The following is a 72089-nucleotide window of genomic DNA, read 5'->3' on the forward strand; positions in this document are numbered from 1 at the left end:
GTGGCCGTGGGGTTCAAACCAGCGACCTTGCTGATTAACCAACCTGTGCTTTAGCCACTACGCCACCACCACCACAGATTATGCACTTACATTGCATAATATTTATACTGCACTATATTTGAGCACTAGAACCGTCAGGCACAGGAACAGTACTTTCCCTCAGGCTGTCCGTCTCATGAACAGCTAAAACTGCCCCATTGAGTTATAATTAATGTGCAATACACAGCTTAGTCTATTTATATTTATCCAGTATATCATACCTCTTCTACCATTACATTCCCTTGCACTATCTGTATATAAAAGATTGTATTTGTATATTGTATTTATATATTGTCCTATTGTGTATTTCTATATATACTTTATTTTCTATTCACTTTTTTTTTTTTTTTTTTTTGTTGCTGTATTGTTTGTGTACTGGAAGCTCCTGACACCAAGACAAATTCCTTGTATGTGCAAGCATACTTGGCAATAAAGCTCATTCTGGTTTTTACTATTTTTTATCATAATTATGTAACACCTGAATTTCCCCTCTGGGGATCAATAAAGCCGTATATTAAAATTGTCTTTGTAATGATCTGTTTTGGAGTATATGCTTTTACTGCTAAATAAAAACATAGAAAGCAGACTGACTTCCAGTGTCTCACTATTTCATTTGTATTTGCCTATTTTGTTAAAATTTTCTTACTTAAAGATGCACTATTTCGTTTTTCTGTATTTTAAAGTGAATGAGCCTGGAGCACAAGGAAAGCTAAAATGATAGATCATGATGTAATTATATTAATATATAATTCAAATACAATATTAGACTAAAACTACACCTGTAAAATCTATTTTCTTTTCTCTTTACATCATTTTAACTATCCTAAAATGTACCTAATACAATCCCTTCCAAAGGGACTTCGTTACCTTCTCATTCGAATTGCTTGCTCTTGCTTAAAAAGTGGCGTGCTGTCATAGCAACCATGTTACGTTCCGTTTTCGTTTGTCCTACGTCCTTTCGCTTAAACGAGGCTTGCAGCCTTGAAAGGATGCGTCCTACCTAGCACGCAGCCTTCGAAACGAGACACAGCCTTTGGCAATGCATCGCTTTGCTTACCTTGTAGGCAAAATTGACAGAACGTCCACTCAGATTTCACTTCCGCGTTGGTCACGTGACTTTTTACGTGGCCCACGATTGGTTAATGTTGCATCCTTTCCAATATTGCGTTAAACGTTAAACAGATGATGAAGGTCAAAACAAATGTGTCTGCTGCTAATATGAAATTTAAAAAATGCGCGCAATGTCCACATTATGTACAATATTGTAACTAATTATTTTAGAAGCTAAATCATACATGGTCAATGAAGAGTAGGCGGGCTACCATTATCATTGTCTAGACGTGTTTTTGCGGTTTAAGTCAAACTGAGTTGAAAAAAAAAAAAATCATACAGGAAAAAACGTCGCTATCCTGTGCCGGGATTCATCGTGCCATTGAATCGAATTAATGTACAGTTGTACAATTAATTCAATCAAGTTTACAGGTCTATTTTGGAAAAGTCATCTATAGAAAAGACGGTAAGTTAGCCATACGGCAGTTGGACGTAAATAACAGTGCACCGGGTTAGCCTTAGCATGCTATAAGTAACTAGATCGAATTGATCAGCTCTAGATTTTTACTCAGCTGTACTCGTTTAAAATGTATGGCTATTTATATACATTAATCTTTTTTGCCTGCAGTAAAGCATATTTTGCAGGATGTGAAGTGATATATGACGGGGAAGTCACACACAAATCGTTAGACCTGTAGACACCGTTATATGCAACTTTTTAGTTATATAAACTAGTTAGTTGATTTTAAAAGACCCGACATATCCTCACTAATATGTAACAGACCGACGTGTCATTCATTTTAACCTGGGACGGTGCATAATGGTTTTCAACTTTTTTATGTTGGGTTTAGAAATGCACATTGCTTAATAATATTTATAGTGAGAGTATTGTGCTTGCTTGTTATGGAATATGTACATTAGTAGTTCTAAAATTATACATGGCAGTCATTTTAGCTCATGAATAAGATTTCTGTAAATTACAGGACATTAATTTCATATTATTGGTAGTTGTTATTAGTCATCTCTTGTAAACTGTACTGAAAAATCGTATTCTTTTACAGAATTGTTAGTGGTGACCAAGCATGGCAGAAGCTCATCAGGCTGTGGCCTTCCAGTTCACCGTCACCCCTGATGGCATTGACTTACATCTCAGTCATGAAGCTCTTCGGCAGGTCTACCTGTCTGGTCTTCACTCCTGGAAGAAGAGATTTGTCCAGTTTAAGGTACTGGTATTTCATCTCCTTCATTTTTACCCTTATAAGTCTTTGCTAAGATTTGATTTTTTTTTTTATGTGATTTTAGATATAAACAGGTATAACATGATCATAAACAGGTGGATAATAAGATTGTTTTTCACTGTGCCCACAGAATGGAATTTTGAATGGTGTATACCCGGGCAGCGGACCAGGGTTCATGCTGGTGATGGCAGGGTACATGGGAAGGGCTCATTATTTTAAAGCGGATCCTTCCTTAGGCCTGTTCATCAAACTTGGCAAACATGTCCCAGTTAGGTATGTCTGTGTAATAAACCCTGTTTTCACCATAACATAGAAGTGTCAGCTCAATGACAAATAACAAAATATGCTGCTTGTATTCAAACCTCACATCATGTTGTTTTTAGAATTGTTTATATATTATGTTAATTGTCGGAAATGCACCTATATTCTCCTCTTTCTTCAGTAGGTACATGTCTCCACAAAATCAGATGTTAGTTGGGGGTATCGCGGTGGGCACAGGTCTGTGGATTGCCATCATATTCACCATGAGGAATGTCTTGAAGGGCCTGCTGTCCTGGCATGGATGGATGCATGGCACCCGTGGCAAAATAACCTGGAAAATTCAACTGTGGCTTGTGTGTATACTATTCAGGATAATTGGAGGAATTGCTGTTTGTTATTAAGAAATAGTTACCCCCAAAACAAAAATTCTGCCATCATTTACTCTCCCTCATGTCGTTCAAAACCATTATGGCTTTCTTTCTTATGGAGAACCCAGAAGGAGATGTTTTAGGAGATGACAGAATTTTCATTTTTATGTGACTTATTCCTTTAATTGTTTTCTGCAACTGTTTATGCTTACTTATCTATTTGTGTTGGTTTTTAACTCCATTGTTTGTTCTTGTTTGGAATCACACGTTTTTCTGATCTTGCAGATCCTAGTGAAGATGTTTTCTGGCATGCAAACGCCAATGCTAAACAGCTTCCAGACCTCACTCCCTCACTTACCTGTGCCCTCTGTAAAAGACACAATGAAAAGAGTAAGTTATACATCTATAAAAGATTTTCAATTTAAAAGGAAACTTTTAGAATTTGTTTAGTGTCAGTCAAAATGGTGTCCGATTGGTAAGCCAGGAATAGCTAGATTTGATTTCGAATTTTCAATGTGTATTCTGGTCGCTTGTTTTCAGAGATAACTTGATCAGGTGATTATCTACTGATGTTGGAGGTAGGTTTCACAGCGTGAATGAAGTGAGTTAACTTACTAAAACTTGCACGCTGTTCAGAAAGGTATACTGGAGAAGAAAAACTAGCTTAGTTTTACTTATTTGAATCTGTAATACATCAGTTGCTGGGGTTCAAAACCAACATAGTGCTTGATCTTTAGTTCATGCTGATTTCTTCCAGAACACTGAAAAGTGAGTTTTAGCTCTGTGAGTTTTTGCTTTGCTAATTTGTTTAAATGAACTTTGGACCTGTAGTATCTTGAATCAGTCCGACCACTGCTGAACGATGAGGAATACCAAAGAATGGAAAGTCTTGCACTGGACTTTCAAAAGAACCTTGGACCGAAACTTCAGTGGTACCTCAAACTGAAGTCTTGGTGGGCCACCAATTATGTAAGTATGAAACATTTGTCAACATGTCAGAAGAGACCTCACAATTTAGAAATGCAGCAGCAGTTTTAGTTCTTGCATATGTGTGATACTACAGTTTCACCTTGTGGGTGTGTGTGTGTGTGTGTTTCAGGTAAGTGACTGGTGGGAAGAATATATCTACTTGAGAGGTCGTGGACCAATCATGGTCAACAGCAACTACTATGTAATGGTAAATAATACTTGTCATGTATGTCATAAACAAAGTGCTGTAATTTATAGTGTTTAGATATATTTAAATATCTAGACAGTCCATATATTTATATGAGTTAATTTTAGGGTTTGGTTATTGTTTTGTCATTTCATTCATGCACTCTTTTTATCTTAAACCTCTGGCTCCTGTTTTCTCTCAACAGGACTTTCTTTATGTCTTCCCAACACATCTGCAAGCAGCGAGAGCTGGTAACTCCATTCATGCCATCATGCTCTACAGGAGAAAGCTGGACCGGGCTCAAATCAAGCCGGTTAGATAAACTACTGTATTTTTATACAATCTTCACCTTAGAGAAAATATGTTGCAGACATATTACTTGCATCATGTCCTTTTTGTAGACTTATGTAGACAAAGTAGTTTATGTGAGTGTACAGCTGGCTTAGTGAGCTTGATAGGTCTCTCGCGATTATTAAGTATTTATTATTTGATCTAACCGCGGTGATTTGAGTTTACCACGATTATTGTGCACTTTAAATTCTAATCATATTTTAATGCACAAATAAGAACATTTTAAGTGAATATATATAGCATGAATGCCATGAACGTTGCCTTTGTGTGTCATTCAGTTGAACTCCGTAAGAGCATGTGTCGTGAAGTGCTTCTTAAGCGCTCTACTGCACGCACAAAACTCCCATGAAAATATTGAAGAACAAATATAAACTTTGATAGTGAACACAAAGCTCTCCAGTTGCACATGAAAATATTCCTGATCATAAGGGGTTCATACACGTAGTGTTAATGACACACAGTGACACATAGGAGGAGATGCACGCTTATTCTATTTCCATAGTGATAAAATAATTAAATAACATTTTTAAAGTTTTGCTTCATGAGGAATAATGGTTAGTGGGTTTAATCAAGGAACATTAAAATAATGTGTGAAAGTGAAGAAATTAGGACAGACATTTTTTATTGTTGCATAATATAACATATAAATATAGTTATATTTTTATTATATATTTTACAAAAAATTTAATATATTTTTTGAGTTCCAAAAGCACCAGTGTAAATGTAAATTTGACAAACTAAAGTTGACCAAAAAGATACTTTTTACTTATTTTGATATTTGAAACATTATTTTTCATATAATTTGTGTTTTTAAAGCCTTAAAAGTAAATCATATATCCCTCTTTTATTATCTGATTTATATATTTTAAGTTAAATATGTAAAAATGACTTAAGGTGTATTAAGCACACATAAACTTTAAGAAATATGACAATTTATTTGACAATTAATTGTCTTAGCCCTAAAATAGACAACTAATCGTCATAATTGCAATTATTTGTTTGACAATTAATCATCAGCCAAATTTCATAATTGTGACAGCCCTAGAGCTTGATTACCATTTTGATTCAGTAAAGGAAAAATTGTGGTTATAAGCAGAGACTATGTAGAGCTATGTATACAGAGCACTTGTTTTAAAATGAATGAGATAAATTGGAATGGCTAATATGGCATATGTACTGTAGAAAAGGAAGTCCCGCCTTACAGGTAAAAGAGCCAATGAACTTCCAGAAATACATCGCCTGTCAGTCAACTTGAGAAGGTGTTTGTGCATTAGCTGAACCAGCCTGAAAGTTAGAGTTTTTTTTTTTTTTGCGTGATTAACTTAAAAAGCACAATTTATGGTTTTAATCATGTTCTTTGATTGTAATCTTGATTTACCGTTTTGGAGATTTTGGTCTTTCCCCATTCAAGTATATAGGATTGCGCTTGTATACCGCTTATATCCATAGAAATTAGCTGCGCGTTCCGTAGATGGCCACTGAGTGGACTGACTTGACTTGAAAGGGACTTTGTTATAGCTTTATCATGGCCATAACACCAATGAGCAGGCACATGTGGAATCTGTGCGCACCAAATTTAGCAGAAAGAAATGTCCGCCAGTCATAAAGTTCTGCTTATTGCGTGTTTATTAAATATTTTTTCAAATTTTAACACATTTTATAATGTTTAAATTCATTCTGCAGCAAAATGCAAAAAAGGTCAGCAGATTTCATTAAGGCTAGCCAATGATAAATACGGCATACTGGTATATGTGATTTTGCTCTACTACCTACCCCATATTGTTAATTGCCCTGACTAACTTCAGGTCTGTAGCTTGATCTCTTTATTTAATGGCAGAAATGTTTCTGTTTCATGCTTCCTGATGAAATGGCTTTAATGGTGCAGCTTTTTGCACTAGCAAACAGCGTTCCACTCTGTTCTGCCCAGTATGAACGGTTATTTAATACATGCCGCATCCCATTCCATGAAAGGGGTAAGAATAGCCAGTCTGCACACCATAGACCAGCTTCTGTCTTCTGCACTGGCCATGTGTCATCAGTTGATTTTGATTAGCTGAGAAATAGGCATGTTCCCATTGTCAGTTCCATTGGCACTTTGTTCTCATGCACACAAAGACTTTGTAAAGCTGGTGACACTTGTTTGTGCTGCTTAAAATTCCATTCATTCCATTCCTCTTGATTTTTTTCATTTATTGTATTCATTTATTTTCTAACCAGGATTCCCATCACTCTTGTTGAGCCCCAATGATTGCATAGTTTTCTCTCTGGTCCACCCAGCTGTGATTTGTGGCCTCTCTCTCATGTCCTGTAGGGGTTGTTTTACGCCAGGTCCTCCCTCCATGTTCATTTGACTTCTTCCTTTCTACTTCACAGCTTATGCTTCAAAACACCATCCCCATGTGCTCGTCCCAATATGAGCGCATGTTCAACACCAGTCGCATTCCTGGCGTAGAAACAGGTACTGAACACTGACACTTTCTAATGCACCAGGGCAAAACTGATTAGGAACTTACAGTCTTGCATTACATTGCGTGTACAAAATGTACTCTGCAGCTTTGAAAGATAAGAAGCTTAAAATATGCAAATGATTGCTTGTGGAAATAGTCCATTCTCAGAGGGCCTAGATTAATTGATACAGAACTACACATATGCCGTCTTTTAAGCCAAACTTTTTTCCTCTTTACTAAAAGTTATAAATGATAGCTTTTTTTTATACCACATAACACTCCCTGAGAAATTAATTAAGAAATAGAAAATGACTCCTCTGTGATATCCCCTTTCAATGGAAGCCCAATCCTGACTTTATTTCTCGCAACTGAGAAAAATACTAAATACTAAGCTGAAATTTTGTATTGTATAGTCTATATGTACTGTATAGTCACAATTGTGAGATCTGAAGTTGCAATTGTGAGATATAAAGTAAAAATTGCAAGATATAAAGCCACAATTGCAATATATAATGCCACAGTTGCAAGATATAAAGTCGCAATTTCATTATATAAATTCACATTTATGAGAATGTTGCAATTGCAAGAAATAGTCACAATTATGAATTGTTAGTCGCTATTGCGAAATATAATCTCAAAATCACGAGATATGAAGTAGCAAAAAAGTGAGAAAATAAGTCACAGTTGTGAAATATGCATTTGAAATTGTTATCTATAAAGTATGATATAAGAAGATATGAAGTAGCAGAAAAACAAGAAATAAAGTCGCTGTTGCGAGATATAAACTCAATCTCTAGATTTAAATTTGCAATCGTGAGATATAAATTCAGAATTAGCTTGTTTTAAATTTTTTCTTCCATGGCAGGATATAGACACCATACCATTCAGCATCATGCATGAGTTTTACAAACACTGTATATTTCATGCTCATTCATATATTCATATTTTTGCAATTGTGAGATTTAAAGTCGCAATTTTGAGATCCAAAGTTGCAATTGCAATATATAAAGCTGCATTTATGAATGAAAGTATATAGAAAAAAAAGTGATATAGAAAGTTGAAATTGTCAGATATAATGCAGCAATTTCAAGATATAAAGTCAAAGTTGCTAGAAATAATGTTGCAATTGCAAGATATATTGTCGGAATTGTGAGATACACTATGAGTTACATACAAGAAACTAAATTTAAATTACGAGAAATAAAGTCTCAATTGCAAGATGTAATGATGCAATTTTGATGCAATTTTCACAATAACTACGTTTCCATCCAAAGATCTTTTTGTGGAAAAAGTTTTAGCGCATCAAAATAAAGCTGATGGAAATGCACATTATAAAAGCGCTAAAATGTCACAAATGTCGACATAATATTTTTCCATTTATTTTAAGCTCATAATCTCTGTCGATACATCAAATGTTGCAAAAAAAATGGTTTGGAAACACTTTTTGTCAATAAAATGACACGCAAAATGTTTTCCAGTTTGCCTATGTTAATCATGACAACAGCATTGAAAGCCAATATATTGTACGTTATTATGAATTGATCTTTATGACATATAGAGCCGATCTGCAAACGTGACTGTAACGTAGCTCAATGGAAAGGAGGAGGCGAGAACCAGCTTGACAATATAAATAATAGTTTAATTATAAACTTAAACAAAAGACAACAACACACACATGACGGACATGTCTGTAAACGATCTCTCTCTCCCGCACCACCGCCCGCAATCGGCCTTTTTTAAGCCTCTCAGAGGCTTAATTAGCCTGATAAGGGACCGGGTGTGTATAATCACGACCCGGCCCCACCCTCCGCCCTGCCACAGTGACACATCCAGGAGTGCAAACACAAATATCTCGTGCACATTGAACAAATAAATGACCACTGTTTGCGATTAATTTAATCGCAGTATCCATCTGTTTATTTATTAAAGTTTCTTTTCTACACCATTCAAAATAATAGACGGCAGTCATGGAATTAGCCCACAGTACAAAAAAAACATTTAATCTCTGTGCATAAAGGTGTTTTAAATTAAGAATAAATACACAATACTAGGTGAAAAGCTTCGGCGTGCTTTTTTTGTTGTTGTTGTTTTTTTAACACTTACAGCCCAATTCTATTAAATTATTTTTTAGTCTACTTTTGAAAAAATGCTGGCAAAATCCCCTGTATTAAATTCAATAACGAAAAATTAAAAAAAAAAAAATTATATTTTAGACCTATATATGCCTTTTCTTTTCTCAAGCTTAAATTAGCTTTACCCTGTTCTGTAGATGAATAAAGTCAGCTGAATGATGTTCTCAGAATGTTCTGCAAATTTTTAAGACTATAAACTATCAGAACTATTTTTCTAATGCGGAGTTCACTTTCAGAAAACGAGCTTTTGAACATTTTAAAACATTTAAATATTTTAAATCTAACCCTCTTTACCTCGGATCACATTTATTGCTTCTTCAGAAAATTATAGCATTTTGAAGCTAAAATAAATTTTAGATGATAATCAAGTTCAGTTGGTCATTAAAATATTAAATATGCTGGACATAATGCAGTTGTGATGGTGATGCTTTAGATGATTGTTCAAAATATTGAATATCAGGAATGTATCATATGTAAACCCTGATATTACACCGCATTATTTTTTTTTCTTTAATAGCTGTGCACACCGCATATACACATCGATTGATGATCCTTATACTGAGACAGAAAGTTTCTGCCACTACTTGGTGCAGGTTGCCAGCTTGAACAGGGCCATGACGATTTGCTTTCGGGTCGGAAACGGTGCCAACCTGCGATAGGTGCAACATCAGGACCAATATTACAGTCCTATCAGAAGGACAACTGTTAAGATATAAACTTGAAATATTTAGATATAATGTCACAATTGTGATATATAAAGTCATAATTTGCTTGTTTTTACATTTTTCTTCCGTGGCAGGATAAAAGCACCATATCATTCAGCTTCATGCATGAGTTGCAAACACTCTGGCTGTGTATTTCAAGTTCATTCATTTATGTTAGCTTTACTGTTAGTTGAGTGTTTTTAATTGTATTTGCCAATGAGAAGTATGTTTGGACATGAGATGCAGTGTGCTAAATCCCTACACAGCTTTAGGTAGATGACTATTATTAACTTCCACCTCAGTTCCCCCCATTTTTTTTTCCCAATTGGTTGGTTTTGACCTATTACAATTTGTTTTATATGTACATTTTAGTTATTATGCATAATCATTTTAACATTGAAATGTTTGCGTAACTGAAATAACATCAGATATGTGCTTTTCTTAATTTAATGCTTTTCAGAATAATTTTTTATTACAATATATAATTTGTATAACATTTGTATATACAGTAGATGCAGTCTCTCCCTCTTAGTTTGTAAATTTTTCCTTTCTTCCTCCCTCTGCATGTAGACTCTGTTCAGCATATGTCTGACAGCAGGCATATTGTGGTGTATCACCGGGGCCGTTACTTTAAAGTTAGGTTGTTCTATGATGGGCGGTTGCTGTTGCCACGGGAGATTGAACAGCAGATGGAGAGGATTCTGGCTGACACGTCAGAGCCGCAGCCTGGGGAGGAAACCCTCGCTGCCCTCACTGCAGGGGACAGGTATTCACAACACACACCAAACAGCAGGAGTCACTACTGTTTTTCATTCGTCAAGACACTTGTAACTGCCCTAAAGCTTCAGTGTGATGTCGGTGTGTTTTTCAAAAGGGGTACTTTATAACACATTTCTCCATCCCCTTTTTCTATTAACCTATTACTAATGATGACATATATATTTTTTTAGATCCTCAAGCTGTGTTACAGTTGGTATGATTCAATCTTTTTGTCTATTTCAGAGTGCCTTGGGCTTGTGCCCGTAATGCCTACCTCAGACATGGCAAGAACAAACAGTCTCTGGATGCTGTGGAGAAGGCTGCTTTCTTTGTTACACTGGATGACACAGAGCAGCACTATGATCTAGAAAATCCTGTGGAGTCCCTGGACCGTTACGCTAAATCCCTGCTTCACGGGAAGTGTTATGACAGGTGAGGAAGAAACTATAGCAGCTTCTTTTCAATGTACCTCGTAAGAGAGTTTCTGAGAGTATTGAAGAATCAACATTGTACATTTGAGTAGCTTTTACTGTAGCTTTCATTACGTTTTATGTATTGGGTTGCACAAATAGTCAGATCCCATTGCAAAATTAACGTGCACAATTTCTTAGTGTTTGGTATTTTGTTTTATGTAATTGTTTTTTAAGTTTATGCAAAACCTGATGATACATGCTATCCCAGCATGATTTGAGAATGAACAAGAGCACCTTGTCTGCTTCAATAAAAGCTACATTTGATCTTTTGTACAAAGTAGTTAACATGGTCAGTGTCAAAATGATGCTAATTTGATTAGTTACCTAGAAATGGTGCAGAATGTAAAAATTCTAATTCGTTTTATTCCATAACGTTTCTTTATTTAAATATATTCATAATCCTAAAATTTTTGTCTTTCCAGGATTGAATTAGATTTTAAATTCAAGATTTTCAATGTGATCTCAGATTTGTTTTTTTTTTTTACCCATTTTAATGTAACTTTAAATGCTCATTTTCCCTTAGGTGGTTTGATAAGTCCTTCAACCTGATTGTCTTTAAGAATGGAACAATGGGCCTTAATGCAGAACATAGTTGGGCTGATGCTCCCATTATTGGCCACCTCTGGGAGGTACACATGCACATCTGTTCCCAGTGTACACATTTTGATTTAGTTTTCGATTTGTTCATTTAGTTTGAATTCCTATGCTCATTTACCATAATTTGATATCTTATCCTAATATAACCTTAATTACATTTTTTATAAAAGCATGTGCTCTCAGTGGAACCTTTTAAGCTGGGCTACACAGCAGATGGCCACTGTAAAGGAGAACTTCACCCCAATCTCCCTGGACCTCAAAGACTGCAGTGGAGCATTCCACCAGAGGTCAGTCACACAGAGTGTATATAAGGCAAAGTGCTGAGATGTGCAGCAAAGGGTATTTGATGTTTTGCTTTGTGTTTCATGGCAGTGCCAGACTATGATTGCCAACTCTCTGTCTGTGGCTGAGGCTTTGGCTGGAGATGTGGACTCCCACATCATCCCCTTCAGTGACTTTGGAAAGGGCCTGATCAAGAAGTGCAAGACCAGTCCAGATGCCTTCATTCAGCTAGCACTGCAGCTGGCCCACTTTAGGGTGAGCTCTCCTACTGGAATTAATGGACACCTAAAATATAATGAATGTATAAGTGGATATTATTAGCATAATGCAGTCTTTTTAAGAAATAGTTCACCCCAAACTTAAAATGATCTCATCATTTACTCTCATGCCATCCTAGATATGTATGACTATATTTCATCTGCTGAACAGAAATGAAGATTTAGAAGAATATCTCAGCTCAGTGGGTCCATTCAGGTTATCAGCACTTTAAAAAACAAAAAAGCACAGACAGTTGTAGTAAAAGACTCCAGTGGTTAAATGAATGTTCTGTAATTTCACACAGCCTCTCGCATGACGCAAGCTCACTGGCATGTTCATGTGAGAACTGATGCAGTGCAACCTTAAGTGCAGCTCCATTTGTTTACAAGAGAGCGCTGTTCACAAGCTTCATTGGTGTCACTTTCATTTGAATATGCCAGTGCGCTTGTGTCACGCGAAAGGCAGTGTGAACTTATTCCCCTCATGAACACGATTTGGAGAGTGACCGGAAGTAAACAATTATAGCATAAAGGACTTAAATATTGATCTGTTTCTCACCCAAAGCAATCGTAACCCTTTAGAAGACATTAATTTAACCACTGGAGTCATATGGATTATTTTTACTATAATTTATTAGCTGTGTTTTTTGGAGATTTAAAGTGTTGATCACCATCCACGGTATGGACCTACAGGGCTGAGATATTCTAAAAAAAAAATCTTTGTTTGTGTCCTGCTGAAGAAAGAATGTCATACACATCTGGAATGACATTAAGGGTGGGTAAATTATGATAATTCATTTTTGGGTGAACTTTAAGGAGGTCATTGCACCCTTGAAAATGTGAATAGTGATAGAAATGTTTTTTCATTGTACAGGACAAAGGAAAGTTCTGCTTGACTTATGAGGCATCCATGACACGTTTGTTCAGAGAAGGTCGTACAGAAACAGTGCGGTCCTGCACCGTGGAATCCTGTGCATTTGTCTGTGCCATGGTCAACAACATCACGGTATCATGCTGAATATACTCTTAAATCTCATTGGGAGGAATTCACAAATGTTCAAGCTTTTTGTGGGTGCTAATATCACATTGTTAATTGGGTCAGTTTGTAAAATATGGCACATTCTATTATGAGACTTACTTACACAGAAAGGAAGTGTGTATGCTAGGGCTGCACGATTATAGCAAAAATCATAATTTTCGATTATTGCTTTGATATTGTAATCGTGATTATTAATGTCGATTAAAAATGTGAAATTACCATGATTTCACAAAGCAAGCAAATGTATGGTTCTTCAGAGTTGCAGATTTCAATGGTGGGTATGAGCTGTGCTCTAGTTTCTTTTTAAGCATTATATTGTATTGTATTTTATATTGTAATAATGTTTGTTAAGATAAGGAAAATTAAAGTTATTGTAAATTGATATCTATGGTATAGAATAGATGTAATTATTGTTAAATTACTGCTTAAATTATTAGTCCACGTGCAGTAAATAATATGACATATTCAATATAACAATGACAGTGATTCCTGAAATATGACATTCATGCCATATTCTTTATGTTGGCTACACCTCCAGAAGAACTGTCCTTAGAACAGTTAAGCTGAATTATTTTATTGCTATTTTGTTCAAATCAAATTCACATTGGCCCACTTATTAACATGACAAAACAAAATTGTTATTACGTTTTTAATAAATTGTACACAGAAATCAAGCAATGCGACAAACTCTACCATTACAATGACTGCTGTCACTCACTGCAGGTTTAAACAGTTTGAGATCTGCATTTCGACTCGAGCTCAGTGACGCTCCACACAAAGACACTTTTGCGAATACTCTCATTAAAAACAAAGCTGTCTAATCAGCATAATAAATCAATTATTTACACCGCGTCTGTGCCTCGATTAGAACAGGATCGTTTTAGTTTTGTCGTGTTGCTCATTTGCAGTGTATTTAAATCTACGTTCAAAGTGAGTGGTGCAATATGCAATGAATCCAAAATAATTACAAAGTGCTTTTCGCTCTTGTACTACAGCTTCTTTTCAAGTGTCAGGTGATGTTTCTTCAGTATTCATTTTCATGTGCCATGCGAACAGAGCAAGAACATCAAGCAAGCGTCTGGACATTAAGATGATTTAAAACTTGCACATTAGTATCAGTTGTCATTACAGATAGGATGGAGGACTAATCTAAGTGGTTCTGATTGGCCATTGCCATTTCATTGCTCAACGGACATGTTAGTGATTGGTTAGAATACTCAACCGCTGCTTAAACATGTTGTAAATAGAAACCATTGACGCAACTGGAGCAGACTTAAATTGAACGCTGTAATCGTCAGTTTTAACGATTACATAAGCGTGGCAGCCGTAATCGTAATCACGATTAGTTTTTCGATTAATTGTGCAGCCCTAGTGTATGCCCTAAAAACTATGACAGTGACTAAATCTAAATACTCATGGCACATCGCTTTACCAGCACATATAGCGCATATAAAATGCAGTTTCGAGCTGAAATACCATGCATATGTTAAGTGAATTCCCCCAATGTGTTTCATTTGCATTGATTTTATTGCTGCAGTTAATACTTTTTTGCAATTTAACTCTTAATGGCCACTGTTTTACTGTTGACATGCTTAAGAAAGGCTCTTCTGTTACTTTACTCACTTTTTGTAGAGAGAACAGAAACTTAATTTACTGAAGCTGGCTGCTGAGAAACATCAGCAGATGTACAGACTGGCAATGACTGGCAAAGGCATTGACCGTCATCTCTTTTGCCTCTACGTTGTATCTAAATACCTTGGGCAGGACTCTCCTTTCCTCCAAGAGGTGTGTTTTGGGATAAATATTACTTGAAAAAGGACTTGAATTTGTCCCGATGACACCGATTGACATTTCATGTCAAATTAATAAGACATTTCTGCATGTGATGATGGGCTTTTTGTCACACACAAAAACAATCTTGAATAAAAATGTAAGTCCTGTCCCACAGGTGCTGTCAGAGCCTTGGAAACTGTCCACCAGTCAGACTCCTCTACAGCAGGTGGAGCTGTTTGACTTGGTTAGACACCCAGAGTATGTGACTAGTGGTGGGGGGTTTGGACCTGTGAGTCTTTCGTGCACATGAACACTGTCAATGTTTACATTGAATTCCTTGTATGAAAATACTGTAATCTTACAAAGTAGCATTTGGTAATCTTACAGTAAGTAGTTTTTTTTCACTCTCCTCTATCATGACAGGTTGCAGATGATGGTTATGGTGTGGCCTATGTGATTGTCGGGGAAAACCTTATCAATTTCCACATCTCTTCCAAGCATTCCAGTCCAGAGACTGTGAGTACACTACCAGAGAGCCATCACACAATTTACCTGTGAATTTGCAGTCACAGTTTTGTTTTGAACATTTGGGTGTTTTTGCCTTAGTTTTTTGTTTTTCACCCTCTTTCTTCAGGACTCTCATCGCTTTGGAAACAATATCAGACGAGCAATGCTTGATATGCTGGATCTGTTTCACCTTGACACAATAGCCCCAAAGTGATTCGATTGATGAAAAGATTTTGCTTTTAACAACTCATTTCGCACTAATTATATTCTATATCGAGAAGTTTGAAATATGTTGTTTTGCAGTTTTTGCTTAACCTTTTTGCTTGTCGTCCTGTATGTTTACTTGCATGTGTGTTTGTGAGATGCAGCATATGAAGTAGAGAAGTAGGGAGGGAGAGTGAGTTACTTAGAGGAATCTTATTCTGTGTTGTTTTATGTGCTGGTGCCTTAACATATGTCTTACTTGAACAGTTCAGTGCAGGTAATTTTAAATGAAACATTCTGCCATTTGTAAAAGCATTTCATTACCAAGACATAAGTTTACTTTTAGCACTCAGTATACTTCGATGTATTGGACCTTAACAAACTGACATTTCAATAGATGAAAAATTCACTTGTCAAGGAGCATTATAATAGGCTTGGCCTGGCTTCTGCAATCATGGATAAAATGTTGACCTCACAATTCAAGCAAAATGCAGCTCTCAGTTTGTGCTTTTAATGCTTTTGATTTGCATTCTAAAATTTCCATAGGTCAAATTCATTATTAAAGGCATAGTTCACCCCAAAAAGAAAATGTCATTTACTCTCAGTAATTTCAAATGCATATGATTTTTCATTTGTCAGTGGATAATAAAATTAAATGTTGGGAAAAGATGCAATTAAAGTGAATGGTGACTGAGGCTAATGTTCTGCCTTAAATCTCCTTTTAGTGTTCCACAGAGCAAAAATAGTCATATATGTTTGAAACAACATGAGGGTAAGTCATGACAGGATTTTCATTTTTTGGTGAACTATCACTTTAGGTAATGAATGGAAAGATGAGATGATACAGATAACAGACAATATACCAAGTATGTTCTCTTTATGACAGATTTTGTTCATTGTTCAAAGGTCATTTGAAATGTTTGGGATTATATAAAAGACATGGAATGTTAATGCTCATTAGTGGCTTTATCATGTTATTTTACTTTTTAATTTGATTTCATTTATTTTCCCTTCATCGCATTTTATCTTGTGTTCCCTTTTTGAGTGTTACATTATGATTTTGGAAAATCTTTCATATGTGATTTTAGTTCCAGGAAAAGTGTGCATGTATTCAAAACTCTCTAGAACTGTTATTTATTGTATACTTATTTAAATATGTTTGAGTGTCAGCTATTGTGAATGCAAAGGCCATGTATATTTTTTGATTCAGAAGTTCAGAATGAGCATTAAGTATATACACCAAAACATTAAAATGTCAAATGATGTTTTTCCCCCTTTCATCAAATCTAGCCTGTGGTAGTTTTGTTAACATTTTTTTTTAAAAGATAAAATTTCATCCAGACAAACCAATATCAATATAAACAATATATAAACTTTTTTTTTAAAACACTTGGTTTTAAAATATTTATATAGATATAGATATATAGATAAAATATATATATATATATATATATATATATATATATATATATATATATATATATATATGTGTGTAAAGGGTTTAAACTTTGTTTTCCATGCTTGTTCAATGAACCATAAACAATTAATGAACATGCACCTATGGAACGGTTTTTAAGACACTAACAGCTTACAGATGTTAGGCAATTAAGGTCACAGTTATAAAAACTTAGGACACTAAATAGACCTTTCTATTGACTCTGAAAAACACCAAAAGAAAGATGCCCAGGGTCCCATCTCATTTGCGTGAACATGCCTTAGGCATGCTGCATGGAGGCATGAGGACTGCAGATGTGGCCAGGGCAATAAATTGCAATGTCCATACTTTGAGATGCCTAAGACAGTGCTACAGGGAGACAGAAAGGACAACTGATTTTCCATGCATTGGCGGACCATGTGTAACAACACCTGCACAGGATCGGTACATCCATACATCTCACATCTGCGAGACAGGATGGCGACAACAACTGCTCGAGTTAAACCAGGAATGCTCAATCCCTCCATCAGTGCTCAGACTGTCCGACAATAGCCTGAGAGAGGCTGGACATTACTGGCAACAATGTCGCCTATCGGGCGCAAACTCCCCTTCGCTGGAACAAAAAAGTGCTCTTTACTGACTAGTTGGGGTTTTGTCTCACCAGGGGTGATGGTCGGACTCGCATTTATCATCGAAGGAATGAGCGTTACACAGAGGCCTGACCTGATTTGGATGTGGAGGGTCTATCATGGTCTGGGGCAGTGTGTCACAGTATCATCGGACTGAGCTTGTTGTCATTGCAGGCAATCACAACGCTGTGCTTTACAGGGAAGACATCCTCCTCCCTCATGTGGTACCCTTCTTGCAGGCTCATCCTGACATGACCCTCCAGCATGACAATGCCACCAGCCATACTGCTCGTTCTGTGTGTGATTTCCTGCAAGACAGAAATGTCAGTGTTCTGCCATGGCCAGCGAAGAGCCCGGATCTCAATCCCATTGAGCACGTTTTATCCCATTTTTATATTCATACAAATAATTACACATGTTAAGTTTACTGAAAATAAAAGCAGTTGAAAGTGAGAGGATGTTTTAAAATATAAATGTTCTCTCACTTTTATTTTCAGTAAACTTAGCATCTGTAATTATTTGTATGAACAAAAATATTCAACAACTGAGAAAAAAAAAAACGGCTGCATTAAGAACTGCAGTGCATCTTCTCCTCATGGTCTGCACCAGATTTGCCAGTTCTTGCTGTGAGATGTTACCCCACTCTTCCACCAAGGCGTTTCCAAGTTTACGGACCCTTCTGGGGGAATGACCCTAGCCATCACCCTCCGATCCAACAGGTCCCAGACATGCTCAATGGGATTGAGATGTAATGTGTCTCACATTATGGACACTGCAGTTTATTGCCCTGGCCACATCTGCAGTCTGCATGCCTATGGGACATTCATACAGATGAGCAGGCACCCTAGCCATCTTTTTCTGGTGTTTTTCAGAGTCAGTATAAAGGTCTCTTTTGTGTCCTATGATATTTTAACTGTGACCTTAATTGCCTACAGTCTGTAAACTGTTAGTGTCTTAATGATCGTTCCACAGGTGCATGTGCATTGATTGTTTATGATTCATTGAACAAGCATGGAAAACATTGTTTAAACCCTTTCCAATAAAGATCTGTAAAGTTATTTGAATTTTACAAGATTATCTTTAAAATACAATATCCTGAAAAAGGGACGTTTCTTTTTTTGCTGAGTTTATATATAAAAACCAATCATTGGTGATGGTGTTATAATGTAACTATGAGGTAATCAAAAGTATAGGCTATTCTGGGGAAACTGCTACTTCCTCCAGTCCAAGTTCCAACAGACCTGTATAAGCACTTCACCATTTTTTTTCTTGCCACCGCAATCCAACACCTGGCAAATTGAGGCTTCTTTTCACTGCTCCCTTTAAGTCACAGGTGCAACAAGGTCCTGAATAAGAAGTGGGAGAGAGATCATGTGTTCTATTTTGTCAGTTTAAATTAGAAAAAAAGTTAAATTCACATTATATGTTCAATCTGCATTTCTGCAAATGGCAGCTCATTCCTTCAAACAATATTGATCTAGGCCTGGTTTGCTTATCAATGTGATCATATTCAGTATTAAATGCAATGTGTGGATATTGTTATATAATTTTGTATAAATTGGTTCATAACTAAAGCAGTAGTCCATGGGTTGAAAACAGTTAAAGTGGGACACTTTCTGCTCATCTGTCAATGCCGCTGATTGTAGATTATGCTCCAAATGGCTACATCAGTTTTGGCACAAGAATATAAATAATGACAGATGATAAAGCTTAATTGCTTTGCTTTACCTGTATTCATCTTACTTATGTTCTTGTTTTAGTGAGTTCACTTCCTTGATAATTATCAGATTTGAGAATCTTGCAGACCATGAAAGCTATTTTTTTTTTCATAGAGATGCTTTTCATTACTTTTATATGTGTTGCAAAAAGTAAATGTAAAGATAGTATTTTAGACCATTCCATTATTTACAACAATATAGGCTGGCTAATTTTTAAGTTGCATGCTCATAGCCCCAGTATTAATCACTATTCTAGAGTTAAAGTTTATCACGTATCACTAGACCTTATTCACAACAGCGCCATCTTTGATTTTTGCATCTTTGAATGACAACGAGGCTGTGAGGGATAGACTTACAATCTATTCAATGGCACGCAGGTTAGAAGTGTTTTTAAAGTTCTTAGATCACAATTGATTGTCCAAACTGTTCTGCAGTTTTTTTTTTTCTTTTTACAGAGTGTTCTTGAAAAGATATGTTTTCAATGATTTGTCCGTGGAAAGATCAAATAAAAAAAATGCAGAACAGCCCATTGAAGATTGTATGCCTATCCCTAATGGCCTCATTGCCATTTCCATCAAAAATCACAGATAGCGCTGCTGTGAATAGGGTAAATTTTGTCCAATTTAACTTGAGAAGATTCCTCAGATCAAGTGAAGAATTCATTAACAATTGTGAATAAGGTGGGATTCTCTGGACTAATTCACCACAAGGGTCTGTAGACCGGGCTCCTTGTTGACCTCCACAGTTGAACATGCTTCAACAGAAGAGGGATCATTAATTCATTGTGCAGAGCCATGTAAGGTGAGTTTTACTATCAATACAACAGAAGGATCAAGTTTAGGCCAATTTTAAATCTAAAGAGTTTAAATAAATTATTCTTCGTAAATGCTTTGTCCTTGGGGAGAATACCAGGGAACATTTTACTCATTCCCAGAATAGTCCACTTAAGTGACCTGTAAGAATCCTGTGTTAATAGGGTTGATCTACTTTCCAAATATGTTATTCCAAGCCTCGAGAAAAAAAGGAACCAATCTTAATTTACGCAGCAGTTTCTAAACATGATAAATGGTCCTCTGTTAACTTCTACAACATTTTCCATGAAATTTCCTGGACAGGACGGTTTGAGGCATGAGCTTGACATGCAATCATGAAAAATAATATGTGTCACATCAATTACAGCAACAATGTACATTATGGAACTTCTTTCAGATGTTTTCATCATGTTTTATCTTTAACTGGCATGCCACAAAAATAAATAAAAATGGCACAAGATCAAAAAAAAAAAAGATATATATTTTTAGTAACCTTTGTCAGTTTTTTGAGGGTGCAATGTCAGTAATTATTTTCAGTTTCAGATTATATATGATTAATAAAAACAACATTAAAAATAAACAATGCTTACCACATTATATAATCCCTCAGATGAAAAGGAATTGTTGTGGAATACTCAAAAGTTCCCATGAGAGCTGCAGTAGTATCTAGTTTATACCCATCAAATCAGATTGACATAACAGTCTATTCAAAGGAGGATTATATATGCTGCCATAACCTGTCATTTTTCAATCTTAAATTTCAAATATTCTATGTGCAACAATACTGTGGTAACGTTTAATGATATTGCATTATATTTTTCAGTGACTGGTAGCTACTCAATCATGTTGAATCTGTTGTGTTTTCTAGAGTGCATTTGAACTTTATTTACAAACTATGTTTACTTTCACTGCATATTGAAAATTCTTATTTCCATGATATAATATATATTCCCCATACATTTTCAAGGGCGATTAATATATCATCAGCCATAGTATCTTGAAAGGCATGTTTCTTGCTCCATGCTCCTCTTAAACAAAGTTAATAGAAAGTAAATAAATTGAAGATCACAAAACTGCAACTACTGTGAGTTGTTCATGCTGTATCTATTATTTAACCAGATGAAAGGTCTATGATTTTATCTGATCTTTTTAAATCTGGAAGTTACAGTTATTCACAGTATACAACTTGAAAGACAAAACCTAAAACTAGCCAGAAAGTATCTAAAATGGCACCTTACTGAGATATGGTGTATCAGGAAACAGGCTGTAGCATCATTAGATCACTTTTTCCTCGATAGGTGGTATGTAAGTCAGCCTGTTGAAGACCTGGCCTAGGCAGTCACTGGATCAGCTTTAATTTGAATTCCCCTCTCAGTATTCACTTCTAAGTGTATGCAACCTCATGTCTGATGGCCTGTCTCTCAGGGGGATGTTTCTCCTTCAACAATACCTAAAATAAGAGACAATTTAGAGTCTTCTTGACAAGAATGTTATTCCCTTTCCACTACCGCTCCTGAGAACATATACTGTACATGCATTAATTTTTGCCAGTATTCACTTCATGTGAGTATGCAAGCTGACTTATGTAGTACCCTTCAGCGTGTCCAAGTCTCCTGTTGACCTCTGTTTCAGTGAAGTCCAGTGAATCTCTAAAAATATATTTATGTAAAGTTTGGGCGTTATAGGTTTGTATAAAGAGGAAGGTCTGCATTACCAATGAGAAACTAACAGTCATTCCTATAAGCACCATTAAAAACAAGCTGACTGCTTTCTGGCCAGCAGTGTGGATACAGGCTATGTAGTGGCAACATGGAGCAAGTCTCTGATTTACATTCCCTTGCCCCTCACTGTTTCTTCTTGCGTTATCAGGGACCACAGCACCATATCAGGGGCCACTAGAGCGTGCCATAGTGCATGTGCCATGATAGAACGAAAGAACACAATGTGTTTTTAATCATTTAAATTCTATATCAAACACTATAAAGAACGTGGATTACAATTTACAGCCGACAAATAACGTGATCCCTTATCTAATACATTATCAAAGGCTGTATAATGTGGTATTGGGTATGTCTTTTTGAAATTTTATTAAACGTAATAAGCAGTTATAAATTATATGGCTTATTATCTCTATATTGCTTGCTGATATTAATGTTCAGTCAGCGTTGGTAAGTGAGATGAACGTAAAATGAGTGTTTCAGACGGACAATAGAAGTGTTCCATCATGTCCAGGCTGAGGCATGTTAGGACATGTTCATCCCATTCCATGTTTTGAAATTCAGGATTTTATAAACACATTTCTATCGGTTATTTTCCCGCATTTTAATGCAAAATCGTTAAAGTACCCGGTATCCTACATAATGTTGAGTTGCCTAATGTCTTGGCTAACGTCCAAAACTTTTTTTATTTTTTTATAAAGCAAGGATTGTCGCGTGAGATGGCGCGCGCCCACACCATGGGTCAACAACACTTGATGTCGCATGAGTGAAATTTCGGCATGGTGCATTTGTCTGCGTTCACTGAAATGCGGTGGCCAGGGTCGTAGCAGGAAATCTTGGACCCCTTTCCTATTAAAATAATAATGAATATGTTGTGCCCTCCCCCCCAGACCTTTGGGCCCCTAGAATCGTTACCACCTTTCACCCCACTAGCTACAGCCCTGGCGGTTGCTACCCCCTTTGTAGTGGTGAGGAGCGAGAAGAATGTTCCCTCAATTAACATTCTTTAGGCTGACCTGTTGCCAAAAGGTATTTTAAAGCGGGGGTAATTTGACTAAGAATGCGCATCGTCATTTAGTGAACAGGTAGCCTGCTACTCCCATCAAGTTGAGTGGGTGCAATCAAAGACAAGCTAGTAGTGATCGCTGCACTTTCACGATATACTTGCATCAACTAGTCTCTCCAATCGGGTTATAATAATTTGGCTAGTATCTGTGTTGTTGTTGGACGCAAGAAATCGAGCGTGAGTCATCAGAAAACAATGCAATCACTCATAATAATTCAAGAAACTATTCAGTTTGACACTGATTTATATTCGGACTATATGCAAACGCTTGTTAATATCCAGGATACTTCGTATTTCAATTTAAACGAAATAGCAAATTGATTCGGAGAATAGCCTATAGCCGCTCCAATTCACTCATGCGCAGGGACAGGCACTCGACCGGGCTGGGGGTGCGAGGGGCGGGTATTGGGATAAGGGGCGGGTGTTGGTATAAATTGCCTTTCCCTACATATTCCTTGCCTGTTCTCTGAACTTTGAGACAGCCACATGCATCACTCATAGAGATGCAATAGACTGGAAATTAAACAGCAAATCACACGTCTCTTCATACACCGAAAATCGTAGATGATCACCATCTAATCCTGTAAATCTTGCCGAAAAAAGGGGAAAAGACGATCAACGGTAAGGGAAAGTAATAATGGTTATAGTCTTATCCATAATGGCATATCTTTCGGCATGTTTTGGCAATATTTGCATACTTGTAGGCTATACACACCTACCTCATTGGTTCTGATTTTGCATTTATAATCACAAAGTAAAACGTGTAAATCCTAGAAAAGGGTTTGAGAATGATCACAATTTCGAGAAGTTGCGCTCCAAATAATGCGCTATCGCCAGGGTTGTTTTAAGGGCTCTTGATTTTATCAATTTGGTCTTTGTGCTCATCATTGAAAAACAAAATCCCATCAGTGCATGTAGGCCTATGTTTAAATTCCTAATTTATGAATACGATTTTGCTACTAATGTATTAACTAACACTTACATGTTTTCATTTCACAGATGTTCTCAATGACTAGAGCACTCCTCATTCTGTCATCGTTAATGTTCACTGTATACGCTGCCACGGCTGAGACTCTTTGTGGTGCAGAACTGGTGGATGCTCTGCAGTTCGTGTGTGGAGAGAAAGGTTTTTATATCAGTAAGAATAATACTTATAGTGCTGTGTGATAAAGTTGTCCGAAATACGGTATTTGTGTCAGCTTGTTAACTCAGAGAGGAAAGAAAAGATTGCACATTTTTTATATACTGGTTGTTCTTTGGCTCCCCCCTCACCCCACCTTTCCTATCAGATGACTGTGGACTTCCCCCTTTTGTACCTCTCCTGCTGTTCTTTATCTTTTATCTCTGTTTAGTAGGCACATGGCAAGGCTAAATGATTCATTTTGATTGCTATTCATACATCACTGTGATATAAAACAATATTTCAACCTTGTCTCATAAAATGAACGTTATTACGTGCTGCCTTCTACGTTTCGTCGAAGTTTCCTGGTGAAATTAACACTACAGTCTCTACAACAACTGTACGTTTTAGTCACTTTAATGACTGCAATGGATTATTATGACTTAATAAGCACTTGTTTTTCACACTCACATCACTCACACGTTGTGTTATGATATTGAAACACTTTTACTACAACGCAACATTGAAAAGTGATACATTTTATCGCTTGTATTACAGACTCTCCCACATTTACACACTTATTCTAATGTGATTAGCTTGCGCAGTAGCTCACCTGATAGAGTGTTGGATTTTAAACTAGTTTGGAGTTCTAGCACTCAAGCTGTCAAGTTAGATGGAAGTAGCATAGAAGCTACAAGAGATGATGTGGTTTCTTCAGAAAAAGTGCTTTTCACTTAGCATTTTGTTTTTGGAAACTAGCCGTTTGTTTTTGTTTTGTTCAACTTTCATTTGCTTTTAGGACACTATTGGTTAAGTTTAGGTTAAGGAGGCCTTTTACTCATTAAAACCTGCATCCAATATCAACCTTAAGAACCTAATTTGATTAAAACATTTCACTCACTGTTGGAGCTGGACATTTCACTTGAAAACTGCAGCGAAACCTGTAGTAAGGCATGTCATTTTCGTTTTGCAAACATTTTGCCACCATCACGTTGATAAATATTCATGAGATAAGGCTGCAATATTTTATTTTCTACAGTGCACTGTTGCTTACTTTAAAGTCAGGATCCTTATTAAATTTGTGTACAAAAGTGAGTGACAAACAACACAATAGAAAGTTCTGTCAAAGCCGTCTCAGATTGCAGAGAGCTGACATGCTGACTAGCACATGTGGGATTTGGAGTATAAACAATAGTGCATGAATTGGTTGCGTTGGTCCCTTTCCAAAGGAACCCAGGAGTTGATCGCTTACCTTCTCTTTCCTCACCCAGGCAGGCCAAACAGAACACACGGCCGCCGTTCTCGCACTGGAATTGTTGAACAATGCTGCTTTCAGAGCTGTAGCCTGAGTCTGCTGCAGCAGTACTGTGCCAGACCTGTGAAGTACGAGCGAGATCTTTCCTCCACCTTACTGCAGGTCTTCCCAGTGTCACAGTCTCTTCACAAGGTACTTGAAGCTGCTTATCTTCCCCTCCCCCAATCGAAAGCCCGGTACAATGATTTTGCTGAACCCACAAAACATAGACTCAGACCAGACAGGCTAGTCAGACATGAGCCTGTTTTTATCATGCTAAAATCAATATTAACCATGTCTCTTTTCTCAAAATTGCTGAGCCATGTGGAAAATGGCACAGATCATCAGAAATCTGTGGTGTGCATTAAAGAGGTTGTACTAACAACATTAAGGGGGACCGTTCCACACACACACACACACACAAAAAAGGCCATGGTAACACCATGAAACTCTATTGGACAGCGAGTGGAATGATGTCATTATTCTAAGCACCAAAAGAAGTACAAGTGTTGTGCCACATTCTGGCAAATTTTTATGCCATGTGCTCTTGGCATGGAAATATGTCAAGCATTGGCAAGACAGTAGGCCAGCTGGCCATGGCTTGGATTTCAAAACAACAAAAACAAACAACCTAACAACACAATCGTCAGCCCCACTTGAGAACAGAACATTCGCACTGTGAGTGCATCAGAAGTGCAGCACAGACTGAGGGCACTGTGCTTGTCACGCTGGAGAGGTTGTGGAGGTCAGTTGTAGTCAGAGTGTGTTTACCGTACTGGGGCATCGAGCAGGAACACATCAAAGAGCAGCCTCTGTATGCGTCTCTGTCTACAGGCTGTCAAAAATGAACTATTATGAAAGGAATATTCCGGGTTCAGTATGTTAAGCTCAGTCGACAGCATTTGTGGCATACTGTTGATTACCACAAAAATGTATTTAATCTTTCCCACCATTTCTTAAAAAAAGAAAAAATCTGGGTTGCAGTGAGGCACTTACAATGGAAATTAATGGGGCCAATCCGTAAATGTTAAAATACACACTGTTTCAAAGGTTTAGCCACAAGTCATAAACAATATGCCTGTTAACAGGATTTTAGTGTTAAAATTGCTTGCTAACCTTTCTGTGTAGAGTCATATCCAATTAAAAAAAAAATGAATTGCCTTGTGTCAACACTGTAAACCCGAAAACAACCTTAAAAATAAAGATTTTAACAACTTTACACCTCAAATAATACACAGGGTTTAACAGAAGAATTAGTGTATGTACTTTATAAAATTATAATAAGCTTCACATTTCCACATTTAAACTCTCAAAAAATTGGCAAAATTGGCCATTGTAAGCACCTCACTGTAACCTTGATTTTTTAAGAAAAGGGGGGCCCTGTTGATTGTCAAATGCTGTAAATTCTCTCATAATTTACTTACCCTCATGCCACCCCAGATGTTTATGACTTTCATTCATCTGCTGAACTTAAATGAAGGGGGGGTACCACAGTTTTGAAGTTCTAAAAATCCCATACATCAATATTAAAGTAATCCATAAAACAATAGTAGGTTAAATCAATGTCTTAAGAAGCGATATGATAGGTGTGTGTGAGCAACTGATCACATTCACATTGTGTTTTTAGTGATTCACATTCTTCATGCATACTGCCACCTACTGGGCAGCCAGAAGAATTTCAAGCAAAAATAACTTAAATATTTATCTGTTGTCCACACTTATTGATCACTTTTATGATGCCTTTATATGCTTTTTAGTGTGTCAACATTTTGGCACCCATTTTTTGGCATTGTATGGACCAATAAAGTTGAAATATTCTTCTAAAAAAAATATCACAATTTGTGTTCTGCAGAAGACAGAGTGTCATACACATATGGGATGGCATAAGTGTGAGTAAATGATGAGATAATTTTCATTTTTAGGTGAACTATCCCTTTAACTTTAATTGAACCTGGAATATTCCTCTACTGGTCAATATTCACCCAGTGGAATTGGTTTACAGGGGCATTTTTTTTTTTATACCTTTATGAGGGCATGTTTGTTTTCTTACCAAATTAACACACAGTTTGCCATTCATTTATGTCAAGCACATCAGTTAAATTCATTGAAATATATTCTCTGAATAATTATAGCAGTTACCTGTAAAATGAAATAAATATATTATAACACAATAATCAAAGGCAACTTTGAAATTTTTGTAGTTGTTATCAGGATCAGAGCTGATTTCTTTTTTAAATTTTTTTTTTTTTACTTTTTTTCTTGAAAACTACTTATTAGCTACACATTTAATATGACCTCTGAGTGACTGCAAACAGAACAAATCTGGCAGCTATGGGTCTACAAATGCACCAAACCACAAATTTAATGACTAGATAGGCCTATAACGGAATATTATAAAATATATTACTGTAAATGCCCCAAGCCCTGGTTAATTTCAGACCCTGAATGCAGGTATATTACAACCCCAATTACAACCCCAATTCCGAAAAAGTTGGGACAGTATGAAAAATAAAAGCAAATTGCTAATAATTTATAAATTGCTAATAAAAGCAAAACGGTGTTGTTTGTAAATTATATTCACACTTTGAGATATAGATATGTATCTGGGTAGCGGAGGACAAATCTCAGCGCCTTTGCATCTGAGATGTCAATCAGTGCTTCTTATCTCATGTCTTCTTTAGCACGTTACAGCAGAGATATAGCACGTGTGGAGGCTTCACACCATCCACTGCGGCATCCACGCACAACTCACCACGTACCCTACCAAGAGAGAACCACATTATAGCAATCACGAGGAGGTTACCCGTGTGACTCTACCCTCCCTAGCAAACAGGCCAATTTGGTTGCTAGGAGACTTGGCTGGATTCACGCAGCACGCCCTGGGATTCGAACTAGCGAACTCCAGGGGTGGTATCCAGTGTCTTTTACCACTGAGCTACTCAGGCCCCCCCAACCATTTTTTTCAAATTTCAAATCAGATGATTGCAACACACTCCAAAAAAGTTGGGACATCCCCATTTCTACTAATAATACGTATTAAGCATTTAAGCACAGAAGACACAAGTTTGTTAAGTTTAAAAAGTGGAATTTCTCCCCATTCATCCATTATGCAGGTCTTCAGCTGCACAAATGTATGAGGTCTTCATTGCCATATTGTGCACTTCATAATGCACCACACATTCTCAATTGGAAATGGTCAGGACTGCAGGCAGGATAATCTAGCAGCCACACTCTCTGCTTATTGGCCAGTATGTGGTTTGAAGTTGTCCTGCTGAAAATGCTGGGAAGTCCCTGGAAAAGACAGTGCTGGATGGCAGTATATGCTGCTCAAAAATGTACATATCTGTCTGTATTAATGGTGCCCTCACATATGTGCTAGTTACCCATGCCATGGGAACTGACACACCCCTGGCCCATAGAGACACTGGCTTTTGGACCTGATAACAGTGTGAATGGTCCTTTTCCTCTTTGGCTGTGTTTTTCAAAAACGATTTGAAATGTAGACTCATCTGACCAAAAAACACGGTTCCACTGTTCTAGCCCAGAGAAGTCAGCAGTGCTTCTGGACAGTGTTGATGAAGGGCTTCTGCTTTGCATAGTAAAGTCTTAATTTGCAACTGTGGATGCAGTGGCGAATGGTGTTGACTAACAAAGGTTTACTAAAGTAATCCAAAGCCCATGTTCATGTTATCCATTGTATTTTAAGACAGTGATGTCTGAGGGAACAGTGATCACATGCATTTAGAAGTGGTTTTCATCTTGCCCTTTATGCACCAAGCTTTGACCAGATTCCTTGAATCTTTTAATTATATATTGTGCACTGTAGAGAGTGAAATGCCCAAAATCCTTCCAATTTGTCTTTGGGGAACATTGTTCTCAAAATGCTGGATTATTTGCTAACGCATCTGTTGGCAAACTGACAAGTCTCGAATGATCCTTGCTCTTGAAGGACTTGGCTGTTTTTGGAGGCTCCATATATACTTTTGCCTCACCTGTTTAACATCTCGTTTCACATCGCCTTGTTATTTTAACTCATCAAATTGTTTTTAGTTTTAAATTGCCCCGTCTCAACTTTTTTTGGAGTATGTTGCAATCTGATTTTAAATGACTGTACATTAAACAAAAACGATGAAATTCACAAGGTAAAACATCATATAATTTTTTTTGTAGTGCTTTCAATATAGAAAAGGGTGAATATAATTGACAAATAACTCATTTTTTCTTTTATTAGCATTTTTCATACTGTCCCAATTTTTTGGAATTGGGGTTGTAGATATGAAACTACTGTTTGTCTTTGTGCATGACCACAATGAACTGTAACAAACTAATATTTCAGTTGACATTGATATGAAATGAGTATAGGAGAAATTTGAAGGGGTAGTTTACCAAACAATTTAAGTTCTGTCATAATTTTCCCATCCTCAGATTGTGCCAAAACATTATGACTTTTATCCGGGGCTGACAGCCTCAGTTACCATTCTCTTTCATTGCATCCCTTTTCAAAACAACGAAAGTTAATGGTGACTGAGGCTGTCAGACCCTAACCTTCTGCCAAACATCTCCTTTTGTGTTTCGTGGAAGAAAGAAAGTCATTCAGGTTTGGTACGACATGATAACAAAATTTTAATTGTAGGGTGAACTGTCCCTTTAACACAAATTTAGGAAAGGCATAAGTTATATAGCATGTCAAATATGACAAATCAATGGATTACAAGCACTAACTGAAAAGACTAAAGTACAGCAATTTCTTTTGCTTTACAGGATGCCTCAAGAACGCCTCTGAGTGTGAAATATTCCAAATATGAAGTGTGGCAAAGAAAACCTGCCCAAAGGTTTAGGAGGGTGGTCAAAGATAAGGAGCAAACTAATTTCCACCAGCCCCTCATTACCCTCCCAGACAGACATCCTGACATCCTTCCAAACATCTAGATCAACACTTCTAACAAGTGATGCCCAGCCTTCCAATGTGGCAACAAACAATGGATTATAGCCAGTTCGTGGTCAGCAGAGGCACTTTTTTTGTGAATCATGCCACTCATCATCAAAACCAGAAAGAGATGAATTCAGTCTTGGTGAATATCACCAGGATGCCCAGAACTGATATTTTGGAAGTCGCTAGAATGCCATTGTCAAAAGCCTGCAATCTGCAAAAGCAATTATGGTTTTGTCTTGCTTGCACCCTATTTTGAATGTCATATTTTAAGGAATGAATTTATCGAGATTAGAGTCCTTTACCCGCACCTTTAAAGTGCCACCTCCATGGCACAAAAACAGAAGAAAAGTAAGAAGAAAAGAATGTTGGCTGGCTATGCAAAGCCAAGGACTGATGATAACAGCACCATGTTTTTGAAGAACTGCTCAAAATGATAACATTATGGTGCTACCTTTGCAAATGGACTCAAAAGGAGTTTGTTGAAGAGTTTTTCCATTTTAGGAAAAAAACAAAGACTGTATTCAAAAGACAATTCAAAAACACTGGTTGTTTGGTAATGATCCCAACCAGAAAAAAAAAATGTTTCCAGGCTTGGCTGTTCAAGATCCATCTTCTGTGCCCTGGAAAATTAAGTGAAGCCATTGCTATCAAATGAGATGGCATTGCAATTGAAGGCAGAAAACATCACAAAATATTGAAGCTAAAAATCCATCTTGTCATCTTGGACTTTGGGCAAGAGCAGTCTTGCACGTTTTAAGGGGTCTCATACTTGTACCATAACATTCCTGTTTGCAATTTGAGTCTCTGCCATTTTATCTTTGCGATTTGTCTTTACTGCTATTTAGACAGTATTTTACACATATACAAAAGAAAGGAACAATCATTTTAAAGGGAAAAATCTGCAATAATTTTTACATGTTGTCAACATACAATTGTAGTATTCCAGTGCTTTTGCTTGAAAAGAAATACTTGAATATGTATGAATAGTCTTATGAGATGTTGCCATTGACCTTATTATGACCAGACTTGCAGATTGAGCCACCAAACATTTTCTACAAGTAATGGCACTGTATCAAGGCATTATTTATTTTGATATGAAACTCATAAAAATCAGTCCCAATGAGAGATTACATGCACAACTCGCAGATTTTTGTACATGATCTTTTTTTAGCTGTTCTGCTTATATATGTAGATGCTATGTACCAAAAATTCCATGCCTCCTTTTTTAAGTAAAGTCAATGGAAGCTTCTGAATTTGTGTCTTGTCTCACTTCATCTTCTGCATGTTGCCATTTACAAATCTCGAATATTTTGGTGGATGAACTTTAAGCTTTTGGAATGCTGCGACAGAAAGGCAAACGTCCTCGTACTGAGACGTGCAGGTGAGTGCAGACCTCTGGTTGAGGTTGTTTTTTATTTTAGTCATTTTGCACAGGCAGTTACCTGGCTGCCCTAAGGGTGAAGGCTGGAGAACACTTACTCTTGATAATTTGCTAACTAACCTTGACGAAATGTCATAGGTCAGCTCAGAAACATGCAATCTCCATATCAGCTGTTCACCGTGAAAAGGTGAGCTGCCACATCTTCAGTGACCTCTCTGAATCCAGTCTCCCTGTGTTTTTTAAGATACTAAGGTACTCTGCTATAATCAATTCTGCCATGCTAATGCAAAACACAACATATTTAGTCAAAATGGATCAAAATCTAATCAGCTTAACTATGCTCAGATTCAGACGAAATAGAGAGGAAAAATTGCACTTTTTGCTGCTGTGACTGTTTTGCAGTTGCGGGGCAGAATTGCTATTTTGACCAGTGGAATTCTTCCTGGAAATATTTTAAGCAGCATACAGATGGTGCTACCAAAATGGGAATAGTTACTTGTAAAAAGGAGGAACATACTTAAAGAGTGCACAGCTACAGTATAGCAAAGAGGTTTACATAAAAAAGGCTCTTTTATCAATAATACATTTTATTTGGTTGACGGGATAACATAACTTCAAAAGGCTTATTTGAGGGAGCCTGGTTAGCTCAGCGAGTAAAGACGCTGACTACCACCCCTGGAGTCGTTTGTTCGAATCCAGGGCGTGCTGAGTGACTCCTGCCAGGTCTCCTAAGCCTCCCTGTTGCTAGAGAGGGGCACAAGGGACAACCTCCTTGTGTTCGCTATAATGTATATAATGTGGTTTTCAATCTTGTGGGGCATGTGGTGAGTTATGCGTAGATGCTATGGAGAATAGCGTGAAGCCTCCACACATGTTACAACTCCGCAGTAATGTGCTCAACAAGCCACGTGATAAAATGCATGGATTGACAGTCTCAGATTTGGAGGCAACTGGGATTCGTACTCCACCACCCGGATCTAGAGTGCATTGGGAATTGGGCATTCCAAATTGGGGAGAAAAGAGGAGCAAAAAAAGAAAAGAAGATAGATATATGAAAGATATCAGTTTAATCAGTTTGGTATGTTAGTGGCAGAATGTTCAGATGTCATATAGGATCAACAGCACATTCAACTACACCTCACCCAGCCCAGCTCCACCCCAATCCCTGGAAACACTATGGGCCCAAACCTGCTTCATACCTTACTAAAATGTGGAAAGTCCAAATGCCAGATATTAATTTGCCTGTGTTTGTGCCTTGGGGGTATTTATGAAATAGTGGCTGAAATGTGATTTAAGGACAGAGTTGTTTTCTTTCCAGTCTGAGATTTGTGGAGTTATCAGCAATATGGGAGAAAAAACAAGAAGGATACCTGAAGGCTCAACTTCAAAGGCACCGTGTATTTTGAACTCACTCTTTGGCAGGTGAAACTATTGCTGTAAATTAATCTATCAGCTCTCCATATTGTCTTTTATCTGTTCTTCTCCTCATGTACCTGTTGTATCATGGGAACAGAAGAATGTTGGGTAAATTAGCAAGATGATTTGCAGTTCATGTGTCAACCCAAATAGCACTGAATATGTTTGACGCTAAGGTAAATAACTTTGTGCGAATAATGCAGACTTACTCATATTTACTATTCATATGCTTCTGGCCCAAATACGTCTGGCTAGTAGAGAGTTAACTAAGGACAACCCAAGCCTTGAAGAACAGATTCACACTAACACAGTGTGCCTGTTGTTCAGTCTATTGTGTGAAGTGAAGGCTGCAACTATTGATGCCCCACTGAGCAAGATATCAGCAGTCTAATGTGTAGACTGCAATCTCTAATAAGCAAACAAATGACTGCCTGATGAGCCCTCTGCTGTGAAATGTTTTAGAAGTCCACAAAAGACAAATATAGCAATAGCAAAAATTTAGAACATTAGTAATTCACCTTTCAACAGTCTTCAACGCCATCTGTTGTGTCATGGCAAAGTGCTGTCTGTTCACTGTGTATCTATTGCAGTTATGCATCCATCCCATTTATGGCCAAAACACATGAACATAAATAAATAGGGGATCAATCACATTTACAAACATCATATACAATTTCAAAGCATCCATGAAATGTTCAGAAAGTAGATTGTCTTCATGTTTCTCCAGAGTAAATCTTTGCGGTGACAAAATTTGGTGTTTCGGGATCCCACAATTTTAATTGTTAATGATGCGCACAAGCAAACTATATGGCCAAAATGGAATTTAGTGGTGGATATTTAAGAAAATTGTTAACACATATCAATTTCCCTTTTAATTTATTTTCTTGTGATACAGCCAATTGTAATACAACCTTGTTTTCACTCTCCCTTTTGTCTTACAAATGCTGGGCTTTTGAGACTTTAACGATTGATCCTAAGTTATTGACAGTGCATGTCATCAAAGGCATTACACAAATACAATGCAAGTTTTAGTTGAACCTTTCTTCTGAAAGAGTATTACTCCAAATGACAATTTGCCAATAATATTCTTCAATTTCAACAAAGATGCTCTTTGTATTGCTTGTACACTGTTCTCTTCATTATCACATTGGGATTCGTGCATTTACCCACATCACCTTGCATAACCCTATTACGCAGAAGTCCAAACTTGCTTGAGCACATGTGTTGAGGGAGTGGGACATTCACTGTGACATCCTGGATACTTTCAGCAAAATACAGCAGCAACATGTGGCAGGGTGCCATGACGCAGAAAGAGCTGGGCAGGTTTTGAAACTTCACACACAAATCCATTCGTACACTCTTACGCACTCTTATAAACACACGCACGAACGCGCACACACACACACACGCACACACACACACGCACACACACACACGCACGCACGCACGCACGCACGCACGCACGCACGCACGCACGCACGCACACACACACACACACACACACACACACACACACACACACACACACATGTTGTGTTTCCATGTATTATGGGGACTTTCCATAGACATAATGGTTTTTATACTGTACAAACTTTATATTCTATCCCCTAAACCTAACCCTACCCCTAAACCTAACCCTCACAGAAAACTTTCTGCATTTTTAAATTTTCAAAAAACATAATTTAGTATGATTTATAAGCTGTTTTCCTCATGGGGACCAACAAAATGTCCCCACAAGGTCAAAAATTTCAGGTTTTACTATCCTTATGGGGACATTTGGTCCCCACAAAGTGATAAATACACGCTCACACACACACACACAAACACTCTATATATATACAGTACTGTGCAAAAGTCTTAAGCTCATAATATGTTTTCAAAAAAGCATCTTCATCTTTAGTGTGTCAATAGGGAATATAAATGTTATACTCCCAAACATTAGTCCCAAGCCATTGGTGTATGAGTGTGAGTGTGAATGTGTGTGTGGATGGGTGATTGAGACACAGTGTAAAGTGGTTTGGTAACCTCTAATGTTAAAAAAGCGCTATATAAGTGCAGACCATTTACCATTACTTTTGCTAATATAAAAGATTAGAATAGAAGAACAGAAAGCCCTACAACAGATGTCATGACCCCCACAAAGCCCCCCACTGAACATCGTGTCTGTCTGAGATTACATATAGAGACAGAAGCAATTGAGACTAAATAGATGGAAGAACTGTGGCGAATTCTCCAAGAAGCTTGGAACATCTTATCTGCCTACAACCAAGAAAAAACGGTGTCCAGGTGTACCTAGTATTGGTGCTGTTTTAAAGGCAAAGGTGGCCACACCAACTATTGATTTAGCTTTCTTATGTTTACTGGACTTTGAATGACTTTAAGTGATAAATGAAAACTATTTATTTCATTAATTTTGAAGACAAGAGTATTTTTGATGACCTCACTAAGCACAAGTACCTAAAACGTTTGCACAGTACTTATATATATACAGTACAGTACAGTATATATATATATTAAAATGGAATTCTATTGGAAAACATACACACACAGTTTACACAAAATTAAAAAAATATATATTCTTTTTTTCGTTTAATACGTACAGTATATATAACCTATAAATATTTTATGTTTCTGTAGGGGACCTTGTCTGCCTCTTGTTAAGTTAACATATAACCTCTTATGTTGTTTATTTTACTGTACTGCATATGATATACTGTAACTTTACAGTTTAAAATAGACTTGAGCTGTGTCCCAAATCACATACTTCTACACTATTCTATGCCATTTTGTAGTTTAAGTAGTGCGAGTAGAGTGTTCATACTGAAAATGCAACGAAAATAAGAGTTCAACGAATACAAAAATGCAGTGTGGATTGCTGGATGTTGAACGTTGTTTTTTTTTAGGGCACAGAGTAGCTATTCAATGTGATTTGAGACACAGTATAAGACAAAGCAGTCTATCTGCTAACTCCAAAACAGTTATTATTTTAACCAAATCTGACGCTAGACGTGCTGTGAGGTACTGTATGTTATGACTCAAAGTCACGAAGACTATGTCCTAATTTCTGTCACAATACTGAATCATAGCTTTCTGGCCATGCACTTCTACCAAGAAACTAAATGTTTGTTTCTGCAGTTGGTGTAAACGCTTTTAACTTTACAAAATTTGGTTGTTCAAATGTTGGCAAAATAAAGGGCCATGTCAAATATTACCTGGGTATTTTCACCTAATTTAGGGCTTTATTAATCAAAATTATTTTATAAGTGAGTAAATAAACTACTGTGTAGCTGGACCAACTTTGTTGCCCGTTCAGCATACACCTGGCATCTCTCAGAAAACAACTTCTCTGCTGTCCATGGTCCTGAAAATGGTCCTTGACGATGTCTTATAATGGAAGTTCTACTTACAGTTAACAGTTATTATGTTGATTACCATAAACACAGTAAATACACACAAGCTGGAAAAAGGTCTTTCCTAACATGTCTTGAAAACCTTTGGACACTAATTTACCAATAAACATGGTAACCTTCCAGAACACATCAGAATCAGAAGACAGTGAAAGGAGAGGTTTTCTCATTAAAAGATATACTGTACTTGCGAGGTTTCCCAGAATTTGACACCTGCACAATTCAACAGGTGCAGTGCAAATACAATGGCTGACAAGATTAGCTTCATAATGCAGTATTTTTATTATGATGAAATGATAACAAAAAGCAGACAGCAGAAGACTGTCAGAAGAATTAATCAAAGTAAATAATAATCATTCCTGGAATTCTTATTCTTTTCTTTATTCTTTATGTTCTTATAAAGTGTTGCTGAAACAAAAAACAATTTCTCCACTCCACACCATTAACACACATCATTTGAATCTCTTCAATTATGAGGGAACAAAACAAATATTGACATGACATTTTCAAGCGTATTTTTTAGGGCTGTCAATCGATTAAAAATTTTAATCGAATGAATTACATGGTGTCCCGATTAATTAATCACATTTAATCGCATATACAAATATTTGCTGAGAAAGCCCCTCATATAACAATAATTCAATATGTAATGATGAAATAATGATACATAGTTATCTTTAAATATAATATATATATATATATATATATATATATATATATATATATATATATATATATATATATATATATAAATGCATTATATTATTAAAATGCATTATATTCTTGTGGCAGAAGAGTTAATCATTGATAAGACAATACAAAAAGCGGCTTTATAATACAATGTATTGTTTACTACCATATTATTGATCATAAGCCAATCATTGTTATACAGTTCACAGCAATCCATTTCACAAGTGAATTTGTCAATCAGTTGGAGATTTTATTATGAGGGCTTGTTTAAGGACCGTCAATTTACACCTGCGTCAGACATGCTTGTGTAGCGTCTCGGGTGCGTCGCATCATAAACATAAAATGTTTAGGTCACTGTGTCAAGTTAAATATAGTTTAATACCTAGAACACATCTTGAGATCTCCTAGTTCAGATTTGGTCTCCATCAAGTGTTTTGAACGCAAAAATGTAACGCATGTTTGTGTTGTTCTGCTGCTCAAGGGTGTTTTTCTTCACTGTATAAACTGCTCATTGCCACACAGCTGAAGTTTCACTTACTGCCGTCTGGAGTGAAAAGGTGGTACTACATGCTTGCATTTCTCAGGAATCTTCCATGTCATTGCAGGCATTGCAATTAATTGCGTTCATTTTTTTAACACGTTATTTTTTGTCAAATTAATCGCACTGAATTAACGCGTTAAATCGACAGCCCAAGTATTTTTGTTTAGCAACCCCCCAGTTCATCTGGCATTACCATTCTGCATTAGTTAATGCTTAAAGGAATATTCCGGGTTCAATACAAGTTAAGCTCAATAGACAGCATTTGTGGCATAATGTTGATTACCACAAAAAATCAGCATTATGAAAAAACATTATAAAAAAATTACTCTTTAAAAAAATCAAAAACCGAGGTTCCAGTGAGGCGCTTACAATGGAAGTAAAAGGGGGCCAATTTTTGAACATTAAAATACTCACTGTTTCAAAAGTATAGCCACAAGACATAAATTATATGTGTGTAAACATTAATTTAGGGTGATAAAATCACTTAAAACTTTTTCTGTGTAAAGTTATTGCCTATTGTACCATGACAATGTAATATCAACAAACCCTAAAACTGTATAAATTACAATTTATCCAACTTAACAGCTCAAATACAAGACAAGTTTTAACAGAAGAATGATTGAAAGTGCTTTTATAAAATTATAAGCTTCACATGTCTGTGTTTAAACCCTCCAATAATTGGCCCCCATTCACTTCCATTGTAACTGCCTCAATGCAACTCGACTTTTGCATTTTCTTTTTTAAAGAAGAGGAACGACTCAAAATACATTTTTGTGGTATTCAACATTATGCCACTAATGTTGTCGATTGGTCTTAACTATATTAAACCCAGAACATTCCTTTAAGATACAGTAGTTTAACTTAGTCCAGACAGTCTCAAATGAAAGTCAAAAACAAGAAAAACAATGTATTTATTTCGAGCTTTATATTCTTATTCTTAAGCTTTTATAACAGCATCCACAACATTGCCTCTGAAACAATTGGATATAAATATAAAAATCAGTAGTTCTCAAGTTTTTGTAATCCTGCAATGAGGACAATGAGGATAGTGTAAACATGTTTAGTTCACTGTCCCTGGCCGAGTTCTCGAGCTTGAATACCCCCTCAGACTTAGTTTAGTTATTAATGAATAGAGAGGAGGAGTTGGGGTGCTGGAGGGATGCCGGAAGAATCATTGCAACATGGAGGTAAGCAGCTGTTTATATACGCTTACTCAGGCAATGTGATTGGTCAGATTAAATTAACATGCTCCTCCCAAACTTTGTTATGAAACTCAAAAGGAATTAACATTTTGTCTTTGTCATTTATCAGGGAAAGTTAAAAAAATGTTGAATGTTATTTAGGCTGCTAGTGACTCAATGGTTCTGGTGCAGTTAGATTAACTCTCATAAGTCCTCCTGGAAAAGTACTGATCTGATGATTTTTTAGGAATTTTGCCAGGTACTCACCAAAAACAGCTTGTGCAATTTTTATGTGTTAGACTCTCAAAATGTCTTTCTTTGAACTCTACTATACACAGAATTCAGAATACAGTAGAATATGATAGCATGGCATTCATCCTGAAGAAGAAAAGTAATTGTGAAATATGGAATTCTCATCAGATATTCAGTGCATTGAAACAAAGATTATTGAACTAAAAATTAAACCAAAATAAAGCCCCAATTTCAAGATATACAATACAAAAGCAAATACCAACAGTCCACAAATTGCATTGCTTTGTTTTGAATTATATTTATTTAATCTTCTAGACTCAATACAAATAACACAGTCATTATACAGTTGGAAAGACTGAATAAGCAATAAATGACAATAGAGGCCCCTCAGAGCATTGGCAGGGATTAGATGTAAAGCTACAAAGAACTGGCATGTGTTATAAAAGTGCTCCATGTTAAAGAAAGCTCAGCCAGATGCCTGATGTCAGGGCCGATTTCTTTTACAATCAGAAGGTAATTTGGAACAGGCTGATTGTTATTAGTCAAATTTGATATTTGTTATTCATTATAAATCATTTTTGTTCATATTATATAAAATTGGAAAAAAAAGCTTTGCAGTAAACTTGAGTTCAAGTGAAAAAATGTGGCGGGGGTTGGGGCGCCAATCTGAAATCTTGCCTAGGGCACCAACAGAGTCTGGGCCTGTGCTGCCTGATATAACATACAGTTTTTGGTTCAAGGCAGCGATTGACCCACAGCATTCAGTTCTATTCAATAATCAAACACTGCAGTCATGTGCATCTACACATTCAGTAAATCCACATTCAAATGTGTTTGTTTTAGCTGTTCAGTCAGAGGGAAGAAACTTTGATCTGAAACCAGCCATGAACAGATAGGACTATTTAATCAAGTGGTGCACAGACCTGACGGACAGTGCTGAAACAAGATTCACATGGGAAAACAATGCAGCTGTGATGTCACTGAAAATATATGAATGACTTATAGGGCTTCAAAGGCTTTCAGGACACTTCTGGACAGACTGGCTCCAATTTCAAACCATTCATTAAAATCACTTTTTGACCCACACATTGAAATCAGTCATTCATGATTCTAAGCACATAATGTCATGTGTGATATGCACTTTAATCAAGATACATTTACTTGAGCAACACATTTTCATGTGACATTAACCATGGCATGACAACGGCAACACTTTACACTAAGATCATATTCGTTATCATTAGTTATCTGCATCATTTAACATGAACTTACAATAAGCAATCAGTTTTATTCTTGGTTCATGTTAATTTGAACATATACTAATTTAATTTAAACATTTGGTTTAAATAAAAATTGGATGTATGGTAACATAAGTATATGCATCATGAACTAACATGAACAGACAATGAACACTAAAGGTATTTTTTATAAATGAATATTAACCAAGATGCTATAAAAATATATGGTTCATTGTTAGTTTATATTGCCTAGAACCTTTACTAATGTTAACAAAAAAAAAAACTTTTGTAAAGTGTTACGTTTATTATAATTTTTTACCCCAAGCCAAATAGTTTGTTCTTGTTTAAGCATATATCTACATTTTTTTTAGTTAGGTTTATGCTTAAAAAAAGAAAGAATAATCTGCTATTTTCTGCTAAGCAATTTTTCTACTCAAGTAAATTTACCTTGTTTAAAATATGGTCTTTCATGGTTACGTTTCAACCAAACCTCACTGTTTGTTTACAGTTTTTTCTTTTTCTTTTACCCCTCATTATATTTCTTCCATTTAGGGATGTTTAACACTAAAACATCTGCTAATTGTCTGTAACCTTTTCATCATTCAGTGCATTGCTTTAAAAAAAAGAGTGGGCATAACAGATTTCTTGACATGTGCTGCAACTCGCTGACAAAAACATGTCCTGTGGCCTGACCTAGTAGAGTTATTTTCTGCCTTTCTATATAAACACCACTGTATGAGGTCAGAGAGATTCTGAGAGTAAGGGATGCAGTTTGTTGTTGGATGCCTGGTGGATGAAATTAGCTTACGCAGAGCTTTCCCCTCAGCCTTCACAGCAGGAAGAACAGTTTCCATTCTATTACCTCTGCCTTGAAGGAAAGTCCCACTGATTCTGCACCACTGCACCACCTCATTTTACCTCAGAGCACTCTGTAAATGGCAAATAAATCACACTCGACCGCATGTAGCTGGGTCTCAACATGGACATTCGGGTTCTCAGCAGTTGGCAAAGCAGAAACATAAGGGCCAAAATAACCACAGCAGTTGATGGAGAGCTGATTATCAAGATAACTTAAATCAATGTATGACAACACATATGAAACATATGAGGCAGTTATGCATACTGATTACATGTAATGAATGGCTTATTGATAATTGTTCCCTTCCGGTGTGGTGCATACTACAATTCTATTTTTATGGCAGTTTTCCAAAGTGTAAGTTAAGGCTCTCCTTCTCTAGAATAGATCATTCCAAGATGGGAAACATCTGTCGTCCTTTACAGAGTGTGGAAGAAAGCAGCCCTCTTTATTAGCTCATGTCAGTTGTTTGCTAGCCTGTCCTTTTTTTATGTTTTTTAGAGAGAGGAGAGTGGAGACATACGAGATAGACATTTGGAAAGACTGCAATTACAGATTCTGTGCAGAAATGGCAAAAAGTCACATCAAAACACTGTATTTATGCTGTGGTGCATAATGGAACTCTTTTAGTGTAAAGATTACAATTCTGTTGAGGGAATCGAACTGAGCCTCCAGGTTAGTTTGAAATCAGGGTGAGGGTTCAGCTTAAGTTTTTGCCCAATTGCCTTAACAGCTGTTTCTTCAGGAAAAGCAAATGTGCTTTGGCTAGATTCATCAGAACTGAAAAATTTATAAGAGAAGCCAATAATATAAATTTTGTATTATATTATTCCAAAAAGATAAAAGACACCATTACATTACTGTAGCAGCATGAGGCGAGTTCATTGTTAAGATCAGAACAGGCCTGTTCTATGGATGATTTCATGCCTTGCAATTGTTTAAGTCACTTTCTCTCAGTTCTTGACTGATTTCAAGTCCTGTTGCTCTCTGACACTGTATGATTTAGCCAGAAATACCTGTTTCTATCTAGCTAACATATATTTGAATCTCCTTATCTATCAATAATCTCTCTGAACTGTATCACAGTTAATGATTTGTACTGTAAATTGCATTGCATTTTGAATTGTGTAAATATTTTTGTATCTTGTAAAATATAGTATAGTTTGCTGTATATTGTACTGTACTTAATGTATTTATTATTGCATTGCACTTTCACAAACTCTCCCTATGTTTCCTTTATGATGATTATTAACTTCATGTTCTCTCATTATAGTGATGGTGGAGGAAGACCTGATAAGGTATGCCAGAGCATCAGTGTGGGAGAGAGAGCGACCGAAAGCACGACAGCAACGATCTGCGAGAGTATTCATTATTTGGGAGTGCTTTCATAGCAACTGAGTTTTATATTTATGTTACCGTCGGTTACCGTCGATTGAGTGTCAGATCTTAGAATCATTGAATTAAAGACACTGACCTTGAACCTGTTTCATTGTCTCCTGACTCCTCCATTGCCCAAGAACTCAAAAGGTCATTATCATAGTCTTGTTTTGTTTGCAGGGACAAGACAGCAGGGTAAGTACTGTAATGCAGTTCAAGGAAAAAAACGGGCAGCTGTTCTCAAGAGTATGGCTATTGGCTTCTCCTCATTCTAAATAAAACCCCATATCACAACAGGTCCGAGACTTTTCCCATGTATGCATGCTGTTACATGTACCATAACTGTGTTAGGAATTCCAGCTGTTGAGCCTGTATCCTGAGTTGAACTATGTTTAAAGTCAGGTTAAAGGCTCTTTTGCCTGATTTATGCAACATCAAAACCAGTGTCCTTATACAAACTAAATGATGAACCTCAGCTATGTTGCAGGTGGACTTTTGGTATATTATGTGGTGATCTAACATTTAAATAGATATGAAAGAAATGTGAAAATTTGGGTTTATGAAGTATTTCATGAAAGGAAGGAGAAAAGAACAGTTCACAGGAGAGTAAAAGCACTCTCGCACTCTCAGTGAGGTTTGTAAGACAATCATTTCTCAGTTAAGTTCACATTGTTCATAGTTCAACTGAACATGTTACTTCTACCCACCACTGTTTTTACACTAAAAATATAACACAAAAACATTGTCCTGTATAGTGCCAGACAGTAAAGTACCAATGCTGTCATAAATGAATAAAGGAGCAATTAGTAGGAGACTTTATTTTTGTTTTCTCTTCCCAGTAATGATCTTCCCAGTAAATGACCTCCACATGGCCTTGCCATACCAAACAAAAGTGATCTTAGTGGCCCCTAAATGGTCCCTTGACCTTCTAAATACCACCCACCAAATCTTCATTAGCCTTTCATTTTTTCAACAACATAATTTGTTGTGTGCCAGTCTTTTTCCCCCAGCACTGCTCACTACTTCCAGTACTGTTACCACATACTTATTCTCACAGGGTCACTAGAAATCCTGGTGAAGAAGAGGCATTACAAACAACAACTCTTAAAAAGAAAAGAAGGCTTTGACATCATATATTTACACTTTTGCTTATCTTCTCGGTTTGAGAAATTTCAGAAGACATAACTACGTTCCTAGTAAGGGAATACAGTGAGCAACGATGCTCCCTGGTTTTTACTGTGCATTGTGGGATTTTTAGTGTACAAATGATTCAGTGTCCTGGAGCAATTTTGCGATTGAGACAGCCCTAAAAATGGCAGACTCACTGATCTGCCCTGACTACTGAACTAGGGAGCTGATTGAGATGCACCCCTGGTGTCATGTGCACAAAGTTCAGTCAGACCATTTAGCAAAGATGGACCACTTCTATTTAAATGAATGGGAGAAATTGGAATGCCCAACCAGAAGCTCAAGTACCCAACGGTCAATGCATGTACAAAGTAAGTCCCACTTACAGGTAAAAGAGCCAATCACCTTTTAGATACAGACATCGCCTGTCAATCAACTTGCTAACGTGCATGCGCATTAGCTATACAAGCCGGGAAAAATAAAATGTTATTGCCGATTTGAAATATATTCTTTGAACGTAATCTGGACCAACCGTTTTTGACATTTCTGAGTTACCCCATTCAAGTAGATAGGAGCTGCACTGGCATGACTGGAAATAGCCTCCTGAGAGTGTTCCAAAGATGGCCGACATTGCCTTGCTAGAAAACTTTTGGTTTAGTGCAGTTTGGTCATTGTATTCACAATTTAAATGTCAGTTTAAATTGTCAGCCACACCCCCAAAAAGTACACTAGTATGTCATCAAGATACACTAGCATGATCTGAAAAATGAGATCACCCATTGAAGCCTGCACAAGATGTTGAAATGTCGAAGGTCCATTGCAGACCCCAAAGGGCATCCAAGAATAATCAAAGATCCCAAATGGAGTCGTAAATGCATACTTATGTCTGTCTCACTGGTGGACAGCAACCTGATGATGTCCAATTACTAAACCAATGGAAGAAAAGAACTTTGCTCCTTGTAGTGCATCAAAGCTTTCATCTATACCAGGAAGAGGAAACACGTCTCGCTTGGTCTTTGCATTCAGCTGCCTGCAGTCGACACAAAGCCTGAAACTGTCAAAAAAGGAAAATCAATTTTCCTAAATAGCATGATAGGTGAAGCTTAAGCACTAGTGCTTTCTTGGATCACTCCTTTATTAAGGAGCTTGGTGATATGTTCTCTGACTTCCCTATTCTGAGTGGGTGGGATATGCCTATAATGCTTTGCCACTGGTACATCCATGTGAATCTCATGGCACTCTGCATCTGCTGAAATCAGACTGTAACTCTCCACTAAGGGTAGTATCAAATTCAGCATGAAACAGTTGTCTACATCTGCTAATGATGTTCATGCTAATGAGGGCTAGTACCGCAGAAGAGTTTTGTGTGTCTCTTACTACAGGGTCTACAACTCTCTTTCCTAAAGCTTTTCCTTGTTCTGCTACATTTTTTAAAACTTATTCAAGAGTAGCATTTTTTCCCTCAGGGACACCAACAACAATGCACTGAGCTTCTGCTGTCTCAGACGCAACATTTCTGTTGCTGATTAATTTTATGACACGAGATTTAGGATCTTCTTGAGACCACATAAGGGCTTCGTCTTGCAATTATTGTTGACTGTGGCTTGTCTCTCACAAGGTTACAAAGCTCCCTTCTAAGGCCTGCCTCCTTAATCCCTTCAATTAATTGATCTCGGATTGCCAAATTCACATTTGATATTGTATTTTATTACTGGTTCAGGATAGAACTCAGAATTTGAGACAAAGCATGAGAGTAAGCATGAACATCCTTGCCTTCCATTTGTTAATGGCTATAGAATGTTTGTAATAACTGAGACACATTGTACTTTTTTCTAAAAGGTTCTATCGGGTACATAAAGAGGTCACATGTTCACTTTGGTTCATTCGCCATCCGTAAATGACCTCTTCTAAGGCTGCACCATTTAAGAGGGAATACGAGGTTGTGACAGCAGGGGCGTGGTCGAGCGTTCGTCCGGAGAAAGAAAGCAGTATGAGTGCACACACCTGTGCGCTATAATGTCTAACACCTGTTTCTGATTGCAGTAAGCAGTGGGGAGAACAATAAAAAGGAACCACGCCAGAGACGAGGCAGAGAGAGCTACCCGTCTGAAAGAGACTGTGTTGTGTTTAGCTAAAGAGTGTTTTGCTGAAAAGCTCCTTTGAGTTTGTGTATTAAAGTTACACCTTTGAGTTGAAGCCCAAGTTTCCTGTGTCCTCCTTTCCCTCCCTTCCTTGAACGTTTACTGAAGTCTAACTGGTCCTCGTTGGTCTGATTTCTAGCATGTAACACCCTGTCTACTTCACCAATGAACTCATCAACATGTCTCCCATCCTTGCTGAAATCATCACTAATTGGTTGGATGGGACGCTCTCTTGGCATATATACATAAGAACTAGTTGCTTTCTACTCAAATTGGAAATAGCTGCCATGGTTTCATCATGCTTTCTGTTGAGTTCTTGAATCTGTCCCTGAACATCATTCACACTACTACCTGCACCATGTTCATCACCAGTGTTTTTTAATACTGGACTTTCATAATCAGATTGTGACATTTTGAAACGTTTAACTCAGTAAAAAACAGTGCCAGTTCACTTGTGGGCAAAACAAAAAGTCTCTTGATCAGTCCGTAACTTTGAAACCACAGGATATGTTGCCGACTGTGTGTATAATACTACTATTTTCTCTTGTAGACAGTCAATGGATAGGTGTCTTGTCGAACAGTACCCCTGTGGAATCAACGGAAATCAGGTGTTCTCTCTCTCTCATCCAGCAGTCTAATCACTTTGCCATGTCACCTCTGGCCAATGTCTATTCACTGAACACATGAACCACTGAAGACAGCCTCCACTCTGTGTCCTACAGGCACCTATCTTAACCTCTACTATATTTCAAGATGAACACGCAAAAAAAAAAAAAAAAACCTGACATACTGTATAGACTCCCAACAGTCAGATACCCCACTCCTTGTAGCAAAAATGTAGTTGGTGGTTGTAATGAACCAACACAGGATACAAAAATATATTTTGGCCATTTTATTCTGAGGACTGTTTTAAAAACAAAAGGAAAAAACAGAGGTTGATGGGGCAGTATAAAAAATGATGATAAAGATAAAAAATGAAATATGGTAATTAAATACAAAACAATTAAATATAGTTCAACGAAATACAACAGCACAAAATACAGAATTTATGAATGGTACAATGAAATATGGTAGATTCCAGTTCTTGCATGTGTGCCAAAACGTGGTCAAACACACATGCAATCCATATGCATCCCATGAATTCTCAAACGATGAACAAAAACGGGAGCTCTTCTGCATGACGCATGCTCTCACGTCTAAAACAGGAGAGAGTGCCAGAAAGCAGGTGTCACAAAACTCTGATGTTGCAAAACTCCGGTTCTTAAAGTGGCTATGTCCAGTTTATGACTAGAGATAAATTGCATGAAATTTCTCCATTTGTCTACATTAAGATAACTTTTTATCAGGTACACTTCATGATAATACAGGCCAAATTTCATTTGAATTGCATGAACAGGAGACAATGACCAAGGCTTTCCCAGAAGATTCAAAATAGCGAAATTTTATTCTTGAAAATATTGGAAATAGCTAAATTGAAATACTCAAGATTCATAAGAAAGAGCATTTTTTATTCTAGTCCATGTAGATCAAGAGAACATTTTACTCCCGAGACCAAACATTTATTTTTTTATATAAACTTGTAGACATTTTACACATTTATTTCAAACTTCATGACGATCAGCTTTAAACATGAATTTGATCCTTATAGCACCACCTAGTGTCCGTAGAATGTGTGTAGTGGGATTTGGGACCATCCTCCCAAGTGTCGGCAATTTACAGTCCCTGATGTTTAAATAGTTTTAAGGCAGAAACATATTAAGAAGAAATAGCTGTTTGGACATGTAATAGGGCTGCGTTCCACTACACTTTTAACATCCACTCGCTAATATCTCTAAGCACTTCGCCTCGAGGGAATCCCCACCGCCATTTTGGAAGTCTGTTCCACTTCATTAAGTGAGTGAGGGAAGTTTCTACTGACAAACCCTCAACCCCTCGAATTTGACAGAGGGAGCAAGCCTACTCTGAAGTACACTTCATGCAGCTCCATATCCCACAATGCAACTCAATTGTGACGTGACAGCAGATTGCACATAAACCCCACCCCCACACAACTCTAATGTAGGATGGAAGAGAAGTATATATATATATATATATATATATATATATATATATATATATATATATATATATATATATATATATTGAGATTTAACAGCATGATACTTGAAGCTACCTTAAACTATCTGTTTATCACACAGTTATAGCCTATGTGTTTATTATTATGGTAACATTTACATTTGTGTAAATTTTTAATAATCCTTTCTAACAATTCATTCTAATGATTTTTATTTTTAAAATTGTAAAATTTTAAATTAATACATACGCCTCTAAAATTAATCTCTGAAAACATTGTTTCCACAGGTACAATATCACTAAATAAATCACATAATTAACATTAGCCTTCAACATGCTTCAAGTGATCAAGATTAAGGGTGTTCCAGTTAAACCCTTTGCATGTCTTCCGCAGGTAGTGGACACTGGTGTAACATAAGCAGTGATGTACATCCGAGTCCATGAGACGGAGTGAAGGGGATACAAATTTTAAATGGAATGCAGTCTAGATCACATATCTGCATCTTGCTTGTATGGGTGAAAGAATTATTACAAGATTTATTGAACAAGAGAAGACTGACTGACATATGTGATGATAGGTGCCATCAAAAGTGCCTTCATTATTTTAAAGCTGTATTTTCCCTTATTTTACTGCTTGCTCATCTTTTCATAAATATCTCCCTCTTATAATAGCGGTTTTACTTCCTGTCTGCCTTGCTCTGTCTTCCTGTAGTGTAAGGGCTGCTGCAGCTCCAGTCATCTGCCTGACCCTTCTGACAAGGGCCTGTTAGACCAGACGAGCAGGCGAGTGTCCCTAGTGGGCCAGTACTGGCACAGGGCACCATCCTGTTTCTCTGCAGTCCATTGTTTTCCTGCTCGTCTTTAGGGTGAGGTCTCATTGATTGCACGCGAGCCATCCACATATCCTGCCTTCTTTGCAAAGCATGAAAAATAAACTGTATTCACTGTATCGCAAAGACAGCATTTAAACCTTTAAATTTTTTTGTGTGATCTTGGCTCTAATACCAGAGTCACCAAGAGAAAGACCAATTTGTTTAAAGGGCACCAATTATGCCTCTTTTCATAACATGTAATTGAAAAATTTGGTGTCCTCAGAATGTGTCACAGATCATTTATTATACCATTCTGAAAATGCAAATTTTTAGGTTGGAATAAAAACAGTTTTTGTGAATGTGTATTTAAATGCAAATGAGCAATATTACTGACAGCGAAAATAGTGGTGTTCAGCCATATATATTTGAACTGGAGTCAGACATTGATGAGGGAGAGACTCCGTCAGAAGTAACAACTTTGAGAATGAACCAGGAAGATTCTGATTGGTTATTTGAAAAATGTATTTATTTGTTGTAGAGATTTTCAGCAGTTTTGCTATGATGGATGAGCAACACGGAAGTTCGTCCTTCGTTTTCGAAGAAGACCAGCTTTCGTCACCATCGTAGGGTAGGGGAGGGGAAGGGAAGGGAAGATATGTTCATTGATCAGCAACATTGTGTCATTGGTGAACGCGCAAGTGTCTGACCAGCCCAATGTGTGCTCTGAATGTCCGGTTGCAGTGGGGGCAAACCGGAAGTGGTGCAGCAGCAGTAGCAATTGGGATTTGGGTTCCTCCTTTTCTTTTTTGTCATTTTTCTTTGGCTGCAGCAATCCGACTGGCTTTGAAATTGGTGGCTCCTGATTTTACAGCAGTCCTCCAGGCGTTGCGATCCTGCGTGTTTGCTTTCCAGTTGTTGGGGTCAATCCCGAAATCCTTGAGTGTTGCCTTCAGCGTATCCTTGTAACGTCTCTTTTGCCCGCAGCGTGATCGAGCTCCATTTTCCAGTTCTCCATAGAAGATGCGCTTTGGTAATCGCTCGTCCGACATGCGTGCGACGTGTCCACTCCAGCGAAGCTGAATTTGTCTCAGCATTGTAAAGACACTGGGTAGATTCGTTCTCTCCAGGACTTCAGTGTCCGGGATTCTGTCCTGCCACGTGATGATGAGGATGCGGCGCAGGCAATTGAGATGGAAGTGGTTCAGTTTCCTGGCGTGTTGTTGATAGACGGTCCACGTTTCCGAGCCATACAGCATGGAGGACAGGACGACGGCCTTGTACATCCGTAACTTCACAGACAAGTTAATTTCACGCCGATTCCAAACAGATGAGCGTAAGCATCCGAAGTTGCAGCTGGCTTTTGAGATTCGGGAAATAACTTCATCGTCGATCAACACGTGTCGAGAGACGGTGCTTCCAAGATAGGTAAATTTCTCGACCGCAGATAGAACTTGATTGTTGATGCTCAATACCGGTTCTACGTAGGGTGTGCCTGGAGCAGGTTGACACACACACACACACACACACACACACACACACACACACACACACACATACAGTTACAACATTCGCTATGCCCTGTAAGGAAACAACAAACACAAACAAACATGTCTGTCGGCAGTGTCCGTCAACAGTCGTGGGCAGGGCCTGTACAAAGATCACTTTGTACAGAATTTGCGAACGGCTTGTTCTGAGACAGTGCTTATGATTAATGGGGATAAGAAAAATTACTGGGTGGATTTTTATCATTATATGTGGTTGTGTACACAAACTGCCAACACACATTTATGTTCAAACACCATGTTAAAGTGAATTTTGCATAATAGGTCCCCATTAAGTGGAAATTACCTACAGCAGGTAACACGGCCGTAACCATGTCTTGAACATTGGGTGGGACCAAATCATTTTGAAGGTGGGGGTCAAGGGTGTAATAAAGATTCATGTTTTTATTTTATTAGTTTCACACAGTACAAGACAAACACTGTTTCTGCATTGCTAGCAATGTGCCTGTTTCAGTTATCTTTTCTTTCTATTAGTGATGTCTCAAAGAAAAGACTAATATAATTTGAATTTATTTTCATCACTCATGTATCTGTAAAATGTGTGAGCTGGCTAGCAAAAAGAAAATACACAAAATTATTTACTGCCCTCAAGGTAAAAAAGCTGTTCTAATGGCCCCTAATAAAACAATATGGGTCTGTTCTAAAACTTAGTAAGCTGCCTTACTGTCTCCTGCTTACATAGGAAGCTGTCTTCTATGGCAGCATCCGTACTGAAATAATGCCTCATAAAAGGGCGATTTGGAATGCTCCACATAAGCGGCAGATCCATGCATCTTTTAAATAGCGTCCTCATGCGCAGCGCACAAGAGACTCGGCTCGCAATGGTTTTCAACACGGGTGACGTGAGAGGAAAGACTTTTGGTAAAATAGCAGTTTTCTATGATATTTAACACATTTTTATTTAAAATTTTCCATATTGAAAGGAATATAAGTATATTTATAAATCGAATTTCTCTCGTTTCTTCAGCCATCTTGGATTTATTTTTCCACCAAGCTCATCACGGTTCCTTCTGGGATCGCCTACCCAGAGAAGTATACATACAGTATTATGCTACCTTAGAATTCTGAACAAAATTAGATATCTTATGAGGCAGCTAAATTAAGATACCTAGCTTTTGGAACAGCCTTTGTGTCAGGAATGCACCTATGATGTCTTAAAATGCTGCCTCCGAAGGAAACTCGCTAAGTTTTGGAACAGACCCATTGTTTTTCTTAAGTGGGGGAATAGATTTATTATGAAACATTTTCAAAGTGTGCTCACATCCAATACTGATCCAATACTCAAAAAAGCATCTTGCTGTCACAAAATGATTTGCATTAGTTGACAATTTGTGCCCTATAACTATTGCACCGTTATCTAAACGATATCACTTTATACCCTCTAGGGGCCTTTTACCCCAAGTGAGGAAGCCTTTTTGCCCATGTGTGGGGTAAAAGGCTCCCTCACCACCTATTTTTAAAAACTGAATTTTAATTAAAAAAAACTGGACTGGGAATTATCCTTAAGACCACACCCATAAGAACAAATTAATCAATCTAATTGGCTGATGAATCTGACAATCTGACTTTAGATGCCTATTCACTGCAGTGTTGAGGGATTCTGTGGAAATTCTGAAGGCCCAATTCTGAAGGCTCAGTTGTGATCACAGCTTTCCTTCCTTGGAGGGAAAGCCACTCCAGCCACTCCCCGACGTGGTTCTTCTGCCCGCGGGCACAAGAACGAGATGGTTAGCGCTGGGGGCGATTTGGGGACTTTAATGGAAGTAACTCCGCTGGGTGAATCCCCATGGACCTCCCATTCCCCAGCATGCTCGTGCGCCCTGGTTGAGTTCCGGGATGAGTCAGGTAGCCCGCTCTCATTCGGCACTCAGGAAGAGGATGAGATCTCGATAGCAGCATCGGAGAGCAGGCTGTTTCAGTCCGATGCAGAGGACTCGGCTGGGCTTCCGTTTTCGGGTGTGGTTGCCCAGTCTTAGGCTGACAGCCGAGCTGACGGACATGCTTGCCAGGGATGCCGCGTGCGTCAGTCAAGAGTGGAACCCTCCACCCTGCCCTGAACCCTTGCGGCTTGATGATGGATCCCTGGGATTGGAGAGCCGCTCATGGCCACGCCTTTCTTCCCAGAAGTGCATGAAGAACTCGCAAAGTTGTGGTGGGCACCTTTCACTGCCCAGACCGGGCTTTCGAGTTCTGCTGGTCTCACCACCCTCGACGGCGGATGTTCCACATGTATAGAAGGCGATTGTGGTGCACTTGTGCCCGCAGAGTGATGCCACCTGGCGGAACTGTCCTAGGCTCCTTTCCAAGGTCTGTAAGACTATATCATCTCTGACGGTGAAGGCTTACAGTGCCATGGGGTGGGCCGCCACTCCCCTCCAGCAGGTTCACCAGCACAAGGCATTGAAAGAGCTGCATGAGGGTGGTCCTGACCTGGGATTAATGCAGGAGCTGCGCTTGTTGACCGACGTTCCACCGCATTCTAATCCAGCTGCTCGGTCCCGACGAAGGAAGGAAGTTGACGCCCACAGTCTCACGGGCCGCAACAAAAACCCTAGGAAAGCTTCTAAGTGCCCCTGAGATGGGCGACCCAGAGGTGAGGAGACTTGTGCCACATTTGGAGGTGGCAGACAGACCACTCCATCAACCAGTGGAGGGCCTGAGGAAAAAAAGTGCACATTTCTAACTTTTTCTCACTCTCTGGGTCACTCTCTGTCCTACGCACAGGCGGTTGTAGTAGGCTACGAGGACACTCAGCCTCCTCCGCCACTGCTGACCAGTTCTATGTTGGGTACGCAGAGCAAGTAAGTGCTTTAACGCCTCTCCCTGTACAGGGAGATCAGGACACGAGACACCTCCCGCTACACCTTGCCTGTTCCGCGGGTACGTCAGCAGCCTCCTCCCCTCACACGGAGTTTGGAGGCATGGTTAATGCTCTCCAACACGTTGCGATGGCTGGCCAGGACAATCCGACTCAGCTACATGATTCAGTTTGCCAGGTGCCCGCCCTGGTTCAGCAGCATCCGTTTCACCTCGGTAGGTGGCGAGGGCGCCACTGCCCTATGGTCGGATGTTGCGGTCCTTCTGCCGAAGAGCCTGTCCCTCCGTCCGAGATGAAGAGTGGCTTCCTACAGCACCTACTTCATCATGCCCAAGAAAGGCGGTGGGTTGCTACCAATCTTGAACCTGCGGGCACTGAATCAGTCCATGTACAGGCAGAAGCACATTCTATCATGCATCCGTCACCGGGATTGGTTCGCGGCGGTAGACCTGAAAGATGAGTACTTTCATTTCTTAATCCTGCCTCATCACAGACAGTTCCTTCGGTTTGCCTTCAAGGGTCAGGCATACCAGAACAAGATCCTCCCCTTTGGTCTGTCCCTGTCGCCTCGTGTCTTCTCGAAGGTCGCAGAGGCAGCCCTTGCCTAACTATCTTGATGACTGGATGAACCTAGCTCACTCTCGGGATGGCTATCTAGCCAATCTGCTGCCACTTGTTCAGCCCTTGGATGGACATGGCATTTCTATGGGCAGGGGTTCCCCTAGAGCAGGTCTCCAGGTGATTCGTTGTCATGACAGATGCCTCCAAGTTGGGCTGGGGCACCATTGTAATGGGCACACAGCCGCAGGTTCCTGGACAGGTCCTCGTCTGCATTGGAACATCAACTACCTTGAGTTACTCGTGGTACTGCTAGCACTGTGGAGGCTTCGGCCATTGATCCAGAACAAGCATGTGTTGGTCCGGACGGAAAACACAGCAACGGTAGCATACAAAAACCGGCAAGATATTTTGCGCTCGCCCCGCATGTCACAACCTGAGGAAGGACCTTATTTCTCAGGGACGAAGCATGCTCTGGCATCCGCGACCAGACCCCTGGAACCTCCACGACTGGCCCCTGGACAGGACGCAGAAGATCTGAGTGGCCTACCACCCGTGGTGGTAGATACTATAACTCAGGTCAGAGCTTCTTCTACCAGGCAACTGTACGCCTTGAAGTGGCACCTATTTGCGAAATTGTTCCCGAGGCGAAGACCCACAGAGTATTGCATGTAGCTGCTATAGCGGCACACCATGATGAGGTTGAATCCTCCTAGGCCGCACCTCATTCCCTCTTGGGACCTCTCTGTGTGCTGCTTGGCCTACAGGGAGCCCCTTTCGAGCCCTTAGAGTCAGTTGAGCTGAAAGCCCTCTCCTTGAAGATGGTACTTCTGACTGCGCTCACCTCCATAAAGAGGGTTGGGAAACATTAGCATTCCAGGCCCAGTGTGCGCCGTCCCCTCTGGGACTATGAGCGCACTCTACTAGGAGCGTAGCCTCCTCCTGGGCCTTGGCCAACGGCGAATGTCTAAAGACATTTGTAGAGCAGCAGGCTGGGAAACACCCAATACCTTCACAAGGTTCTCCGGGTTGAGCCGGTTTGTCCTGTGTGTTGTCAGGTACGAACAGGTAAGTCACAGGACAATTTCCCCAGGGGAAGACGTGTGCTCTTTCGTCCACGTAAGTTCCCGGAATCGGCGAACCCTAGATTCCTCCCTTAGCTCCTGCGGCAAGAAAATTTGGGGGAGGAATTAGACGCCAGGACCAATACATGTGTCAGTATGCCCTGTTCGGGTCAGCCCCTGTACTGGAATAGGTGCCCACATGCTTTGGTTCCCTGTCGGTAACCCCATATGACGTAATCTTCCATGGTTCGGTCTCCCTGAGACCATGTTACATATTTCCACACAAGTACCTCCCTTTCAGGCAGGGTGTGGTCTCTGCGGTGTCTTTTTCCAAGGACACCTACCCCAATGTGAATACGTTTGGCCAAGCTGGAATCAAGCATGTTCTTTCTCCAGGAGAAGAAAAAATGAAAAGGCCGACCCAACTTGCACTTCAAAAGCCTGCTAGACAACCACGTTAATTCAATTAATTTACAATATACACACATTCGCTCTGTCTTAATCCTGATATGCTGAAAACTGCTCCGTTAATGGGTTCATATTCACAATTATGAATGACACACAAATCACATTTTCAATTTAAAATGGCGAGTTTTGCCAAATGGAGAATAGTTTGCACCTTGGAAAGTACTTTCAGTTGGTACATTTCAATCATAAAATAGTGGTAAAATATTGCTTGTTTGGTTAGAAACTTAGAACTTGCATGACACAAACACTTAACCTGAACTTCTTGCTGATGCGTGGCGTTAGAATAATCCATGAAGTTCCTGCTTAGCTTCTTAAATTTGAGTCCTGTCTTCGTCGATTTGATTAGCAAATTGATCTCAAATGACATTGACGATCAGTGTTAAGTCTACAGAGCATGCTAAAAATGTAACTTATTTTTTTAAACCGTTATGTTATTCCTGCAACAACTTAATGACAATTAGATAGCAGAGCATAATGGTCAGCAGCAGAACAGCAACAAGGATATCAAGGCTCAATTTATAATGTGGTCACAGCCCTGGCTGTACAACTCTACTAAGGATAAAAGAATAAAACTGCAAATGCAATAAAGATGTTAACACAACTGCAAGAAAAGTATGGATGCTCTTGCAAGGCTTGAAACAAATGAAACTCAAGAATTAAAGGGAAAATGTACATGTTGTTCCCAAACTGTAAGAGTTTCTTTCTTCTGTGGAACACAGACAGGCAGATAGTCTTCTTTGGGTGAAAAAATTGAAAGTGTAATGAAAGTGAATCGTGACTGAGGGTGTCAGTCCCTAACATCTCCTTTTCTGTGTAATTGATGACAGAAACTTCATTTTTGGGTGATCTATCCCTTTCTATCCCAACCTAAGAATGAAGCTACATGGTGCTGATGATGTGTACATAATATTTCAAATGAATAATGTAGTAGTGTTAGTGGAACAACTTTGTGTGTAAGAACAGTTAGGCACATAAATTCCCCCATATTTTCATGCATGCATTTTCATCTGCTTTTGGACAGAGCTGATCGATAAATCTTAAGATAAATCTTAAAAAATTAAATCAACAAAAGTCTTTGGATAATGTGGTCAAGAAAAGGAGTCCAGCATTCGGTAACTATGTAACCTCATTGAAGTAAACAGAGAGCGCAGCCTCATTTGAACCCCAAACAACCCCTTCAGACTTGGCACAGTCATTATATGGGCCACATGGAGGGAAACTCCTCAGGAAGTGTGATGAGAGCAAGAAACCTTTCCAAGGCAGGCTATTATTCTTTGATAACCAGGCTTTTGCATTTGGCCTCCCTAGTGCTTTTCATTAAGAAAGGAATCACCTTGGCTTTGCCAGAATTTAATCAGAAACAGGCTGTTTTAACAGCTAATTGAAACAAGCTGGACCTCCACACTCTATACAATACACAATAAGTTACAAATCTGACTACAAACAACAGAGTATATATATATATATAAAAAAGCAAAAGCAAAAAAAGAAACACTCATTAGAATACGATACTTTATGCTCGACAGAAACATGGCATGTAAAACATGTTTTTGGCAAATCACTGGGGAGACTAAGTTTATGCCACTGATGACCTGACTTTAAGTTACTCAATTTAAGTTGAACAACACTTTCTAAACATGTTGATGTTAAGCTTTGCTTTAATTAGACATTTTATTCAAACTGACACTGGATGTAATCTGTGCCTCTTTATACAACATTTTGCTGTACTGTTTTGCTGAGGTTATTACACAAGACAAAGGAATATTCTGGGCTCAATACAAGTCAAGCTCAATCAACAGCATTTGTGGCATAATGTTCATTACCACAAAAGTTGAAAGTGAATAGGGCCAATATGTAAATGTTAAAATACTCACTGTTTCAAAAGTATAGCCACAAGACATAAACAATATGTTTATGAATAAAATAAAATTATTTTAGTCTAATAAAATGCTTTCTAACATTTTCTGTGTTAAGCTAAACTAGAAAAAAGAAACGTCCCTTTTTCAGGACACTGCATTTTAAAGATAATTTTGTAAAAATCCAAATAAATTTACAGTTCTTTATCGCAAAGGGTTTAAACAATGTTTTCCATGCTTGTTCAATGAACCATAAACAATTAATGAATATGCACCTGTGGAACGATCACTAAGACACTAACAGATTACAGACATTAGGCAATTATGGTCACAATCATAAAAACTTAGGACACTAAAGGGACCTTTCTACTGACTCTGAAAAACACCAAAAGAAAGATGCTCAGGGTCCCTGCTCATCTGCATGAATGTGCCTTAGGCATGCTAAATGGAGGCATGAGGACTGCAGATGTGGCCAGGGCAATAAATTGCAATATACATACTGTGAGATGCCTAAGACAGCACTACAGGGAGACAGGAAGGACAGCTGATCAACCTCTTAGTGGCAGACCACGTGTAACAACACATACACAGGATCGGTACATCAGAATATCACACCTGTGGCCAGTAGCAAACCATGCAATTGCGTGGGGCCTCAGACATCTGGGGCCCCCCGGCCCGAGCAGGAAAGCTCTGCAAAAACCACTTGAGTGGGGATATGTTGTTCTGGGTACACACGTAAATATGCTGTTGTCTGCAGTCTAAGTGTGGTTCACGAAGCCACTGGGTTTGGGTCAGTATTACTTTGGCTTCTGGTTTGTAATTTATGGAATGTATATTATTTTCATAAACTGCATCTACTCTGTTTTTACATTGCTTTTCTAAGTAAACACACGATGAATGTCCTTGACTGCTGAACAACAAGTTCAGGCTGCAAAAAGGTGACTGTTACAATTTTTAACATTATTCCAGATTATTCTGTACCAAGCAAAGTTTCAGTGCTTGATAAATGGCAATGTTTTTTTTCTTCTTATGCTCTAATGTGCTGAGGGGCCGCTAGGGCAGCATGATTATAGCAAAAATCCTAATTGTCAATTATTGCCCTTGATATTGTAATCGTGGTTATTATTGTTGATTTAAATATTAAATTACTGTGACGTCACAAAGCAACCGTGTGGTTCGTCAGAGTAGCAGATTTCAATGGTGGATATGAGCTGCACTCCAGTTTCTTTTAAGCTTTAAATTGTATTGTATTTATATTGTAATAATGTTTGTTAAAGTAAGGCAAGTTAAAATAATTTTAAATGGATATCTATGGTATAGAATAAATTAAACTTTTGCTAAATTACTACTTAAATTATTAGTCCACGTGCAGCAAATAATATGGCATATTCAATATTCAAACTTATTAACAACTGATTTAAATCGACCAAGTTACTGCGTACAGCAAGCCCTTAGGTGGCTAGACAGGGGACCATTCATCCATTAGATCTTCAATGATGATCTTGTTAATTTAAGATCATCGTTAGATCATTTGTGGCCTCAGTGGTTGCACTTTTGAAATTAAAAACATTAGTTTGCTATCGGAGTCTTATTAAAGCAGGCGTGATAACAATGATGGTAATTATGATGGTAATTAGGCCATTCATGCCATATTCTTTATGTTGGCTACACCTCCAAAACACACTTAGAACAGTTAAGCTGAATTACTTTATTGCTATTTTGTACAAATCAAATTCACATTGGCCCACTTATTAACATGACAAAACTAAATTGTTATTACATTTTTAATAAATTGTACACAGAAATCAAGCAATGCGACAAACTCTTCCATTACAATGACTGCTGTCACTCACTGCAGGTTTAAACAGTTTGAGATCTGCATTTCGACTCGAGCTCAGTGACGCTCCACACAAAGACACTTTTGCGAATGCTCTCATTAAAAACAAAGCTGTCTAATCAGCATAATAAATCAATTATTTACACCGCGTCTGTGCCTCGATTAGAACAGGATCGTTTTAGTTTTGTCGTGTTGCTCATTTGCAGTGTATTTAAATCTACGTTCAAAGCAAGTGGTGCAATATGCAATGAATCCAAAATAATTACAAAGTGCTTTTCGCTCTTGTACTACAGCTTCTTTTCAAGTGTCAGGTGATGTTTCTTCAGTATTCATTTTCATGTGCCATGCGAACAGAGCAAGAACATCAAGCAAGCATCTGGACATTAAGACGATTTAAAACTTGCACATTAGTATCAGTTGTCATTACAGATAGGACGGAGGACTAATCTATGCGGCTCTGGTAAGCCATTGCCGTTTCATTGCTCAACGGACATGTTAGTTATTGGTTAGAATAATTGGCAAAAACAAATACACGTTGTAAATAGAAACCATTGACGCAACAGGAGCAGACTTAAACTGAATGCTGGAATCGCCAGTTATCACGATTACATAAGCGTGGTAACCGTAATCGTAATCGCGATTAATTTCTCGGTTAATTGTGCAGCCCTAGGGACCGCCGTGGCTTGTATGTTTACTGTTAAAATACTGTAACAAATGTTGATGATGATACTTAGCCTACATAAAATACAGCCTTTTGCAACATGATCAACAATACACTGCTGCATTAGAATATAAGCTCCAGGTGAAAGACAGAATACATATATTAATATTGTATACTAATCCTCAAAGTAATAATAATACTACTGTATCATATTATAATGACAACAATAAATAACTGTTGGTTTATAATATTAATATATACTGTAACAACTGAATTTCAAAATGTTGCTGGGTGAACTAGTAGGTTTTGGACACCCTGTTCTACACGCGCACGCACGCACACACACGCACGCACACACACACATATTTGTAGACATATATGTAGGTAAATATTATTTTTTATCACTTCATTTTGGAAGAACTGGAAAGCATTAATTATCTTTAACTATATTTTTATTTAATTAAACATTTTGAATGTACTTGGCTACAATGGCTGATTATAATTTCAAATAAATGTAATTTTTTTTAGCAAATGTTTTCGTAATGGGGCCCCGGGTTGGTTGGTTGCTTGGGGCCTCGAAAATCATAAACCTGCTCCTGCCTGCGGGACAGGTACAGGATGGCAACAACAACTGCCAAGTTACACCAGGAACACACAATCCCTCCATCAGTGCTCAGACTGTCCGACAATAGGCTGAGAGAGGTTGGACTGAGGGCTTGTAAGCCTGTTGTAAGGCAAGTCCTTACCAGACATCACCGGCAACAATGCCGCCTATGGGCACAAACCTACATTCGCTGGACCAGACAGGACTGGAAAAAAGTGTTATTCACTGACGAGTCGCGGTTTTGTGGGGTGATGGTGTGACTCACATTTATCGTTGAAGGAATGAGTGTTCTACCGAGGCTGTACACTGGAGCGGGATTGATATGGAGGTGGAGGGTCCATCGTGATTTGGGAAGGTGTGTCAAAGCATTATCGGACTGAGCTTGTTGTCATTGCAGGCAATCACAACACTGTGCGTTACAGGGAAGACATCTTCCTCCCTCATGTGGTACCCTTCCTGCAGGCTCATCCTGACATGACCCTCCAGCATGACAATGCCACCATTGTGAAGAGCCCAGATCTCAATCCCATTGAGCACGTCTGGGACCTGTTGGATCGGAGGGCTAGGGCCATTCCCCCTAGAAATGTCTGGGAACTTGCAAGTGCCTTGGTGTAAGAGTGGGGTAACATCTCACAGCAAGAACTGGCAAATCTAGTGCAGTCCATGAGGAGGAGATGCACTGCAGTCCTTAATGCAGCTGGTGGTCACTCCAGATACTGACTGTTACTTTTGATTAATCTTAAGTGTGATGCTGTTTTGAAATTCAATTTGTTTGCTTCAATGAATCAACTATCTGGAGTGGGCATTGGTTTAAAATAACATTAAATGGAAAATTATTAAAATATTTTTTTAACTGGAGAATGCAGAAAGGAGAGCCTGTGTGCCTGTGCTGAACTCTTGGGCCAGATTCACATCCAAAACTGTAAGCAATTTATTTTCACACTTTCACAAGAGAAAAAATTAATTGTGTTTTGGATGGGTAAAACTGGCTGGAACCGGTTATGAATGTCTCATTTTAGAAGGGTGGCCAGACATCCTGTTTTTCCTAGGACAGTCCCATATTCAAGCCCTTTTTTTAGTGTCCCAACTTATTCTGAAAAAAATCATGTTTTGTCTCGTATTTTCCCTATCCTAAGATTTCTCTATCGCCTATGTGACTTTCTCAGTCACATGAGAATTCTAATCAAAGGTAGCCAAGGATACGGCTTGTAAAACCAATAAAATTAAAAAAATGTCAAGGAAGCGTGCATGTACATTTAATGAGGATCTTTAAAAAGAGTTTACATCTCTAAAAAAAGGAGTCATAGACAGAGCCTAGTAAAATGAGGAGTAAGATTTGTGGAGCTCGCTTTTCCATCATCTATGGAGGCCGCACTGACATCGCACAGCATATTTATACAAAAAGTATGTCGATGCTGTAAGTAAGTGTGCCACACCGTGTTAGCAATTTTTTTGTGAAGCAAAGTTCCGAATCTGACAAGGTGCATGTAAGTGATTCATTCTGTTGTGCACAGCCATAGTTTTCTGTCGGCTGACTGCACTGCGAAATTGATAAAGAAATTGTATGATCAGAAATCTTAACACAATCTCCAGCCCGCACCAAATCTGAAGCTGTCATATGCAATGTACTTGCTTTTGTGCAGCTGGACTATCAGAAATTACTGCAGCATGGCAACACACGTTTCCTCACTCTTGGTCTAGCTCTTGAAAGAATACTCCACATTTTCAATGGTCTGTGTGCATACTTCTAAGAGACATTTTCAGTGATCCTTGCACTAAACTTTGGATTGGCTTCACACTCAAGCAAACAGCCACTTTTAACCATACACTGGAGATAGTAGATAAAGACCACATATCAGCCACAGAAGTGGTTTTGCACATTCATGACCTAAGAAAAGTCTTGCAGGCCAGGCTAGAGGAATCATTCATACCCTCTGACATTAAAAAGCAGTTGGATGTCCTGGTTGAAGCTGGTGAAATGCGAGCGGATATTTTGGAGTGGTCTTGATCTCGGATATTTTTGAGCCCTACTGTGAGACATCCTAGAGTGGAAAGACATTCAGAGCATTCTCGAACAGTTCTACTCCTGAATCCACGCTTTCAGTTTGTTTGAAGAAACCACGCTCCTTGATGAGTGGGCTTGCACAAAAAACATTGTCACTCTGCATTACTGAGTGGAACATGAAAAAGAAGGCCGTGTCTGAGAAATGGACAGACATTTTTTGTGAGCTGGAGAGCAAGACCATTTATGGCTGCCTGAGGTCTCTGTGTGTAAAAGACTACTCAAACAGTACCCGGTACATTTGAGCACAGATGCGGAAAGGTAAAACGTCTATTCAGAGTCATTAACCCCTGTGTTGTGTTCGTTTTGTGCTAACACATTTTGTGTTCCTGGTCAAAAATGACCAGCCCACTAAAATGAATTATAAATCTCTCATATGGCATACTGTATGTTATCACAAGATATTGCATCAAACCTTTTTTTGAGTAATTATGACAGGTTTTGTACTCCTTTTTTGAACATATTTTTAAAAATATATATTTGTATTGATTTAAGGATTAACTGAGCCTATACTGGGCCTTTAGCTGGAGAGCAATACCATCAACTTCAGAGTCTTAGCCAAGATCATGGAATTTGTTTTATGGCTGCCTGACACATTGTGTTCTCATTAATGAACGCAGCATGGGTACTGGATAAATCTTGACTCAGTTTAACATTCATGAAGGTAATGCTTTTTGTCCATCTTTGTTTTGGACTAGACTGCTCTGAATTTTATGATAAACTCTTGAAAGACAAGTGCACACTAAGAAAAAATGCTGCCAGCAAAAAGTACAAGGTGACAACAGTTAAAGATGCGGATGCACCCTCTACTTCGCACTGATCTGCACCAAGGTATTTTTGATGGAAGGTGCTGTCCCATTTTCTACAAGTAGGTATCTGGTCACCCTAAATTTTAGGTCTGTGACACAAATCAACAAAACAAAAATAGGGCAAAAATATGATCTATCCATATGCTTTTTTTAAATGTTATATATCACAACATTAAGATTTTAAGTATCACAAGCCTCTATAAGACTTTCTTCCATTATTATTGTGTTTTCCAAAGTAAATGTTTGAATATTGGTGATAAATGCCTTATTTGATTCACATTTAAAGATTAAATGTATCCATGAATTGCAGACACTTTTATGATAAAACAGGTAGTATCCCAAACTGAAATGATGGAAATGATGGTGATGATTGTGCCACCTCACAAAGAAGGGTAGAAATTCTGTATTGTAACATGGAAGTGGTAGATATTTTATCACTTTGTCTCAATTTACATATCCTAAAATCAAATCAGCACTTGTACCACTTTTCTTTAAATATTTGGTATTGATATTCAATGGTGCCATAATACAAAACATTTTTCATCCTTAAATAATTCTGAAAAATAACTTTTCTGAGTCAAATCACTTTTTATTTATGTTTATGGCAAGTGCTGTCATATCAGAGTTGGCAATGGTTTAAGACTGTCATTCAGGGTGAGTGATATTTCTGGTCTGTGGCTTATGGCTGGATGACTGTAAAGCTAAATCAAAAACATGTGATGTGAGGGTGACAAAATAACCACATTTTCAGAGTCAAACTTAGTGCACCAAAGTTTCTGTGTGTAAAAGACTACTGAAAAAGTACCCAGTACATTTGAGCACAGATGTTGAGAGGTAAAACATCTATTTAGAGTCATTAACCCGTTTTGTGCTAACACATTTTGTGTTCCCGGCCCACTAAAATGATTATAAATCTCTCATGTGGCATATATTATCACAAGATATTGCATTATATATATTTTTATCAACTTCTTTTTGAGTAATTATGACAGGTATTGTACTCCTTTTTTGAACATATTTTTAAAAATATATATTTTTGTATTGATTTAAGGATTAACTGAGCTTATACTGGGCCTTTAGTGGGCACTCACTGCGGAAAATAATAATACTAATAATACATAATAAATCAATAACATCGTGCTTGATCAGAACAAAATGGGTGTAATTTTAAAGCTTAGAATCTGGACTTTACAATGCATATATCTGCATAAATAGCTGCATAATTCTTAAATAATGCTTTTTAATTTGCTGACAAATTAGAACTGTTTTGTTCTCATCATTTGCAAATTTGTAATGACAACAATTATATTCAGAGTTAGTAAAATCATAAAAAAGACAAGATAGCACGTGTTATATATCACTGGAAAGGTCTCAATTAGTAGAATGCTAATATTTGCATATTTATTTCACTCAAGAGGCTAAACTGCAGTGAGTATTAGTGTATGAAATTCCCACTGACACACATAAGTATAATAAACAGGAGTGGCTTTTTGTCACATTTTTCCTTATTACTTCCAGAAACATACATATAACATAGACAATGACATATCATAACATACAGCAGACTATCACGATTCAAACGAGCCCAAACACAATATAATATAATAAGAAGATCATGAAATATTCCTCAAAGAGTGTACATGGAGAGACATTGTTGGTGTAGATAGCAAAGGTGTGTGGATACAAAAATGGAGGGGAGTAGATACAGTGACACCCGGGATGGAAAGTTGTGTACATGTTAAGTCTCCTGTGTGTTGCAGTTGTACAGAGACTGTTCCACCTCTAAAAACTAAATTGTGCCCAAGACAAAAAATGACAAAAACAGCAATTGCGAGTGGGGTGACCAATGGGGTAGCTAGGCTTCGGTCCATGGTGGCCATGGACACTCCCTGGCTCCGCCATGAAACAATGTAACAAAGTGAAATAAAACCCCGCAAATTTAAAGAACATAATGTTTTTTTGTGTTTTCAGATACCTTATGTGAACAAAGTCAAGACATTTTATTGCAAATTTGGATTAAGTAAAAAAATAAAAATAATAAAAAATCAGAAGAAAAAAAAAAGTTGTCCGGGTCAAAATGACGAGAAAACAACATAAGGGTTAATTAAACCTGGCAGCCACTAGGCTGGAATTTATGTACCTGAGTTTCAGATTTTTCCAGTAATGCAAGTAGGACTTTTAATTGTGAAGATATTGGAGGTACCAAGCAAGTATGAGCTTATTCAAATCTCAAGTGGTTTCTACCAAACCAACATGACCAAACACAAAGAAAGTGTAAGCAGAAAAATATTGGAAAAATATTTGATACAAATTTCATTACAAAACAACAACAACAACAAAAAATGTTAACAGAAAGGTTAGCAAGGCCAGTTATTTAAATTTGCGATTCATTTATTACTTTCAAGAACTTTTTTTTTTAGCTATCCTGTTATCACTAACAAAACATCATTGCAGCTGTGTAGACAGTTCAACAGGTTAAAAACGTCTTAAATAATTTTTTGTTACATAACAATACATAGCTGTTAAATCTGCCGCTGCCAAGTCAAAGAACACTACCACTGAAAGTCAAAAGACTTTGAATGTTTGTCTTTTGAATGTTAGGTAAATCTTCCCAAATTTCTTAAAGAGATATGAGTGAAAAATATCTTGATGGAAAATCTTTTGCCAATTTTCCATGTTTTACTATTACCTAAAAAGATAAGCTAAAGATGCTCGCTGCTCATTTGCATGTTTAACATATTCTTTAAGACAAAAATTATCATTCAGGAAATATGATGTGTAAGATGCAGCTGCCAAATGAAGAGTCAAACAAGGGATGCAGATAAAATATAATTACAAGCACCAAAGAAAAGCACTGGGAATTAGTACATTATATATGAACTTCAATGGAGGTCAACGAGGTCAGGGGTGAGCATGCTGGGAGTTTCTAACAGTCTTTCCCATATGTTTTCTCTGAAGCAGCTAAAGCTGATTGTTCAGGGCAGTCTAATCTGCCTTGATCATTTCCGCCTTCAGAAGAACATGGACGCCTCAGCGAGTAAAATCAAACATGCCTACCTATGTCAGAATAGGCCATTTTGGTAGTTGATCACATCCCAGAGGAAACCTCATTAAAATGTCATGTGCACACTCTGCCCCACTGGCCCGGCACTCTCTTATCTGCAGGCCTACACCACAGCCTAAAGCAAACCATTCTGATTTTCATAATGGAGGGTCCATGCTCTCTCATGCACTTGTTTGTTGCAATCCACTCTACTTATGCCTCTGACAACAGTCATTTAAACACATTTAATTACACTTCAAAGGGATGGGGAGATACCACTTGATTGTTGAGACTAATCAGAATGAGAGTTATTTGGCCCCTACATTGCTCTAAATTCCAGGCAATGCTGTCACAATTTGCGGGGCAGCAAGCTGAATAGTCAATGTATAGACTGGATGTCATCTCCCATGAATATAAGAGGAATTTGTTACTTATGTTTTTTTCCCTCATGGCCCATAGCCTCTTCAATGCCAGCAGCCAGGGGTAAACACATTGTTATTCCACATTTCTGCAGTGAGAAAGCGTCTGTCACACATTTCTTTTCTGCACTTCCTCAAATATGCCTGAAGTAGAGCAAGATGTTAAGTTCATTAAACAACAAAACCACAACATTCTCAGACATTTAAGAGTCTCCAAATGTAATCTTGAACCATTTTAAAGTGTTGCAGCTCCCAGTGGGCCATATTTACCCTGGCCTCCATTTTTATAATGTACCTTTCCAATAAACCCTCATATTCTCTGACTCTCTTGGTAGATTTGCTCTCTTAACACTCAAACCATAGGTGGGAGAATAAGACCTCATAAGCTCAAACATTAATATTTAAAAATAGCGTTTTTTTTTATTTTTTTTTTTACCTTTAATTTCCAGCAGTACACTGTGATTAAACATTCTCAATCATTAGTTTTCATTAACATACTTCGCATTAGGTTTGCCACCTAATATGCTTTTTGCCTAAACAGTGTCATGCCTGCATCACTGACAGAGTTTTAAAACTGTTGGACAACGTCCATCATGTTCTTTTGTTGACCCTGCGTTCTCTCATTCTTCTGGAATGCCTCCCCACCTCATATCACTGCCTGGGGATCTAAGCACTGCAAATAAACATTTTCTTCCTTTTATCCTTACTTTCTCCTCTTGTTCTGCCGAAACCAGGGGACTTGATTCTTGATTCCAAATAAGGTGTGTGGCCTCACACCGAATTCCATCTCTTTGAACTTGCCTATTGTCAAGTTGTCTGGCTCTGAGTTGCCCTGCAACAGCACAATCTCCCATCCTCGTATTATGTAAACATTTTCCCACTTTTAATGGAATAAATATGCCATTAATATCCCATTCCCAGTTTTCTTGAGGAAGGGAAGAAAAAAGGAACAGTATTAATCCATCAGGCCAGACTGACCTAAACTATACAAAAAGTATCTTAGAATTTCTAAAATATAACAGCCTGGAAGTCCAGCCAGATAACTGAACCGACCATCGTTTTCAGGGTCATTTGAAAGTGTCTTAATTCTTGCTTTGGCTTTTTCTTAAACCAAAATAGAACTCTGCTTATTGAGAACTTTCAATACTGACATTCAGGAATGCATTTGTCTTTAATTCTGGGCATCTCCATTGACGCAACATGTCCATCACACAAGCTCTCATCTGGGCCACTCTTGTATTATATTCTGTGACCTACCGCAGCTCTCCTTTACTTCCGCCCTCTTCCTTTCTGCTGTCTGAGAATTGGGTCAGGGAGGGAAAGCACAGGCCTAAGGTTGTATGTACATTACAAGGGTAAGAAAAACTGAGCACCAGAAACTCTGTGATCACTTTACACTTCCGTTGCCTAATCTCATGCAAGTCTCCTCTTTCAGAGTTGGAAAAACGGCTATTATTATTTTTACTGCCCTGCAATTCCATAGAGGAGGTTGCTCTTGGAAATGAACTTGGTGATTAGGGACATGGAGGATGGAAGCCCTGCTGGCTGGCTGATCTTGGGTTGTTGGGATGATGGGTCAACCAGTCCATGCCTTGACGTCTGATCTGAGCGGCTTTACCTCACAACAAGGGTAAGCACAGCTGTACAAGCTGGCCTAAGGCCAGATGGAGTCTGGGTACTCCAGCTTTCTGAGTAGTCCACATGTGTCTGTGCTGTGTTAATGTTCATAACATTTTCGCTGAATCAAAGTCAAAACCATTTGCATGAGAGAGCTCAATTTTTTCATTAAGGAATGGTTCAGAAAGCACTTTGGTATTCATATGTCAATGCTTGACTGACCTTTCTTCAAGAAGTCCAGTTCCTATTCCACATAAGAATTTTTTTTAGAGTTTTATGATGTAGTAAAATCTGAAAATGCACATTATAAATAAGTGGTTGCTCAGCGGTTAAGGCTCTGAATTACTGACCAGAAGGTCGGGGGTTCAAGCCCCAGCACAGCAAATAAGTCACTGGTATGCCCTTCAACAAGGCCCTTGACCCTATCTTCTCCAGTGGTGCTGTTTCCTGGCTGACCCCCAACTATCTGGATATGTGAAAAAAAGTTTTTCACTGTATATGTTCAAAATGTATAATGTGTGACAAAAGATAAAGGCTTATTCTTCTTCTATTTGGTGCTTTCCACAAGCACATCAATAAATGTGGCAGATATGAGAGATGCACTGTGGCTGCTGTAAGGAATCTTTTGTCAAGAGTGTGACAAATGTATGCACCGAATTACAGCAAAGGAATCAGATTTGACTTATTATATTCAGCACACAGGCTCAGAATCAAGCTGGCAGTGAAGCACTTACACAAGGTGAAAATGTAAGTGATCAAAGGAACAGAGCAGAGAAAGAACAGCAGGATCTTAGGTGGTCTGAATAAGATAAATCCTACTCTCTACACAAGGATATACATGCACATGTTATTATTATTCTCACTTTCTGGGAACCCCTCCCTCACCCCCAGACGCTTGTGGAAGCTAAACAGGGAGGTAGCAGTGTAACCCAGGGCTAAATGAGGGGCCTGGCCTCCCCAGACACATACTTCCAAGAAACAGACCAACTGGGCTCTTGAAGAGAACCTGTTCTTCTCTTCAGAGGATTTTCTTAAAACAGACCTCATACTCCCAGGCAAGGGGCACTGACTTCTAGGAATGACAAAGCCCACACTCGGAGCAGAAAAGAGAAGCAATTATTGGAATAATATCAGAACTATTACAGTTGAACCAAGGAAATAAGTTCACATGGCTCAAATGTAAACAAAGTCTGTTCAGTGCCGTCATTTGGAAGAGCAGGAGAATAAGACTCATGTTCTTGCATTTATAAATGCATGATCAAATGGGGTCTAAAACAAGTTTGGATTCTCTGTAAACAAACAAAACCAAATTAACAAAATATGGCTTGTGATGCACTGACCCAAAAGTCTTTGAGGTTCATATTGCCAAAATAATTGTGCACATTTGCTGACGTCTTTTCTGTTGGCATCGACAGCAGACTTCCACCAACATTTCGTGCGATGTGTACAAACTCTACCCGCAGTTGTTGAGGAACTTTCCAGAGCATGATACAATGTTTTCGTGAAGTGTTAAAGGAACAGTTCACCCAAAAATGAATATTCTGTCATCATTTACTTACCCTAATTTTGTTCTAAAACCAAATTTCTTTCTTATGCAAAACACTAAATGAGATGTCAGGCAGAATGTCTCCATTCACTTATTTTTAATTATTTTATTCAAATAATTATATTGAATGGTGACTCCTGTTCATTTTCAAAGTTTTTAATTTTAGTCATAATTTGTATTTTTTGACAAAAATGTCCATTAAATGTAGTCAATCTCATCATGTCATATTCATTGATTTCAGTCAATTTGAACTAAACTGGCATTTTAGTTGACACTAACTTGCAAAATGACAAAACATGTATCAAAATGTAACAGACAAAACTTTAACTTTAAATGTATAAACGTACAATTATTTAAACTTGTGTCAAACACATTAAAGAATAATATGATTATGAACAACTTGAAAAAACTATCCTAAAAACCTGAACTTGTGAAATATTTGCATAATGAAGTATAGCTACTTTTAGAAGTTACTGACAATGTTGTGAATTAATCAAATTTAGACAGTTTAGGAGTGTAAGTGTAGTGCATTTTTAAGGAAATGACAAATTCACAATACAAGTTACGCATTCTGACTAGCGTGTAACCAAGGAAGTGCAGTTCATTCGCTTCACTGTATGTGCAGAAGTAAGTTGTAGTATTATGTTTATGTTGTGGATATATCTGATTAATGTCACATAAATAGGATACATCTGAGTGGTGTTCAGCTCTTTCAGCTCACACAGTTTAAGCAGGGAAATCCCCAACATACTATGACTGGATTATTTAAATCAAAACAAAATTGGTTAACTTTTTTTTTTATAATAAACTGTTAGTGCACTGTTAATATTTTGCTATATATTTTCAATAGTACTAGTTGTTTTCATTAAAACTTTTCTCAAGTCATACAGGTTATACAGGATTAGAACAGCATTTAGGTGAGCATATGATGACAGAATTTTCATGTTTGGATGAACTATCCCTTTAAAGTTGTATTTGGTCTAGTAGAATGGTCTTGCTTACTGCCAGTCTGAGTCAGTGCTCAACATGTGACCTATAGAAGTCACTGGAATTGTTCTGGACAAAAGGCTCAAGGACTTTCCAAAATATCCATGGGGCTACTGCTTTGCATTAACTGGAGAACTTTCTTGCTAAATGATCAATCTTTTCCTTTGCCCTATAAGCCTTTCCCGACAAGACTTACCCATAGTGTGTCTTGCATGAGATGATGTTTTTTCTTAATGTAAGCATAGAGAGTGGAAAAAGGGGAAATGTTAAAGACAAATGTTTTAGTTGGACACAACCCAAGCATCCTCTCCCCCTCATTTGACGTATTGAACTCAAATGGAGGTTCCTTGCAATGCAAATACTATATGCCCACTGGTCTGCACACAGACCTGTTCTTCAACATGAAGGTCTATAGGCTCATCTTAAATCCATGAGATAAACTAACTGTAAAAAGCGATTTTGTTTTTGTTTTAAATTTATATTTTTTTCACACCCTTTCCACAGATGACCTCTTCTGGCTCTCACATGGTGGGGCAAGCAGCCAACAGGCTGCCAGAGGCAAAAATCAGCTCTTCTTCAACATTCCTCTGTTTATTTGTTTTACTCTTAAACGATTCATTTGGCTCTAGAAACCATCTGGAAAGTGTACATTTGACAGTGTGTTGTGTCTGGGCAGTCCACCACAGCCAAGTCCAAAGATGCAGTGCTATACACTCGCCACACTTACTTCTCGGTTCATTGGAGGTGTGGAAATTGGCACAATAAGGCCGAATTGCAAGAGTAAAGAAAATTATTTCATTCTCAGCTTTAGCTTTACTTTGACAATCGCCACATGTCTTTAGCAAAGCCATAGGCAGAAAACACAGTGACACATCCTCACAGCCACACACTTTGGGTGGGTTCTGCTTTGTCTTCCCCAGCCTTGCAAAAATTCACTGCCTGTCAGAATCAAAAAGCCACAAACATTTGGCCCTTATCTTAAACTCCATATCTCACTCTTTTATGATAACAGCATAAATTCTCACAAAATGCAGAGACAGAGAGTACAGTTGCAGCAATTCATTTCTCATAAGTTTTATACTCTTAAAAATAAAGGTTCTTTTTTAGCATGATGGATCCAAGAAGAACCTTTATCATCCATAGAACCACATAGCTCAAAATGTTTTTTGTAGTGGAACAAGGTTCTTTAGACTACAATAAAGTTTCTTCAACATTGTTCTTTTAAGAACCTTTCACTGAAAGGTTCTTTGGGGAACCAAAAATGGTTCTTCTATGGCATAACTGCAAAACCCCCTTTTTGGAACCTTTATTTTGAAGAGTGTA

At 38.0% G+C, this 72089-nt stretch overlaps 2 protein-coding genes and 1 long non-coding RNA gene across 5 annotated transcripts; 2 read left to right on the top strand and 1 right to left on the bottom strand.

The window, feature by feature from the left end:
* Nucleotides 1-1218: 1218 nt before the first annotated feature.
* LOC127660689 (carnitine O-palmitoyltransferase 1, liver isoform-like) lies at nucleotides 1219-16986 on the top strand. 2 transcript variants are annotated; one of them, XM_052151092.1, is made up of 19 exons: nucleotides 1219-1555; nucleotides 2151-2312; nucleotides 2458-2600; nucleotides 2770-2941; nucleotides 3242-3346; nucleotides 3788-3925; nucleotides 4056-4133; nucleotides 4318-4425; nucleotides 6837-6921; nucleotides 10317-10512; nucleotides 10749-10937; nucleotides 11502-11607; nucleotides 11746-11862; nucleotides 11948-12112; nucleotides 12989-13120; nucleotides 14786-14938; nucleotides 15102-15215; nucleotides 15350-15442; nucleotides 15561-16986. In XM_052151092.1, exons 2-19 carry the CDS (start codon nucleotides 2172-2174, stop codon nucleotides 15645-15647), a joined length of 2322 nt encoding a protein of 773 aa, XP_052007052.1. In that variant the 5' UTR covers nucleotides 1219-1555; nucleotides 2151-2171; the 3' UTR covers nucleotides 15648-16986. The 2 variants fall into 2 exon arrangements, with proteins under 2 accessions (XP_052007052.1, XP_052007135.1); XM_052151175.1 differs by having other exon boundaries at nucleotides 2773-2941.
* Nucleotides 16987-18665: 1679 nt separating this feature from the next.
* On the bottom strand, nucleotides 18666-25524 carry LOC127662579 (uncharacterized). Its single transcript, XR_007972903.1, has 3 exons — nucleotides 25388-25524; nucleotides 21470-21681; nucleotides 18666-19047 (listed from the first exon to the last, which is right to left on the bottom strand). It is a non-coding gene; the product is annotated as an uncharacterized LOC127662579 (long non-coding RNA).
* On the top strand, nucleotides 23488-30902 carry LOC127662123 (insulin-like growth factor II). 2 transcript variants are annotated; one of them, XM_052153179.1, is made up of 4 exons: nucleotides 23488-23636; nucleotides 24015-24153; nucleotides 25407-25582; nucleotides 30191-30902. In XM_052153179.1, exons 2-4 carry the CDS (start codon nucleotides 24015-24017, stop codon nucleotides 30356-30358), a joined length of 483 nt encoding a protein of 160 aa, XP_052009139.1. In that variant the 5' UTR covers nucleotides 23488-23636; the 3' UTR covers nucleotides 30359-30902. The 2 variants fall into 2 exon arrangements, with proteins under 2 accessions (XP_052009139.1, XP_052009225.1); XM_052153265.1 differs by having other exon boundaries at nucleotides 24015-24141.
* The last annotated feature ends 41187 nt before the right edge of the window (nucleotides 30903-72089 follow it).

Source organism: Xyrauchen texanus, chromosome 1, assembly GCF_025860055.1.
Source record: "Xyrauchen texanus isolate HMW12.3.18 chromosome 1, RBS_HiC_50CHRs, whole genome shotgun sequence".
In the NCBI taxonomy this organism is placed as follows: domain Eukaryota; kingdom Metazoa; phylum Chordata; class Actinopteri; order Cypriniformes; family Catostomidae; genus Xyrauchen; species Xyrauchen texanus.

Bases quoted from the DNA above. Each gene is read 5' to 3' on its own strand.
- LOC127660689 (XM_052151092.1), top strand. From the start codon at position 2,172: ATGGCAGAAGCTCATCAGGCTGTGGCCTTCCAGTTCACCGTCACCCCT. The intron at 4,134-4,317 runs GTAAATAATACT...TTCTCTCAACAG, and splicing joins ACAGCAACTACTATGTAATG to GACTTTCTTTATGTCTTCCC. The intron at 10,513-10,748 runs GTATTCACAACA...TGTCTATTTCAG, and splicing joins GCCCTCACTGCAGGGGACAG to AGTGCCTTGGGCTTGTGCCC.
- LOC127662123 (XM_052153179.1), top strand. From the start codon at position 24,015: ATGTTCTCAATGACTAGAGCACTCCTCATTCTGTCATCGTTAATGTTC. The intron at 24,154-25,406 runs GTAAGAATAATA...TTCCTCACCCAG, and splicing joins AGAGAAAGGTTTTTATATCA to GCAGGCCAAACAGAACACAC. The intron at 25,583-30,190 runs GTACTTGAAGCT...TTTGCTTTACAG, and splicing joins TGTCACAGTCTCTTCACAAG to GATGCCTCAAGAACGCCTCT.